We start from the raw sequence: 72,089 nt of genomic DNA, 5'->3' as shown, positions 1-72,089 counted from the left end.
CTTGTTGGAGATGGTGTTGGCTGGTGGGGGCAAGCTGTGCAGCTGTACCATGAGGCAATGATTGTGAGATTCAATGAAACTGCTTACTGATCTGCTACTACGAGGTGCATTCAAGTTCTAAGGCCTCCGATTTTTTTTCTCCAGAGTGGAAAGAGATAGAAACATGTGCATTGTTTTGAAATGAGGCCGCGTTCATTGTCAATACGTCCCAGAGATGACAGCACCGTACGGCAGATGGAATTTTACCGCCAGCGGCGGTAAAATTAAATGGCGACGTTTTCCTTACTTGCACAGCGTGCAATCATTCGTTTTCTGCATATGCGTGGTGTGAAACCAACTGAAATTCATCGACAGTTGAAGGAGACATATGGTGATGGAGTTATGGATGTGTCGAAAGTGCGTTCATGGGTGCGACAGTTTAATGAAGGCAGAACATCGTGTGACAACAAACCGAAACAACCTCGGGCTCGGACAAGCCGGTCTGGCGACATGATCGAGAAAGTGGAGAGAATTGTTTTGGGGGATCGCCGAATGACTGTTGAACAGATCGCCTCCAGAGTTGGCATTTCTGTGGGTTCTGTGCACACAATCCTACATGACGACCTGAAAATGCGAAAAGTGTTATCCAGGTGGGTGCCACGAACGCTGACGGACGACCACATGGCTGCCCGTTTGGCATGTTGCAAAGCAATGTTGACGCGCAACGACAGCATGAATGGGACTTTCTTTTCGTCGGTTGTGACAATGGATGAGACGTGGATGCCATTTTTCAATTCAGAAACAAAGCGCCAGTCAGCTCAATGGAAGTACATAGGTTCACCGCCACCAAAAAAATTTCGGGTAACCACCAGTGCTGAAAAAATGATGGTGTCCATGTTCTGGGACAGCGAGGGCGTAATCCTTACCCATTGCGTTCCAAAGGGCACTACGGTAACAGGTGCATCCTATGAAAATGTTTTGAAGAACGAATTCCTTCCTGCACTGCAACAAAAAACGTCCGGGAAGGGCTGCGCGTGTGCTGTTTCACCAAGAAAACGCACCCGCACATTGAGCTAACGTTACACAACAGTTTCTTCGTGATAACAACTTTGAAGTGATTCCTCATGCTCCCTACTCACCTGACCTGGCTCCTAGTGACTTTTGGCTTTTTCCAACAATGAAAGACACTCTCCATGGGTGCACATTCACCAGCTGTGCTGTTATTGCCTCAGCGATTTGCCAGTGGTCAAAACAGACTCCTAAAGAAGCCTTCGCCGCTGCCATGAAATCATGGCGTCAGGGTTGTGAAAAGTGTGTACGTCTGCAGGGCGATTACGCCGAGGAGTAATGCCAGTTTCATCAATTTTGGGTGAGTAGTTAATTAGAAAAAAGATCGGAGGCCTTAGAACTTGAATGCACCTCGTAGTTAGGTCGTGATCAGAGCGTGTTTGTAGTCACAATTATTTGTACAAATACAGGGTGTTTCAAAAATGACCGATATATTTGAAACGGCAATAAAAACTAAACGAGCAGCGATAGAAATACACGGTTTGTTGCAATATGCTTGGGACAACAGTACATTTTCAGGCGGACAAACTTTCGAAATTAGAGTAGTTACAATTTTCAACAACAGATGGCGCTGCAAGTGATGTGAAATATATAGAAGACAACGCAGTCTGTGGGTACGCCATTCTGTACGTCGTCTTTCTGCTGTAAGCGTGTGCTGTTCACAACATGCAAGTGCACTGTGGACAACATGGTTTATTCCTTAGAACAGAGGATTTTTCTGGTGTTGGAATTCCACCACCTAGAACACAGTGTTGTTCCAACAAGACGAAGTTTTCAACGGAGGTTTAATGTAACTAAAGGACCGAAAAGCGATACAATAAAGGATCTGTTTGAAAAATTTCAACCGACTGGGAACGTGACGGATGAACGTGCTGGAAAGGTAGGGCGACCGCGTATGGCAACCACAGAGGGCAACGTGCAGCTAGTGCAGCAGGTGATCCAACAGCGGCCTCGGGTTTCCGTTCGCCGTGTTGCAGCTGCGGTCCAAATGACGCCAACGTCCACGTATCGTCTCATGCGCCAGAGTTTACACCTCTATCCATACAAAATTCAAACACGACAACCCCTCAGCGCCGCTACCATTGCTGCACGAGAGACATTCGCTAACGATATAGTGCACAGGATTGATGACGGCGATATGCATGTGGGCAGCATTTGGTTTACTGACGAAGCTTATTTTTACCTGAACAGCTTCGTCAATAAACAGAACTGGCGCATATGGGGAACCGAAAAGCCCCATTTGCAGTCCCATCGTCCCTGCATCCTCAAAAAGTACTGGTCTGGGCCGCCATTTCTTCCAAAGGAATCATTGGCCCATTTTTCAGATCCGAAACGATTACTGCATCACGCTACTTGGACATTCTTCGTGAATTTGTGGCGGTACAAACTGCCTCAGACAACACTGCGAACACCTCGTGGTTTATGCAAGATGGTGCCCGGCCACATCGCACGGCCGACGTCTTTAATTTCCTGAATGAATATTTCGATGATCGTGTGATTGCTTTGGGCTATCCGAAACATACAGGAGGCGGCGTGGATTGGCCTCCCTATTCGCCAGACATGAACCCCTGTGACTTCTTTCTGTGGGGACACTTGAAAGACCAGGTGTACCGCCAGAATCCAGAAACAATTGAACAGCTGAAGCAGGACATCTCATCTGCATGTGAAGCCATTCCGCCAGACACGTTGTCAAAGGTTTCGGGTAATTTCATTCAGAGACTACGCCATATTATTACTATGCATGGTGGATATGTCGAAAATATCGTACTATAGAGTTTTCCAGACCGCAGCGCCATCTGTTGTTGAGAATTGTAACTACTATAATTTCGAAAGTTTGTCTGCCTGAAAATGTACTGTTGTCCCAAGCATATTGCAGCAAACGGTGTATTTCTATCGCTGCTCGTTTAGTTTGTATTGCCGTTTTAAATATACCGGTCATTTTTGAAACACCCTGTACCTTTCCTAATTGTTGAAATCTGTGTCATGTCATTAGTTAAATTCCTAGCCCTGTCGTGTTTTAGGTTGACCAGTATGTTCGTTTTCTTGCTTCAATAATTGTAACTCATACCCATTTTCCTCCGGCTCTGTTCTTGTCGCATGGAAATCAGTTAACGAAACTGTAAGTTTATTAGCCTCGCAAATCTCAGTGAATGAGTAAAAGCAACTTACTCCCTTATTCCTTACCCTCAGCAGAGCTTATCTCTGCTGCAGAATGTTGGTTCATGCAGAAGCTTATAAAGTCCTTTCGCTTGATTACACAGAGGCACCGTCCATGCTGATCACTTTGTCTGCTATATTATTGTGAGGCGTTCACTTCGTAAGGGATAGTAGCATTTAAGAACATTGCTTGTTATGTAATTCAAATTTCGTTATGCGAAAGTAACTCTTTTAAATCGAGAGGTCTGAATTCAATCTTTTACTTCGAACCCCACCCCCTCCTAAGTCATTTTCAGATACATCAGGCAACAGAGTTAGAAAGGTGTGTGCTACTGCTGAACTTGTGTTTGTCCCCATAAGGCCATACTGTGCTGCTTATTTGTGTTGAGTTAGGTAAAACAAATTTGTTTTACATGTACCCAGAGGAGAAATTCCTCCTACTATAATTAACACAGTGTGGCCATTGCACTTACGGGGAAGGACACCATCATTAGTGGATGTATTAAAAGAACAATACTAATTGGCGACTAAGGGATTACTGTCACTTTTTCGCTTATTTTCTGTGATAAATGCAGATTAAAATCATTAGTTTACCATCAGATCACTCTGTGCTACCAAACACTAAACTCACAACTGACAGCTTATGTAAATTATGGTGACCCTACCATAGGATAGTTCTATGTAACGTTTGGGATCACTGTATCAGCTCATGAAAAAAAGTGTGTATATAAGTAATCTTTCTCTTTAGCTTTCATAAGGCAATTCTGGCTTAACTGTTTTCCGAGTTCTCTGAGTTGAAAATGAACCAATATTTCCGCGCATACTGCATTGTTCATGGACTTTTATTTCGTTACTGACTTTATTCACCTACTGTTTGGCTGTTTGTAGCTTAAGAGAATTTCTGATAGAGGTTACATGACAAAAATGCACACATAAAAAAAGTTTTGCATCACCTCGATTCCGGGAGTTCCGGAACCTGTGCAGAAAATTGGAATAGAGATCAACATAAATCATTTCCGTCCTTTTTATTGCTCATGAAAACCACACATTGCATGTTGTACCACCATACAGCGAGACCTTCAGAGATGGTTGCCCAGATTGCTGGACACACTGGTACCTCTAATACCCAGTAGCACGTCCACTTGTGTTGATGCATGCCTGTATTCGTTGTGGCATACTATCCACATGTTCGTCAAGGCCTGTTGGTCCAGATTGTCCCACTCCTCAATGGCGATTCGGCCTAGATCCCTCAGAGTGGTTGGTGGGTCACGTCGTCCATAATCAGCCCTTTCCAATCTATCCCAGGCATGGTGGAAAGGGTTCATGTCTGGAGAACCTGCTGATCACTCTAGTCGAGCGATGTCGTTATCCTGAAGGAAGTCATTCACAAGATGTGCACGATGGGGGTGCGAATTGTCGTCCATGTAGACCCATGCCTCGCCAATACGCTGCCGATATGGTTGTACTATGGGTAGGAGGATGGCATTCACGTATCGTACAATCGTTACAGCGCCTTCCATGACCACCAGCGGCGTACGTCAGCCCTACACAATGCCACCTCAAAACTGCAGGAAACCTCCACCTTGCTGCACTCGCTAGACAGTGCGTCTAAGGCGTTCATTCTGACCCGGTGGTCTCCAAACACGTTCCGACAATTGTCTGGTTGAGGGCATATGCGACACTCATCGGTGAAGAGAACGTGATACCAATCCTGAGCGGTACATTCGGCATGTTGTTGGGCCCATCTGTACCGCGCTGCATGGTATAATGATTTCAAAGATGGACCTCGCCGTGGACGTCGGGAGTGAAGCTGCACATCATGCAGCCTATTTCACACAGTATGAGTCGTAACACGACGTCCTGTGGCTACACGAAAAGCATTATTCAACACGGTAGCGTTGCTGTCAGGGTTCCTCCGAGCAATAATCCGTAGGTCACGGTCATCCACTGCAGTAGGAGCCCTTGGGCGGCCTGAGCGAGGCATGTCATCGACAGTTCCCGTCTCTCAGTATCTCGTCCATAACAACATCACTTTGGTTCACTACAAGATGCCTGGACATTACCCTTGTTGAGAGCCCTCCCTGGCACAAAGTAAAAATGCGGACACGATCGAACCGCGGTATTGACCGTCTACGCAAGATTGAACTACAGACAACATGGGCCTTGTACCTCCTTCCTGGTGGAATGACTGGAACTGACTGGCTATCGGACTCCCTTTGTCCAATAGGCGCTCCTCATGCATGGTTGTTTACATCTTTAAGTGGGTTTAGTGACATAAGTGGGTTTAATGGCATCTCTGAACAGCGTGGTAAATAATACGAATGTCAACAAGTGGCGTGAGAGACCATGGTAAATTATACGAAACTGATCAACGACATCAGATAGCGAGTTTCAGTTCTAGAAACTAGTAGTGGATCACGATCCAAAACCATGATGGTTGATCCAGCTGTTGTGCAGGAGGTCGTGACTGAGGTTAATAAAGAAAACACAGAGACGCTGTGTGAAGTATGTCAGCAAGTAACTCAACATGAACTGATTTTAAACCAGCAGGGTGGCGATGTGACGCAAGTGTGCAGTCAAACAGAGGTACTCACGGCCACATTTGAGCAGTTATCAGCGCTTGAGGACGCTAGTGCAGACAGGACAGGACCGATTTCACTAGCGGAGAAAAAGGAAGCACATTCTGTGCTGTAAGTTAAGGAAAACTAAATCGAGATCAACGAAAGACATCGCGAAACGTTAGATGAATTGTAAAAGGTACCCGTACCTGGTGAACAGTTGCTGGAACTACAGGAAAATGACCATTGAGGTGTGAAGAAAAGGAGACATTATGAGTCAAAAGAACTCCGGAAATTTGAAAAGAGATTGGCAAGGATTTGGGTCCTATGTCTCTTAATAGGGATGTTCCGAACGATTCAGTCAACGAATTCGAAGATAACGGAAATTGAGGGCATTTCCTCGCAGTTCAAAAATACAGTTCGTTTCCAAATTAAATAAACAATTTGCAGCCTCTTATTTTTCACTACACAATTTGACAATATATTTCCCCTGTATTGGAATCCATCGTTAAATATGAATATCTTGTGTGCACATTTGCATACAGATGCAGCAGCACGAATGCGCAATACTTATGCAGGACTGCAAAACATTGCGGAATTTCGTGCATCCTTCCTGACCAAATATTAGCCAGAGAGTACGCAGGATCACATCAAACTGAACATTTTGATGCCAGAAGCTTACAGTGATTTCTGACGTCAGAATATTACTCTTTCTTTAAGACATGGTACAGCGTGATCAATATCTTAACGCACCCTATGACCCACCAGAATTAATTCGGATCTGTTTGATGGAACTGCCATATCGGCTTCAGAGAGAAATGATGGTCGCGAGCAGCAAAATGAATGACATTCGTGGTTTTCAGTCTCTTTTATAGGACCTGGGCTACGTATGTAATACTGTACCAAATCCACCAGTTTCCCCAGTTAACAATCAAGTCACTCAAGTGAGATGCAAAGATGACCACGATGGAATTATTCAAGACATAGCAATGGTTGAAGAAGTCAAAATGGATGGAGAGACCTCAGGCTGCTGTGAAATCGATACAGTGATCAAAGAAACTTTGATTGCCCTAGTCCACCAGGAGAAGAGAAAGTTGTAGAGAGAGAAGCAGACATTCGCGATACAGTACCCAGCCATAATGTTCCATATGAGGAAGAACCAAATAATATCTGAACCTGACTGAAAAATTAAGAGAGAGAGAGAATTCATAGATTTTAGAAAACACAATATTCATTTGGAAATAGACTTTGAGTAGAAGGAGCGGTAGTTTATCTATGTTCAGTTTACAGGGATAGAACAGACAGATTTAGGGAAGAAACACAGAACCCCAATGTGCGCAAGAAGAGGCACCAGTAAACTGTGTCATCAGTGATTCATTGAATTAAGGGACAAGTTCAGAAGAGGAAAGAGCACCAAAACGAGAGAATATGGGATTGTTGGAAAAAATCTTTAGTGAGAACGCACCGATTGTCAAGGAAGCACCAATTCTGTGTTGCAAGTTCTTCAACATTTATGTGAGACCCTTCAGGGTCTAGAGAATTATTCTCCCAAACTGTGTTGAAGAAAAAAGTCTACCTATCCGAAAATCTAATAATATACAACATTTAGTTAATCTAACGAAATTTCAGGAATAAGAACAGGGAATAAAGGGTGAAACAAAGTCCTGCTCACCTGTTCATAGCGCCAATAAAGGGTTGTAATTGAACATGGATTGTATGTGATCTATGTCAACCAGTAGTTCTTACATAGATAGGGTGTTGCTGCGTTGACCACTTGTGCTGATCTCAGCTGTTGTGATTGCTCGTGTTTGTGTCATTGGAGGACATGTTGGTAGCGCACTTCTCATTGGTTTCTTAGAAATATTCTTTAACTTCAAGAAGTCATGTGTCGAGCCTAATCGGTAGTGGCGCAGACTGAGCAAGTGAAATCGGTTTAAGGGTTCTTTAATGGCCAAACGCAATATATGCAGTTTGCTGATGTTCATATTACTTGGGAAGCACTGAGGATACTGCAGTCGCCATGTAGTCAGTTGCTGGGATCGACACAGGTCCTGTACTTATGTAGGAAATTTGAGCTCTCTGTTGCAGGAAGGAACAAGTTGCTTGACACGAGTGGGGGACGACAGCAAGGACTTATGCGCTGCAGCTTACAGTTACGAGTGACAATGGAAGTACGAATCTGAATGTGGAGAGAAGGAAATGATCAAAGCAAAGTGTCCATAAAGCAACAGGTATTACAGAAGACGAGCACTAACGCGTTCAAACGAGTATGTCTACACCTGCCTATTTGGAACTCCTGATTATTCAAAGAAGTATTATCCGATGCTTTTAGGTCTGAGGAACGCTGTTGACCGTTATTAGTATGTTTCAAGCTTGGGCTCCTCATTTGTGACGAGATGATATACTGCTGGGCTTTTTTCAGTGAATGAGATAGAGACAGAACATGAAAGGACCAGGAGATTATTTTGGTGTGGTTTGGTGCCAATGAACAAAACCTAGAGATCACACCTCCATGTTTACTATGGAGTGTATCGATATACATCTGCAATTTATCAGGCGCACCTACATTAGGTAACTGTAAGGAAAACTCAGCCGCATGCTGCTGGGGAGTAGTGATAAGAAGCGCAGTTTCACTTGTATGAATGACTGACAGGTAACGGTAGCCTTTTATTGCTTGACAGATGATATGTACTTGCTTACTGCACGTTACTGGAACGTGTGTGGGCAGTTGTTTAGTACCCAACCTTTCCTGCCACCTATATGACAATAAAACCTTTCCCAAGAGTGGAAAACACCTCATGCTCTGATGATTTTTTTTTAATTTTTTGTCTCGGGTAATTTAAATTGTTAATAAATAAGTTTTATGTTGTTGGGCAGATAAGTTATACTTTATTAGAATTCAAATCAAATAGGTTTAATTTCGTTAGGTAAGACTGTAAACGAGTTATAATTGATTCATTTTGTACAGAAGGCAGAATCTAATGTAAAGTAAGTCGTCTTAGTGTTTTTTTTTTTTTTTTGTTTCAATCTCGGGTCTTAGTTAGTCCTCATTATTCAAATTTATGTAAAGATTCTTCCTCATTTTGAAAAATTATTGAGTAGGCTTCCATTGCTAGCACCACTGATCACAAGAACATTTAGTGGTATTTATAATATTTCATCTGATTATCGTGCTCTGTATTGTGATGGCAAATCGTCAGAGATGGGAACCCTGCTGGCGTGACTGCTATCTTCTAGTGTTGGGCCAGCACAGCCTAATCGGACCAAAGTGGAGCTTGTTGGGGAGTTCTGTGCTCTCGGCTGGGCAGGCAGCGACCTTTGGAGTGGATGAGCAACTCCATCCACTGCTGACATGTTACATAGGGCCAGATGAACAACCTTCACCGGAAACATTTAGTCACCTGGGGCAACCCACCCTTGGCTGGCATGCTGCTGTGGCCGCCTGGACCCACGTTGCACCATTTCTCCCATGAGACCTCTACAGAACCCTGCTGCCTCCAACATGTTGCTGCCTGCCAACGAAAGTGAAAGTGGCACTTCTCAGTGACTTGAGGTTTGCCAACACTATGGAATCAGTTGCGTGGACCTCACTTGATTGTCTGTTATTGGAAGCCTACCAGCAATGGCTGCTGAAGATGATAGCTGCTTTGACAGAGATGACTGAGGTGGACTTCTGTAGTCTGATTCACTTGACTCACTGTTACAGCACACTGGATTCAAAGGGAGATCCCTCAGAAACAGTCAGTGGTGAGGAACACTAGACAGTACACAGATTCCCAGTTCCTCCATGTGGATATCAATTTCTTTGAAAGTAAAATCACCATCAGAAAGGCAGAGTGCTCCCTGATCCAGTGATTTAGATGCCATTTTATTGATTTCCAACGAATTTTTGTGTGACGTTTTCCTTACTTAAGGGAAGAGTTGGTTGTGAGGGTAGGATGGTTCAAATGGCTCTGAGCACTAAGGGACTCAACTGCTGTGGTCATCAGTCCCCTAGAACTTAGAACTACTTAAACCTAACTAACCTAAGGACATCACATACATCCATGCCCGAGGCAGGATTCGAACCTGCGACCGTAGCAGTCGCACGGTTCCGGACTGCGCGCCTAGAACCGCGAGACCACCGCGGCCGGCGTGAGGGTAGGAGGGGACAGCTCAGTGGGCCATGAAGGTGTGCAGATATACAGGGTGTCCATAAAGTCCCTCTACAGCTTCAAAATTTTATTACAACAGCAGTTGTTGAAATATTTTAACGAAATTTCTTTTATTGTTATCACTGTTTACTAAAGTTTTTATATATACTACAATTTTGTGTTTCTGATACTCTGTTGATGGAAGGAACTGAACCTCTATAAAATGGCAACTTCTCAAGAGAAGGCAGAATGTGTGTCCTGGTTTACTGAGACAAAATCGGATGTTCAGAAACTTCAGAACGAAGGATGGAAGAGATCCACCATCGCCCCCTTCAATCCGTGCATGACACAAAACATTTATGGAGACAGGGACATCGCTGAAGTCCATCCACAACACTGCCAGACTGTTGCAACTACCACGTTCAACTGTGAATAAGGTCCTCCACAAGAACTCACGGTTGAACGCTTACAAAGTGCAACTGTTACAGACACTTGAGCCAAACGACGAGCCAAAACGGACAGAGTTTGCACTCCGCATGCTAGAATGCCTTTCAGAGGATGAAGCATTCCTCAAGCTTGTTTATTCCAGTGACAAGGCAACTTTTCAAGTCTCTGGGTCATTAAACAGACAAAATGTGAGAATATGGGGATTTAACACCCCCATGTGTCTAGGGAGCTTCTCCAGGATAGTCCAAAAGTGAGTGTGTGGTGTGGAATCATGTGAAACCGAATAATTGGTCCATTTTTCTTCAACAAGTCAACAATTGCTGCAGATGTTTACCTCGACCTTCTGACCAAATATGTAGCACAACAATTGATTGACTTACAACAGACTATCATTTTCCTGCAAGATGGTGCACCACCACATTGGGGACTGCATGTTCATCGGTTCCTCAATGAAACATTTCCAGGCAGATGGATTGTGAGGAATGGGCCAATTCCTTGGCCATCGTGTTCGCCAGATATCACTCCCTTGGACTTTTTATGGGGGGTATGTAAAAGACATCGTGTACCAAACACAGATACGGGACATTGATGACTTAAAGCAAAGGATTCGAAATGCCCTTTCCGCCACTGATGACTCAATGCTACAGCGAACATGGCAAGAAATCGAGTACTTTCTCGATGTGCTACTGAAGGCGCCCATATAGAGGTCTAGTAAACAGTGTTAAGAAACTTTTATAAACACTAACTACAATAAAAGAAATGTTGTTAAAATATTTCAACAACTGCCGTTATAATAAAATTTTGAAGTTGTAAAGGGACTTTACGGATACCCTGTACGTGTTTAAGTTCCAAGTCTGTCATTGATGACACCCAAATAGTTTCACCATCAAATGCAACTTTTGCCCTGGAGATACAATGATATGTGCATGTGGGCCAAGTCATACATAAATCTGTGCTCTTGGTTTCTGTGGAAGCATCACACTTGGCAACTGGCTTCATAAGGACTATTGCAAAAGAAATAGCAGGTGCTGGAGGTTGCACAGCTTTGAAAGATTTTTTTAGTTTCGCCATAGGGAATTTGTCTCATAACTTTCAACGTTTTTGAGGAAGAGTACAAGAGTCATCTGATTCGTGAGCTGGGCCTCCACAATGTCCACATGTAGCCCTCCTGTTACATACCATAGTGATATGACCAAATCTTTGGCATTTAAAACATCACATTGGCTTGGGACCTAATGGTCGAACTTTAAGATGGATATAGTATGTTACGTTCACTGACTCTCCTTACACAGTTCAGCACTTCCATGACACACGTTTTCCATTCCTCATGTAATTCCTCGGCGTCCGTCCCCATTATATGGGGCAAGTAAGCATGCCTTTACAGAAGCTGAGGGTGTTATGCAGTTCACTTGTAACAGGAGAGTCACTTCAGGTCTTGCACCCCAGAAGCTTAGGTGCTTCGTGTGGGCGGCAGTTTCAGCTAGAAATATGCCATTACAAAGTCGTTTAACACTTTTTAAGGACCCAAAATTACCCTCCATCCTATTGTGAATATAGGAAGCGGAGATCTTCTCAAAGGTTCCCTCTACTTTCTTTATTATGATGAAAGTGTTATGACAGAATACTGCCCTGTTGCTATGACCTGAGACTTCTTCCTGGTGGACTGACCATAGAAACACTCTTTCTTGGTTGGGTTTAGGTAGTACCTGGCAGTACATCCGTCCCTTCAGGAATAGATGTCACTCATAGGGATTCCACAAGCCAGTAGGAAAACAAATGTCAACTCAGGGAGAGCCTTGCATGCATCTGCAAGTTTTATACAACTGGGAAGGGGAGGGGGGGGGCAGATGCAGGTTGTGGAGACTCATTTACCTCAACAGTCATTCACCCCATCAGCTCGGAGCACACTTTGAGTTTATATATATAGATGTGTGTAATCTCCTCGCAGTCCAGGTGGTGAAGCCAAGGTCTCAATTCTCTGAAAGATGTAACAGTCCCCTTCAACACTTAACAATGGTCCCTGAAGTATGCCAGAGGCCTAGCAGCACTGTCCAGTCCCCAGCTGTGGAAACCTGCTGTACCATGCACAGGCAGGAGATCACTGGCGGAACTCCCTGGGGAAAAAACAGCTCTACCTTCCCTAAGTTATGGGACACACATTCTCAGGCGTTTCAGCTGAAGACTGCCTGCCTCAAGTGGCCCTACCAGTAGCTATGCTACCACTTACATGGTTCTAAGCATCAATGTGGTGAGCAAACCCTCCCACTCCGCACAGAAGGTGCCTACAATAATGTCTTGTCCCCTGTGAGGGAGCCAGGTTTTATCAGAGACTTGGTGTCAGTGGCCAGGTCCATGTGACAGACTGCTGGCACTCTTACTGGCCCCCAGAGCGGGCGCACATAGTGGATACTGCAGGAGAACAACCTCAGTATCAGATGCCATACATAATCATCCCCCTCCCCTTTAATCGGTGTGTAAGGTCCATATTATGTGTCTGTAACAGTATGGGAGAGAGGTGTGGGTGGGCAAGACAGTTGAAAGTTTGCTGTCCATGTAGACATCTATTATCGCAGCATCCTCTGCTTACAGGGGGGTGAGGCATGGTGCTGATACTGGAGTTAGCTGACGAGTGTGTCCATTGCTGGAAGATGGTGGAGATGGAGGTTATAAAGTGTCCTATTACGTGGTGGATCAACTGCAAAGGAGCTGAGCCTGGAGATGTAGATTGTTCCAGCATCTGAAGTTTTACTGAGGTGGAGGACATTAATTGTAGGATGCTGGTTTGCAAGTTGCATCAGAATGGCGACAATGTTGTCCACTGTGAACATTTGTTGTCTCCAAGGGGCTCTGATGAACCTGGTATCCACCCTGGAACCTTCCAAAAGGTGCAAGCCCAAATTTCTGTGCTCAGTAAATAGTGGGGATGACAGTTGTGCGGTGTAGGTGTGTTGTATTACTCAGCAGGTCCAAGAGTGACCAGTTTTGGGAACAACATAGCAGTTCTGCCAGAGTGTGCTCCTATATCAGTGTGGCCCTGCAGGAAGCCACAAATTGGGTCAGGATCTCAGTCTTGAGTGTAGCCAACAGCATCTTCCACAACTGTGCCTTAAAGATGTGAATGAATCACTCAGATTCAACACTGGAGGCTTGATGGAATGGCACCACTGTCAGGTGTATTATGATATTCTGAAAGCAGAAGTTCTGAAACATACTGAATGAAAATTGAGGATCGTTGTTGAAAACTATTGTTTCTGGGACCCTTAAATAGGGTCATTTTCCGAATGCATTTATTGCCTACCTTATTATGGTATTTGACATCTGAAAGTTTTTGCTATTTTTAACACTTATTCAAGATTTGTTCATTTTAAAGCTTTGCACGCACCTCTTTATTGGCTACATGTGCAGTTATTACATTGCATACTATTGATTTAGCGTCATCTCTTTGAGAACAGCTTCCCGTGCAGCATATGACTAATGCGACTTCTTGCAACAGCAGAAATATGTGCGTCTAGCTGCTAGAATATTGCTTGTTGCTCATAATGCTTAGTGAGCAAAGTGTCACTTTTAGACAGATCTAACCAGTCAGGATTACCGAGAGGATGTAGCTTTTGTAGAAGATACAGTACTTGGGATTAATTGAGAGCAGAAAAGCACTCTACTATGCAATGTCAGTTATACTACTCATCTGGAAGTGGAGATGCAGATACCTATAGTATGAGTCCCAGTCTTCATCTTCTGGATGAAAGGCCACAAGTGATGGTGGAGGATGCTGTTCAGGCTTGATGAGCTGCTATACTATAAGCTGTTGCTGCTGTTATTCCTGAATTCACTTTCGTAGTTCTTCTTGTCGTGTCTGGTATTGAATTTGAAGTTGCAGCTGTTGCTTTTACCATTTCATTAAATTTGGATCGATGATCCCTGAACTCAGTAATTGCCCTCATGCACATGCTGAGTTTGTCTTTATCGCCAATACTATGGCTGATACAGTGCAACCCACACTTTTTTTTACACAGAAAATATAGATAACTGTAATCACTCAATAATTCACAATTCCAGTTCATGCTGGGTCATCGTGAATAGTAGAACACACTAGGTCCCTATAATCCAGGGTAAAAGAAATCTGGAATGTGGTCCATTTGAAATGCAGTAAACAGCCAGGTTACAAGGTAGAAGGAGGAAGGAAGAAACCAGGTTTAACCTGATGGCAGCATGGTCATTATAATCAGAGCCCAAGCTAGGATTACGAAAAAATAGGGAAGTAAATTGGATTTTTCTTTTCAAAGGAACTATCCCAGCATTTGTCTGGAGTGATTTAGGGAAATCACGTAAAATGTAAGTCTGGATGGCCAGGTGAGCATCTGTGCGAGTCCAGTGTGCTAACCAGTTACCCACCTCACTCAGTGCAAACACACTCTTAGCACAAGACAATTCAAAGGGTCTTGCTGTGGCCTGTTTGCTGGTGTTTATCTACTGCTTGATGTCAGTGGCAAGGCGCACGTGGTGGTCCACTGGCAACTCTTATCGTCCACTGATGGAGTCGTCAATAGCAAACATCTCAGGGCATCGACTTCACTGCTGGATGCCAAAGATATACTGGTAGCAGACCACATACCTTCAGTTCAGATAACTGTTCAAATATTAAATTGGACAAACAAATGCACAGTTAAACAGAATGTGTGTTAAGCCTTTAAAGGACATCGCCTGCCTCAAAATACGGGGCAAACCCTATTAGTATCCCCACGAGAGTTGTTTGGGTTTGAATTACGTGATTATTTGGGTATGTTAACCTGGCCAGTTCCATGAGCTGCTGTATGTATGTATGTATGAGTACGTGCTATGAGGTACTTCAAAAACTTGTGTAATAGCCTCGATCTGATCACTTGATGGACCTGGTAACTTCAACATCTCTTGGTGTACATTTTTGTCTGGCATGTTTTGGATTGTAATGTCTCTGATCAGTGAATTCACTTAAAATTGCTTGCACTAGATGATAGCACAGACGAAATCACACTTGTCACTCAAATTCTGAATATCAACGAAACTTGCTGCATACATCTAATAGGGCTGTTTCTGAGACATACAGTCATTCCAGTACTACACTAGGGCCATAAGAGTCACGCGATACCTCCCAATATCATTTGGACCTCCTTTTGCCCAGAATAGTGCAGCAACCCGTCGTGGCATGGACTCAAGTAGTAGGAAGTCCCCTGCTGAAATATTGAGCCTTGTTGCCTCTGTAGTCATTCATAATTGTGCTAGTGTTGCTGGTGAAAATTTTTTTTTGTGCATGAACTGATTCACTGGACTCGCATTCGGGAGGACGACGGTTCAATCCCGTCTCCAGCCATCCTGATTTAGGTTTTCCGTGATTTCCCTAAATCATTTCAGGCAAATGCCAGGATGGTTCCTTTGAAAGGGCACGGCCAATTTCCTTCCCAATCCTTCCCTAATCCGAGCTTGTGCTCCGTCTCTAATGAGCCCGTTGTCGACATGACGTTAAACACTAACCACCACCACATGAACTGGTTACTCGATTATGTCCCATAAATGTTTGATGGGATTAATGTTGGGCGATCTTGGTGGCCAAATCATTCGCTAAAAAGATCCAGAATGTTCTTCAAATGAATCAAAAACAATTGTGCCCTCGTGACACAGTGCATTGTCATCCATAAAAACTCCATCGTTGTTCGGGAAAATTAAGTCCATGAATGGCTGCAAATGGTCTCCAAGTAATCAAACATAACCATTTCCAATCAATAATTAGTTCAGTTGGACCAGAGGACCCAGTCCATTCCACACAAAGACAGCCCAAACCATTATGGAGCCATCACCAAAATTACACAGTAACTTGTTGACAACTTGGGGTCATGGCTTCATGGGGTCTGTACTATACTTGAACCCTACCATCAGCTCTTACCAACTAAAATTGGGACTCATCTGACCAGGCCATGGTTGTCCAGTCGTCTAGGGCCCAAATGATACAGTCATGAGCCCAGGAGAGGTGCTGTAAGTAATGTTTGTGCTGTTAGCACACGCACTCACTTCATCTGCTACCATAGTCTATTAATGCCAAATTTCGACAAACAATCCTAACAGATATAGTCATCATACGGTGCAGTGTTGCTTGTTTGTTGGCACAGACAACTCTTCATAAATGCTGCTGCTCTCAGTCGTGAAAGCCATCAGCTACTGCGTTGTTCATAGGGGGAGGTAATGCTTCAAATTTGATATTCTCAGCATGCTCTTGACACTGTGAATCTCGTGATATTGATCTCCCTACCGATTTCTGAAATTGAATGTCCCATGCGCCCAGCTCCAACTACCATTCCGCTTTCAAAGCCTGTTAATTCCCATTGTGTGGCCATAACCATGTCGGAAACCTTTTCACATGAATCATGTCAGTGAATACAAATGACAGCTCCGCCAATGCTCTGTTGTTTTATACCCTGTGTACGCGATTCTGCCACCATCTGCTTATGTGCATATCGCTGTTCCATGACTCGTCACCTAAGTGTACATTTCTTTGTTTACCGGCCAATATTTCTTGTTTGATTAAGGTTTTTCCACATTTAGCGACCTCCTCTCCTTTCCTTACTGACTTATTTGCCGTTCAAAGATATTTACTGCATATTTAATGACTACCTCTTGTTTCAGTTTTACACTTTGCTTCACATTCTTTCAGTGCACAATTTACCTGCCTACAGGAACTCTTCACCCTCTTTCGTAATTTGACGATTTATTTTGCTTCTTCACTGCTTTTTTCGTGTTCAGTGGCTTTTTTGCCATACTTATAAAAAAGCATCACATCTGTTGCTTCATTTCTTGATTGGATTACAAATAAAAGCATTGTAAGGCACATCGACGTATTGTAATACTGCTTATGTACCATGGCATTTGATATGTATGAGCAAAAATGACGGACCATTGAAACTGCAATCACATCTAATATATATACTGCACTGTTCAAGACTTTCCCATTGTAATAACTGGTATTCACGGGTGACATGTTGAATAATGTTGTGAAAACTGTACAATATTTTTCAACAAGGTAGCTGCTTATCATCTTCAGGTGCTTACTGATGTACACTCCTGGAAATGGAAAAAAGAACACATTGACACTGGTGTGTCAGACCCACCATACTTGCTCTGGACACTGCGAGAGGGCTGTACAAGCAATGATCACACGTACGGCACAGCGGACACACCAGGAACCGCGGTGTTGGCCGTCGAATGGCGCTAGCTGCGCAGCATTTGTGCACCGCCGCCGTCAGTGTCAGCCAGTTTGCCGTGGCATACGGAGCTCCATCGCAGTCTTTAACACTGGTAGCATGCCGCGACAGCGTGGACGTGAACCGTATGTGCAGTTGACGGACTTTGAGCAAGGGCGTATAGTGGGCATGCGGGAGGCCGGGTGGACGTACCGCCGAATTGCTCAACACGTGGGGCGTGAGGTCTCCACAGTACATCGATGTTGTCGCCAGTGGTCGGCGGAAGGTGCACGTGCCCGTCGACCTGGGACCGGACCGCAGCGATGCACGGATGCACGCCAAGACTGTAGGATCCTACGCAGTGCCGTAGGGGACCGCACCGCCACTTCCCAGCAAATTAAGAACACTGTTGCTCCTGGGGTATCGGCGAGGACCATTCGCAACCGTCTCCATGAAACTGGGCTATGGTCCCGCACACCATTAGGCCGTCTTCCGCTCACGCCCCAACATCGTGCAGCCCGCCTCCAGTGGTGTCGCGACAGGCGTGAATGGAGGGACGAATGGAGACGTGTCGTCTTCAGCGATGAGAGTCGCTTCTGCCTTGGTGCCAATGATGGTCGTATGCGTGTTTAGCGCCGTGGAGGTGAGCGCCACAATCAGGACTGCATACGACTGAGGCACACAGGGCCAACACCCGGCATCATGGTGTGGGGAGCGATCTCCTACACTGGCCGTACATCTCTGGTGATCGTCGAGGGGACACTGAATAGTGCACGGTACATCCAAACCGTCATCGAACCCATCGTCCTACCATTCTTAGACCGGCAAGGGAACTTGCTGTTCCAACAGGACAATGCACGTCCGCATGTATCCCGTGCCACCCAACGTGCTCTAGAAGGTGTAAGTCAACTACCCTGGCAAGCAAGATCTCCGGATCTGTCCCCCATTGAGCATGTTTGGGACTGGATGAAGCGTCGTCTCACGCGGTCTGCACGTCCAGCACGAACGGTGGTCCAACTGAGGCGCCAGGTGGAAATGGCATGGCAAGCCGTTCCACAGGAGTACATCCAGCATCTCTACGATCGTCTCCATGGGAGAATAGCAGCCTGCATTGCTGCGAAAGGTGGATATACACTGTACTAGTGCCGACATTGTGCATGCTCTGTTGCCTGTGTCTATGTGCCTGTGGTTCTGTCAGTGTGATCATGTGATGTATCTGACCCCAGGAATGTGTCAATAAAGTTTCCCCTTCCTGGGACAATGAATTCACGGTGTTCTTATTTCAATTTCCAGGAGTGCATTTCTGCAGTGACTCGTCAATATATGTGATGGCTCACTAGAAAAGTGCAAGTTCCGAAATGGTGGGGCTATAATGTCGTCGTAGATGAATCATAGAGCACTTTAACACCCAATTGAGTGTTCTTGGATGGGGAATTGGAGTCCGCACACTTAAACCAGGCGCCATCACTCTGCCCACTCATAAGCACTGAGCCACAATGTCGACGTGCCCTATGATGACATTATAATCTGACCACTTTCTAGCGAGTCAGTGCCTGTCTTGGCAAACTGCTGCATCAACACAGTAAGCACCTGGAGATGATGAGCAGCTGTCTCATCATTGAAATATTGTGCAGCTTTCACAACACTATCTGACGCAATGCCCGTGAGCCTGTCTTAAGTGGTATTTAACATATTCAAAATAAATCTTGCTCTCCAGACGTGGTTTGAAATGTTGTCCTCTACAATGTGAGTACAGCACAGTGTCTTACAATTGCATCGCCCCACTCAGCAAAACGCAAATCCCGTTTTCTTTTCTAATTCGAGCTTATGCTCCCTATCTAATGACCTTGATGCTGACAGAATGTTAAACTATAATCTTCCTACCTTCTTTTTGTATGAGTTCAATAGGAATTCAAATGGGATATGTATGTGAGTATTAACCAAAGGAAGTATCTAAGTGTGCTGTAGTTTGGGGCTATAAAATCTGTAATAAATAAGCAAATTGGGCTGCAGGCATACATACAGTTCCATCCACTACTTTCCTATACAATCATTTTCTGTATCAATGCTCTTCAGAGCATAGATATACTTATAATTTTAAAAAATGCAGTGGAAGTAATTCGTGACCTAAGAAAAGTAGTTTTGTGAACCTCACTTTACTGAGCTTGGTTGCCGGAATTTTCCACACTTAGTTATTAATGAAACTTTCTTAGTCACTAGACTACTCTAAGAAAACCAAGAAAAGTAAAACAGAACAAGGGCATGCACAATTACTGTATATAGGAGTACCGGGTTTGTCTAGACGATGTAGTCAACAAGGATGAGTCATGGGCAGCTCAAAGACAGTTGAAACCTTTATTACCAAGGATCCGTACCCACGTCGATTGGGCACAGAATAATTGGTGTCGAACTCACGGACTATAGTGCCTGACGACAAGATGAGACATAGCTAGTAGTCACTACATCCAGGTCGACAGAGCAGTTAAGTGAACTTACTGTGCAATGCCAAATAGTATGGTCAATTTTCCCCACCTTCAGAGATTCTTTTCAATCCGTATCACGCGAACTCTGCATGAGGGTGGATGAAGTGGGTTGTATGATGGGTTCAAGCACTGCTGCAGCACTGTGCAGTAAGATTTTGTTTTACAAGAAATTGCAAATATGATCAGACTCCAGCTGAACAATGTATTGGTGACAGTGAAATTATGTGCCAGAGCACTCAAACCCAGATTTCTCGCTTTATGTGAGCTGGCGTCTTCCACCTCGGCCATCCAAGTACATCTCTAGGACTGGTCTGAATTTCTGTGTCACCATGCGTATATGTCTTGTACTCACACAGTTGCTGTGATTCCTGCCCAGGGACACATTTACGATTATTGTTGTGGCTTTGTCTTGGCATGAAATACTGTATTGTAATGCCTGTGTTTTTATGATGTACATCCTTCAGACATGCATGTCAAATAGCGAACTTGCTTCAGTATTCCTTCCATTCTGAGCTAAGTGTCTATTATGCCACTTATAATTAACGAAGATGTCCTGTAAACATACCATGTGTTCTTGGTTGTCCTTAGAAAATATTGTAATATCATCTGAGTACACAATATATTGCTTCAGTTTCATGCCTTGTAGTACTCCTTCTAATAGATGTTGGAGGCACAATTTTGAATTGGAATAGCATTCAGCAGTGTTGGTAATGACCAGATGGAACTGTAAATGTGTCTTAGGCCAATCTTTTGATGCTACCTACAACTGCTGGTAACCGTTTTGCAAATCCATGGCTGCAACATAATGGCATTGTCTGAGGTTATCTAAAGTTTCTGTGATGTTTAGCTTTAGCTACTCATCTGAGACTGTAGTTGATTTAAATATTGATAATCGTAATATGATCTATCCCATCATGGAGCAGTTGATTTATAAATTCCTTCATCACTGACTGAGATTATTCAGGACTTGCTATGACTTCCAGCACACTAGTTGTTCATTCTTGGAGGGTGCAGTATGCTCCATTATTGGTGTAGCTGGTGAAGTTACAGGAGGGTTAAAAATTCTGCATATTCCTCTAACAATTCTTCCATCTTATCCCTATCAGTTCCTTACAAATGTGTCACTTTTTTACACAGTGTGGTTAAATCAGCAAGCTGTCCTGGCTTAGAGTATTTTATACTGAAATCCCTACTCAAATCACCTTCCTCCAAACAGGTGTCAAACAATTTTTGGCTGGTCTAAATGTAGTTTCTCTCTTACTGTATCATTTATACTCCTTTCTCTTCTTGTTCTGTGCCAACACTTTTTCATTTACCAGCAATGCGCAAGAGTCAAATGCGAAATGTTTACTTCTATGTGCATTACATAAATAAAAATTGTTATGAAAACAAAGCAAATAAACTGAGTGTGCTTAAATTGCACTGCTGGTTGAAAGCAATTATCATCACTTGATTACAGTCAAAAAGCATGAAATGCACCCCAATTCCAGGGCAGTAATTAGGATTTAAGTACTGACTCTGATTTAAATTAAAACTAGTGTGATTATTCTTTACTTCTCTTTTCATCACTATCTTAATTTCTCCCATTGATTACATACATTCTAAATGACCTGTCTGCTAGTTTTTTGTTGCATTTACTTCGCTGCCACCACTACCAACCACCACAGGTTTCCATAAACCATAAAAATTAACAAACTACAATAAAAGTTCCAAATGGAGAATTTGTGTTGAAACTTAGACCATATTTAAAAGGCACAAATCTAAAGATCAGTTGAGCGCAAGAATAACATACATGTTTATATACCCACTGCAAATGCATTTGTGATGAGTGATGGGTAAACTCATGAAGCCTTCTGCTGACAGTACTGTGTCATCCTTCAGCTGCCTGCATTACTGGTAGCCAGTAGTTACAATCCTTTTCTTTCAAGGGTGTAAAAACATATGTCATTCCTTGAAGTATGTTTTAAATAGTGATTTATACCATGTGGCAATTTCTGCCTAAACTTAACATGTCTGCCACCTGTCATTGCATTTCTTCTTTGTATCAAGAATTTGACAATACTGTACATCCTATTATAATAGCCATTTGTTGCAGTCTGCCAGGTCTCCTTTTGCCTATATATATAAAGTTGATGTAAATAAAATAGAAAGAAACTTCCACATGGGAAAAATATATTAAAAACAAAGATTCCAAGACTTACCAAGCGGGAAAGCGCCGGTAGACAGGCACAATAAAATAGCACACTAACACACACACAAAATTTCTAGCTTTCGCAACCAACGGTTGCTTCTTCAGGACAGAGGGAAGGAGAGGGAACGACGAAAGGATGTGGTTTTTAAGGGAGAGGGTAAGGAGTCATTCCAATCCCGGGAGCGGAAAGACTTACCTTAGGGGAAAACACACACACACACACACACACACACACACACACTTATCCATCCATACATATACAGACACAAGCAGACATATTTACAGGCAAAGAGTTTGGGCAGAGATGTCAGTCGAGGCGGAAGTGCAGAGGCAAAGATGATGTTGAATGACAGGTGAGGTATGAGTGGCAGCAACTTGAAATTAGCGGAGATTGAGGCCTGGTGGATAACGAGAAGAGAGGATATACTGAAGGGCAAGTTCCCATCTCCGGAGTTCGGATAGGTTGGTGTTGGTGGGAAGTATCCAGATAACCCAGACCGTGTAACACTGTGCCAAGATGTGCTGGCCGTGCACCAAGGCATGTTTAGCCACAGGGTGATCATTACCAACAAACACTGTCTGCCTGTGTCCATTCATGCGAATGGACAGTTTGTTGCTGGTCATTCCCACATAGAAAGCGTCACAGTGTAGGCAGGTCAGTTGGTAAATCACGTGGGTGCTTTCACACGTGGCTCTGCCTTTGATCGTGTACACCTTCCGGGTTACAGGACTGGAGTAGGTAGTGGTGGAAGGGTGCATAGGACAGGTTTTACACAGGGGGCGGTTACAAGGGTAGGAGCCAGAGGGTAGGGAAGGTGGTTTGGGGATTTCATAGGGATGAACCAAGAGGTTACGAAGGTTAGGTGGACGGCGGAAAGACACTCTTGGTGGAGTGGGGATGGTTGCTTCGTCAGGAAAGAGGGAAGGAGAGGGAAAGATGAAAGGACGTGGGTTTTAAGGGAGAGGGTAAGGAGTCATTCCAGTCCTGGGAGTGGAAAGACTAACCTTAGGGGGAAAAAAGGATAGGTATACACTCGCGCACACACACACATATCCATCCACACATATATAGACACAAGCAGACATATTTACAGGCAGAAGCAAATAATTATGGAAAATGCACATGAATACACAAAGAATAGGAAAACTGAAACAAGTCTCTAATGGGACACATTGGGGAATGAACACTGTAAATACATCATGACCATACAATTCATAAACCAGGGGGATGTAAGGCAAGATGTATTACCTAAAAACAAAATTATACATAGTGAAATGCTAATGTGTGTGAGGTGGGAGAGAAAAAACTGTCATGGATAATAAGGGATGAATAGAAGATAATCATGGTCCATTAGTGAAGGTAGCACACTCAAAGTAAATTAGCAGGAGGAGGAACAGCTTATTGGATTATCTGAGTTGCAAATTGACACAAGTTTTGAAAACAAATCAGTCTGTTTCTCCAAGAAAATCAGCAAAATGTGCAGATGCATATGAAAATTCCACATAAGAGAACATGAATTATTTCATACAAAGCTGTTCTCAATGTCAACAGGAAATAGAGCAGCTGTATAAGTAAGAATTCAAAGAATGCTAAAAGGAGACATAATTGAAAGACCAGATAGGGCGTACTATAGCTATAATCCATTACGTGTAGTGTGGAAAAAGAATGACACTGTACTGATTGTCATCTATGCTTTACAAATAAAATTATTGTACCCCAACATGATCAGCCTGAGAATAGTGAACTATTGCAACATTTCAACAGTGTGCTACTTAATTAGTCTGGACTTAACGATCAGCTACTGGCTCCTGGAACTCGATCCTAGCTGTCATAAATACATGGGATTTATCTCTAACAGCTGGTGCTACCAATTTAAAATGGTACTATTTGGATTAAATGTATCAGCTTTGACATTTATACATGAATTAGATCAAGTACTGGGAGTAATAGTATTAAGAGAGCTGATGAATTATACTGATGATTTCTTTGTGTTGATAGAGACATGGAAAGAAAATTTGTCAATCAGAGAATACATCTTACAAACACTCAGAAATACATAAGTGACACTGACCTTAGATATATCAGAGTTTGCAAACAAAGTTTTTAGGGCATATAATCTCATCAAGAGAAATAGAACTGGATCCATCGAAGTTGTCTGCAGTAAAAAAAAAAAGTCCTTCACTTTTATGTAAGAAACTAAAAGCTTTTCCTGGGTTATGTAGTACTGCAAAAAATTCTTGGAAGACTATAGCTTAGCATATCCAGCTTTGACGAATTATTATGAAAGGATACCTTAAGGCTGTGGAAAAAGGAACAAGAAGGGGCCTCTCTCAGAATTAAACACACACTGTGTACAGCTCCCGTACTGTTGCATCCAGATTTAAAGAAGGATGACATTAAGGAAAGAACAGATGAGGATGCTGAAGAGACTAGTGAGATATGAACAAATTTGCGGAAGATGAGTTATCTGAAACACTTTGTATTATATGGGTCGCAAGAGACTACCAGTATTCAGCTGCAGTGATAGTGTCAGTGTTATTTTGCATATTGCGCATTTATAAGGGGCATTACTTTTTGGATAGTGTATATGAATGACTGTGCCAAGAGAAACTGCACTTATGAGAAATATTAGTTACTATGTCACAGACTAGGCAAGGATCAGAGCATTTTTTACACTATGAGCGTGAGCTCATAGGGCTGCTATGTGACACATTCTGACGCATGCATATTAATTTCTTCACACTACGGCAAAGTGTGGTGCTGTTACAAGCTGTGGTGGTGTTCGATACATTCTGCTAACAGGTGCTTGGAGGGAAACGAGTCTGTAACATTTTGCAAGCAATATAAAGTACAAGAAACCTATGCGAACTAGGTCATCTGGTCCCCCCTAAAGCCCTTTAACTTGAAATTCCCATAGCTTTTCTCAGCATCAATTGCATTGAAAAATTTACTTTTGAAGTGATAGTAAGAAGAATTACTACAAAAAACAAAATGCAGAGCAAAATCTTTGTTATTTTTAAGTGAAGCACACAGGTGTGTCTAACGGTAAGTCTAACAAAATTAAAAACAAACTACCTCAATATTATACTGTATAATGTGTGTAATCTTTATTTCTCTTTCAACACATTTCCTGCCAACGGCCTCAACATACAGGGCCACAATGCTAGTCAATGTACTTATGTCTTGTGGCAGAGGACACAAATGGGGAAAGTTACAAACATTTCTACGTGTATCCAAACATCATAGGAATGATTGCGGCCCCCATTTCACAACACCACAGTACAATTTATAAATATTTTAGCATAAAAATGGATGAAACAAAATGCGCCAGATACACAAGCATACAACAAAAAGTTCAGGATCAATAACCCCCACAGACAAGAAAACCATGAGATTACATCTTTGAAAGGAAGTCAAAGTTGGATAGTACAAGGGTACTTTTTAAAGTAATAACCGATTTGTAATGCAGTAACAGGTAATTTATTTACAAACATATTGTATCACAAAATGCAATATGCACATTTTTTCACTTTTCAACATAGTCACCATAAACATTTGAATATGTTTGGATCGCAACATTAGAAACCTCTGCTGCCTGACTGTTAAACCAATTAGTAACAGTTCCTTTCAACATGTCATTTTCCAAATGCTTTCCACCATGAAATTCCTTCAGCTTTGGAAACAGATGCAAGTCTGACAGTGCTAAGTCAGGGTTTGATAGTGGATGATCCCGTAATTCCCAATGAAAGTTGTCCAGCTGCATCTTTGTTCTTGCCGCGATGTGAGGCTGAGCATTGTAGTTAAGCAAAACGATGCCACAAGAGAGCAGTCCCCACCAGCAATTTTGAGTAGTGCACCTAACCTTTAATAATGTTTCACAGTACCTCTTAGCATTTATCATCATTCCTATAGAAAAAGCTTAACATGAGAATGCCTTTCTGGACCCAAAAAACCATGGCCATGATTTTCCATGTTGAAGGTTATTGTTCGAATTTTTTTGTTTTTGTCAGAGAGTTTGAATGATGCCACTCACTGGATTGAAGTTCATTCTCTGGAGTGTAGTGTGCAATCCATGTTTCAACACTGCTCACAATGTGACTCAAGAACTCATCACCACCCTCATGATAGCACTCCAAAATGGACAAAGAATGTGCCAATTTCCTTGTTTTGTGTTGCTATGTCAACTTTTTTGGCACCCATCTCATGCACATTCTTTTGTAGTGATGTTTGTCATTAACAGTATGAAGAACTGCTGATCTTGAAACTTGTGGAAATTTCTGATGCAGGTCTTGAACAGCGAAGTGCCTGTTTTGGCAAATTGCCTGATCAACTTTTTGTGTCAGGTTTTCACTTATAATAATAGGACATCCAGATCATTCATCATCATTAATATTTGTCCTTCCTGCATTAAACAACCTACACCATTTGATATTTCCATTATTCATTACACCTGCACCATAAACTTCAATAAACTACTGGTGAATTTTATCAGGACGAACTTGTTTTGCCTAATCAAGTGCACTTCACAACTGGCGCTATTACCGAATGACACGGCGACAAACGAAACAGTATAACCATACAACCAACTCCAGCAGAGATGTGAAGTGTAATGACGGCATAGTGAGACATTTGTCAAGAGTAATCAATCAACCATGAACAGATGCTATGTGACAGAATGCATGGGCACGATGCATTATCGATTCTTACTTTAAAAATGACACTCGTATATTGTAATGCTAACTCCACCTGATTATTAAGCGTATGTTAGTGGTGTACTTTAAGACTCTGCATAATTTCAATCTGCCCCTTACCCACTCTGCGCAAAGCTTGTAAATTATTAGCTACACCTATCAATGTTACAGAGTGGCCAAAGTCACATCAGTGGTTACTTAAAGCAGACTTTGAATTCCTCATACTTCGGTGTCCCCTCAACCTAAAGGCAAACACTCTGCCCCACATACCTTGCAGGGACACACCTGATGCAATACACACAATTTGCTTTCCACAAGTTACATTCTAAGTCTTTGGCCAAGATTCTGAGGAATAAAGAATGCTAGCTTTATCTTCTCTGTTCTGAGCTTCTTGCCTACTTTTCGTGAAATCGTGTCAAAGAATGATATCCTAAAGTCACCAATGAACTAGTCTTCCCCCTCGTTCAGACTCCATAGCGTGATTGTATCTCCATTTGACCTCTGGCTAGTACTAGCAAGTTGTTGATTTTTTTTAAATATCCACATTAATGTTCATTACATATTTAAATTGTATCCATTGATACATATGAGATTCAGAAAACACCAAAATTCTCAACTGTGCACTTTCTTCGATAAGGGCACACATGAAGGCAATATGACATTCATCTAGAAGCTGCCATCTTGTACACAAGTGAGTGAGTAGCAATTTGGCGTATAACAGTATCTATCATTGCAGCTTTTCTAAAAATACCATACTCAGTCCTTGTACCCAAAAGAAAAATTTTATGTCTACATAAGGAGGGCAAGCAGTCATCCTCCCTCATCGTGTTCTGTACCTTTCATTTCATCAACAAAATCACAGCAGTCTTCCTTGTACAGTAAAAATATGTCATTGTGTATCTGCACCATAGTACAATATTGTCACATAGAAGAAGGTGTAAGTAGATGAATGATGAACGCTAACTTCACTTAACGAAGGTTTATTCAGCACTTGCACATACAAGAGCGTGCAGCAAACTGCCCCTGGTCGGAACACATAGAGTATACCTACAGCTACAGAACATTCCAGTACAATGAGTCTTGCCAATTGTGGACACCTCTAGAACATACTCAAACCGAATACAGAAATTAAAATTTTTCAGTTCAGGTGAGTTTTGAACTCACGACCCTGCATGCAACAGTCTACTCTCATAAACTCTACACTACGGCGATTGTGCTACTCAGCTTCTTCTGCGACATTGCTGCCTCCTTAAGAGAACAGTGTCTCAGTGTTATGTCATCCTAATCCAGGAATGAGTCATCGGTCCTGCATACTCCGACTCCCAATGACTGACGTTCGCCCTGGCAGTGATCTTCTTAGAATTTCCCTTGCCAATATGTTCTTTGTCACCTTCTGCTTGTTGCCTGTTGCTGGAGCTTCGAATTGACCCTGGGTTGCAGGATCCTTATAGGGATTCATTTAAAGGATGTGGACCTTATCTCTGATCTTTCGTCGTCTTGTGTCGGGGTCGAAATCTTCAACTTCATAAGTAACATGAGATAACTGTCTTACAACCTTAAAAGACCCAAAGTAGCGCCTGAGGAACTTCTCAGAGATACCCGCCTTCTGAACAGGAGTGAAGATCCAGACGAGGTCACCAGCTGGTAGACAACAGGGCAGTGTCTCGCATCATACCTTCGGCGATCGTTTTCTTGAGTCTGCAGAGTGCGGAGCTGAGCTAACTGCTGAGTTTCCTCAGCTCTGGTTAACACCTGACCGATGTAGTCATTTTCCACATCAGGATGTAAGGGAAATACAGTGTCCATCATCGTCGTTGCCTCACGCGCATGCACCATGAAAAATGCCGTAAATCCTGTCATGTCTTGTTTGGCGGAGTTGTAGGCAAACATCATGGAAGGTAGCACTAAATCCCAGTTGCCCTGCTCAACATTGACAAACATTGATAGCATGTCAGCCAAGGTCTTATTAAGGCATTCAGTAAGCCCGTTATTTTACGGATGGTAGGCAGTCATCAAATGATGAGTAATGTTGCTTCGACAGTTTACCTCTGTCACAAGATTTGATTGAGAAACTTTCCCTCAATCCATAATTAATGACCTTGGGACACTGTGTTTCAATACAATGTCTTCTACGATGAATTAGACTACCTCGAATGCTTCGGCTGTTTTCACGGCTTTTATAATGGCATAGTGTGTCAGATAATCAGTGCAAACAATAATCCATCTATTGCCACTAGCAGAAGTTGGAAATCGTCTGAGGAGGTCAATCCCAACATGCTGGAAAGCCTTTTTGCTGGTGGAATTGGTACGAGTTGGCCGGTGGTTTCTGAGAAACTGTCTCTCCCCTCTGGCACTCTCGACAGTGTGACACATAGTGACGGACACTCCTAAATAAATATGGCCAGAAAAATTTCTTGCGGGTCGTATAGTATGTCTTAATAAATCCTAAATGTCTAGCCTCAGGTGTGTCATGGAATTTCTGTAGAACATCTTAGCCCATGTATTTAGGAATCACTCGTAGCCACCTCTTTCCAAACGGATCAAAGTTTTTCTTGCAAAGTAATCAATTAACTACCTCAAATTGTCCTTTCACATCCTCTGACCAATTTAAGGAAAGCATAATTTGAGATAGCTTGGCATCCTCCTCCTGCTCAACAGAGATATCCTGGAGTGCAGCGAGACAGTCACTATCTTCATCTAAGTCTTGATGGTCTTGCACAGGGCTTCTTGAGAGACAGTAGTGTCCACGTGGCGAGTCCTCCTGTTGGTCCTTAAGACCTGTCAACCAACAAAGTGAATGATGATCTGTAACAACTGTGAATGGTATTCCATAGAGATACTGTCAAAATTTGCACATGGCCCAGATCACAGCAAGAAATTCTCTTTCTGTAGTTGAGCAGTTTCTCTGGGCTTCTGTAAGTGTCCAAGAAGCATAGGCCTTCCCTTTTCCATCCAAAATAATAATAATAATAATAATAATAATAATAATAATAATAATAATCCAGGGAAGCTTCTCACATCTCTAATACTCTTGGGAATAAGAAATTCTATTACAGATCTCACCTTTTCTGAGTCTGGCCACACACTTCCAATCAACACAAGGTGACCAAGTATTTTAATTTCTTTTGCTCCAAAAAGACATTTTCTTGGATTAAGTTTCAGTCTGCCTTGCTGGAGATACTTAAGAACAGCCCTCCCTCAGTCTTTCTATATGTTCATCAAATGTGTGAACACTACAATGTCATCTAAACAACAAAGACACGTTGACCACTTCAGGTGTCTTCGAAAATTATCCATCATCCATTCAAAAGTTGCCGGTGCATTACATGAACCAAATGGCATTACCTTAAACTTATAGAGGCTCTGAGGGGGGATGAATGCAGTTTTCTCACGATCAGACTCGTGCACTTAGATTTACCAGTATCCCTAGTAAGATGTCCATTGTTGAGAAAAACTTAGCCCCTTCAGACAATCTAGTGTATTGTCAATTTGTGGAAAAGGGTAAACGTCCTTTTTAGTTATCTTATTAAGCTCCCTGCGATCAACCCAAAAGTGCCGAATGCCATCCTTCTTCCTGATGACTACTGGTGACGACCACAGGCTCTGCGAAGGCTGAATGATGTCATTTTTCATCATTTTCTATACCTCGTCACGAATTATTCGACATTCCGTTGCTGACACACAGTATGTTCTCTGGCTTATTGGTTGATGGTCTCCAGTGCTAATCTGGTGCTTCACCATCAATTTGTCTAATTGCTCTTCACCTGTGGATTGAAGCATTCAGAGAACTCTTGAAGAATGGCAAGTAACTTCTTCTGTTGTTCCTTAGTGAGATCTGGTGATAGTTGAGCTAAAAGATTTTGTCTCATTGTGGTAGTGCTAATTGCACCCACAGACTCGGCATGGGAGGTTTCTATGAGACTCAGCTGTCATCAATTAATGGCAGTGTTTGCTATGCACATGCGTTTTGGAAGGATCTGCGGTTCTCGGCGACAGTTAACTACACACAATTCACAGATTCCGTTCTTAAATGAGATAACAGAGGCTGGGATGACCAAGTTATTCTTCAGTGGTTTGCTTCTCTTACATTCCACCACAAGATCCACGAGTTGATCCATGGCATGACATTATGTGACAGCTATCTTCTTCGTGCTGACTGCAGGAATGATCACTTCATCCAGCACACACACTCTGCGCACACACTGATGCGCATCTTCCTGTCCACAGTATCTCATCTCGTCTAGAATAATCTTTGAGCGACCACAATCTATAATTGCCTAAGAAGGTTTCAGAAAGTCCTATCCAAGAACGACATCATGAATACAGTCTTGTAGGACAATGAATTCTAAGGGCTGTGTATGGCCACTTATACCCACATGAATGACATCTTCCTGTAGGTTTTACTTATTTCCCCATTAGCCACCTTCAGCAGAGATGTTATGTTATCGACGAAACCGGTTTTCTGCAACTGGTGATGGTACTTCTCTGAAATGACTGAATATGATGCTCCAGAGTCCACAAGAGCTTGGGCTGGTTGGCCATCCATGATGATATCCATGTGGTTTCCTACCATTTTTGTAGTGATCGACATCGGAGGATTTTTCTCTTCAGCGGCCTCACCTCCAAGGAAGGTTGCACTCTTTAGTTTTCCAGGTTGCGGCGGCTAGATGATAGGCTGGAGCTTCTAAATGGAGACTTTGATCAGCGTGTTGGGAAGTGTCCTCTCCAGCGGCTAGCTTGCGCCAATGGTGACTTACGTCATCCTACACCCATATCTTGCTCATCTTTGTCGTCCCAGAGTTGGCGTCGGCTAAGATCGGTTTTCTGTCACTGGCGTCATGAAGTATCCGCTGCCTTTTCCAACAATAGCACACCACATGTCCCGGTCGTCTGCAGTGGAAACATACAGGTTGGTTATCTTGGGCCCTCTAGACATCAGTCTTCCTTGGTGCCCAAAAAGGTTCCTTATGTGGCATTATAGGAACATAACTTCGCCTGGGTCTCGACTTTTTCACCATTTTAAAGAGAAATGAAGGATGAGAGATTGGGTTCAATGTCTGTTCAACTTCCTCCCTTATGACCTCTTGAATTGTGTGTGCTTTTTGTTCACCGTGCAATCCAAGTGTCTTCTGAACTTCCTCCATTACAGACATCGATACGGCGTTTGGAAGCCGTTTAAACTTCTTGCATGTAATTCTTTTTTAATCCATTGTCGCAATATACTGGCACCATTTTATGAAGTCGTCTGCTGTCGATACCTCCTTCGTGAGTAGGGCTTGAGACATGTCCTCAGTAACACCCTTTATGAGATGTGTAACCGTTTCTTCCTCTTTCATTGCAGGATCCACTATTTTACACTGCTCCAAGATGTCTTCAAAGTAGTCCTGTCCTGGAGAGTGTGCCCTGCACTTTAATTTATCTGCAACCTTGCACTTCTGTCGTTATATGTCACCGAGATACTTTCACAGTTCTGCCTGGAATACTTCCCAGCTTGTGAACTTCTCTTCGTTGTTCTCATACCATTGCTTGGCAGTAACCTCCAAGTAGAAAAATACATTAGCCAAACACACAGTGTCATTCCATTTGTTAAATTTTGCTATGTGCTCATATAACTTCAGCCACTTGCTTGCATCTTGGCCATTGTCACCAGAGAACCCGGAAGGATGTCTCATGTGGTGGCACACAGTTGCTGTCATCATAATGTCCTCCTCCTCTTCTATCTCCGACAGATTGCAATCTGTTGAATAGGGGTTAAACTCTGGTTTCTCACCATGTAAACGGCGTCTCTGTCATGGCCTGATGGGAGCCACTGTGTCGTTGATAATGTGCGGTATCACAAGTTCCAATAACCAGTGCCTCCACCAGAATAACATCATGCAGAAGAAGGTTTAAGTAGATGAACAACGAACACTAACTTCACTTAACGAAAGTTTATTTAGCACTTGCAGATACAAGAGCGCGGAGCGAACTGCCTCCGGGTGGAACACATACGGTATATATATACAGCTACAGAACATTCCAGTACAATGATTCTTGCCATTTGAGGATACTTCTAGAATGTACTCAGACCGAATTAGAAATTAAAATTTTTCAGTTCAGATGAGTTTTGAACTCACGACCCTGCATCCAACAATGTAGTCTCACAACCAATACACTACAGGAACTGTGCTAGTCAGCTGCTTCTGCGACAATATTACTAACATTGGTGGGAAGCAGAATACCGATGTCACTTTCAAATTTAGTCATAAATACACTCCTGGAAATTGAAATAAGAACACCGTGAATTCATTGTCCCAGGAAGGGGAAAATTTATTGACACATTCCTGGGGTCAGATACATCACATGATCACACTGACAGAACCACAGGCACGTAGACACAGGCAACAGAGCATGCACAATGTCGGCAATAGTACAGTGTATATCCACCTTTTGCAGCAATGCAGGCTGCTATTCTCCCATGGAGACGATCGTAAAGATGCTGGATGTAGTCCTGTGGAACGGCTTGCCATGCCATTTCCACCTGGCGCCTCAGTTGGACCGCGTTCGTGCTGGACGTGCAGACCGCGTGAGACGACACTTCATCCAGTCCCAAACATGCTCAATGGGGGACAGATCCGGAGATCTTGCTGGCCAGGGTAGTTGACCTACACCTTCTAGAGCACGTTGGGTGGCACGGGATACATGTGGACGTGCATTGTCCTGATGGAACAGCAAGTTCCCTTGCCGGTCTAGGAATGGTAGAACGATGTGTTCGATGACGGTTTGGATGTACCGTGCACTATTCAGTGTCCCCTCGACGATCACCAGAGGTGTACGGCCAGTGTAGGAGATCACTCCCCACACCATGATGCCGGGTGTTGGCCCTGTGTGCCTCGGTCATATGCAGTCCTGATTGTGGCGCTCACCTGCACGGCGCTAAACACGACCATCATTGGCACCAAGGCAGAAGCGACTCTCATCGCTGAAGATGACACGTCTCCATTCGTCCCTCCATTCACGCCTGTCGCGACACCACTGGAGGCGGGCTGCACGATGTTGGGGCGTGAGCGGAAGACGGCCTAACGGTGTGCGGGACCGTAGCCCAGCTTCATGGAGACGGTTGCGAATGGTCCTCGCCGATACCCCAGGAGCAACAGTGTTCCTAATTTGCTGGGAAGTGGCGGTGCGGTCCCCTACGGCACTGCATAGGATCCTACGATCTTGGCGTGCATCTGTGCATCGCTGCGGTCCGGTCCCAGGTCGACGGGCACGTGCACCTTCCGCCGACCACTGGCGACAACATCGATGTACTGTGGAGACCTCATGCCCCACGTGTTGAGCAATTCGGCGGTACGTCCACCCGGCCTCCTGCATGCCCACTATACGCCCTCGCTCAAAGTCCGTCAACTGCGCATACGGTTCACGTCCACGCTGTCGCGGCATGCTACCAGTATTAAAGACTGCGATGGAGCTCCGTACGCCACGGCAAACTGGCTGACACTGACGGCGGCGGTGCGCAAATGCTGCGCAGCTAGCGCCATTCGACGGCCAACACCACGGTTCCTGGTGTGTCCGCTGTGCCGTGCGTGTGATCATTGCTTGTACAGCCCTCTCGCAGTGTCCGGAGCAAGTATGGTGGGTCTGACACACCGGTGTCAATGTGTTCATTTTTCCATTTCCAGGAGTGTAATTGGCAATGTAGTATGATAAGTCCAAAATCGTTATAACTAACAGTAGGAGATTATCAATCTCATCTACAGGCCGTCCACTGTAACACCTCAAATTACGACCAATTATGCCCTGTACAGTGTTGACCAAAATGTTGGTATACATATCTTTTATACTTTATGATGCTGTATGTGTACTCTTTGGAATATTCAACCTGAAAGCTTTTTGGTTCACTATTCTCTATTCTGCATATTGAAATTACTTGGATATAAATAATGTTCATGAAGTATTTTGCTGAAGCTTCCTCAGTCTGATAACCAGCAGCCTCCAACCCGCCCTCCCCCCCTCCCACTCCCTTGCATTAACCATAAGTCTAATTTGAGCTCCATCTTTATGTAACTTGTGGCCTTCAGCCTAGGGGGATATAGGATTTCTGGGAAATGAATTGTTAACTTTAAACTATCCACCGAATACCTTAGTACCCTTATGGTCTTTTTTTTTTGACACATTAATACACTTAGAAGTAAGATCCATAATGAATTCCTCAATCTGATTTTCTGCGAAGAACTGACGGGCTTTCTTCACACTATGACATTTCTTTAAAATACCCATGGTTTTGCCTTTAGTGGTTGTGAGAATTAGTGATAGATTTTCCACTAACTTCTTGGTAATATTTTTGAAAGTTACTACCTTAGCCTATCCAACCATTGATCATTTCTACACATGCCTTCAGTAACATCATTAACACTGGGAGCAACCTCATTGCATTCAGTAGGGAGATGTTTTGGTATAATTATGCAGCAGCTTAAGAGAGAGTTTGTGTTTCAAAGAGAAGCTGCTGTATATAGCACATAAAGGAACGATGGTAGTCAAATTGGAAAACAAAAGAAAATGGAGAGTGTCCTTAGTTGTAATAAACAACTTTTAATACAAAATTAAAATAACTTTAGCAGACAAAAATTACATTGGCAAAAGTAAACTGATTACATCCTGAAATACTCGAGTATGTGGTAAATCCACAGATACATATTGGCCATGCTCTTACAAAAAAAAGTATAGCAAAATCTATACAAATTTATTGAAAGATTCTGATGTGCACTAAGCATAAGCAAAAATTGGTAATTGCGTTCAAAAGATGAAAAAACTAATCACAATAAAACAAAAAATAACACACTACCTTCTGTGAGATAATACAGAAGTGTGTGTAATTTCCTTGAGAATTCCCTACACTATGATAAAAAGGTAATAATAGTATGTACTTCTAAAAACCCACTCTGGTAATGAATGCAGTATCACAGCTTAGAAGAAATGTATTAAAAATAGCTTCTGGCAATAACTATTGATGTTTATTGAAAGAATATAGCCATCTGGTATAAAGCTTCCATAATACAGAAGTGACTTCATACAGAACAGCTCAATGCCAAGCCTAAAAAGTCCTCAAATCCAATAGTAATTACACCCCTCATTTCCTTGTCGCGCGCTCGAAATGCCTCTGTAATAAAGGAAGACATTCTGTTAACAACACTACCACATAAGATATATCACACTAAAAAGAAAACTTAACACATTTAGTATCTACCTGTAAACCTCTGAATTTGCACACATATAACAATGAACTGATCAACAGTTATACGTTTATGTTCTCTTGTATCACTCCTTTGTACTAGAAACTTCACAAAATCTGGAGAGAAACGGAATCCCATCTGCTGAAGAGCTGAAAAAGTCATTTGTTTCTATTTCAACAATTCACAACTTGATGAATAATTGCAAACTTGTTTAAAACTATTAACACAAACCACTTAATGGAAAATGAGGTTACAATATTCACTGAGAAGAACAGTGAAGCACTGGTTTCTCTGTTGCTTTTACACCAAGAGGAAGATATAGTAGGGGAGTGTGGGAACGGCTATAACAGATAGTACATTCCTTCATCAAACATCTTACTGGAGTGATAAAATTGCAAGATGGCTGTCATCTAGAAAAACTACTATTAAAATCCACAATTTGTAGCACTGTTTTGAAGAAACCATTAATTTTCTTCAATCTTGATAGGCAGTGTTCACTATATAACAAAAACATTTTTTTACCATCATTCTGTACGATCTACAACATATGCAACATAACCTAGATTCTATTTATCGTAATACTAACTATGTTACATCTACTGATTCATCCAGATCCTCCTTTGTAATTATTTTTCGAAATTACACTTTATTTCTCTGTTACAAAATGTGCAATCTGCTGAACTGCAAATAATATTCCAGTTAATCACCTGTGAAACCTCTATACATCACCTTACTGTAAATAGTACTTAACAATGTAACGACACACATCATCACTGCAAGGGAGGGGAAGAAAACCAATGTGCACTACGTGTGCATACTGGGGGGATGGGGGTGAGTCATTCCACATGTGGAAAGGGTCCTTCCAGATGCCATGAAGGGTACAGGATGCACCCATCTGCAGGTGGTGGCTTATGTCGGCACCAACTATGTGTGTCGCTATGGATCGGAGAAAATCCTCTCTGGCTTCTGGCGGCTATCTGATTTGGTGAAGACTGCCAGTCTCACTAGCAGGATGAAAGCAGAGCTCACCATCTGCAGCATCGTCGACAGGACTGACTGCAGACCTTTGGTACAGAGCCGACTGGAGTGTCTGAATCAGAGGCTGAGACGGTTCTGCGACCGAGTGGGCTGCAGATTCCTCAACATGCGCCACAGGGTGGTGAGGTTTCGGGTTCCGCTGGATAGGTCAGGAGTCCACTACACACAGCAGGCAGCTACACGGGTAGCAGGGGTTGTGTGGTGGGGACTGGGCGGTCTTTTAGGTTAGATGGCCTCGGGCAAGTACAGAAAGGGCAACACCTCAAAGGGTGCGGGGCAAAGTCAGGACATGCGGGGACCAAGCAGCAATCGGTATTGTAATTGTAAACTGTCGAAGCTGCCTTGGTAAAGTACCGGAACTTAAAGCGCTGATAGAAAGCACCGAAGCTAAAATCATTATAGGTACAGAAAGCTGACTGAAGCCAGAGATAAATTCCGCCGAAATTTTTACAAAGGCACAGACGCTATTTAGAAAGGATAGATTGCATGCAACTGTGGTGGCGTGTTTGTCGCTATTAGTAGTAGTTTATTCTGTAGTGAAATAGAAGTGGATAGTTCCTGTGAAGTATTATGGGTGGAGGTTATACTCAACAACTGAGCTAGGTTAATAATTTGCTTGTTTTACCAACTCAGCAGCAGTAGTGGCAGAACAACTGAGAGAAACTTTGGAATACATTTTACATAAATTTCCTCGGCATGTTATATTCTTAGGTGGAGATTTCAATTTACCAGATATAGACCAGGACACTCAGATGTTTAGGACAGGTGGTAGGGACAGAGCATCGAGTGACATTATACTGAGTGCACTATCCGAAAATTACCTCGAGCAATTAAACAGAGAACCGACTCGTGGAGATAGCATCTTGGACCTACTGACAACAAACAGACCCAAACTTTTCAACTCAAAGTGCAGAACAGGGAATCAGTGATCATAGGGCCGTTGCAACATCCCTGAATATGGAAGTAAATAGGAATATAAAAAAGGGAGGAAGGTTTATCTGTTTAGCAAGAGAAATAGGAGGCAGATTTCAGACTACCTAACAGATCAAAACAAAAATTTCTGTTCTGGCACTGACAATGTTGAGTGTTTATGGAAAAAGTTCAAGGCAATTGTTGACAGAGGAGATAGAGAAGATCCAAAGAAGAGCGGCATGTTTCGTCACAGGGTTATTTGGTAACCGTGATAGCGTTACAGAGATGTTTAGCAAACTCAAGTGGCAGACTCCGCAAGAGAGGCGTTCTGCATCGCGGTATAGCTTGCTGTCCAGGTTTCGAGAGGGTGTGTTTCTGGATGAGGTATCAAATATATTGCTTCCCCCTACTTATACATCCCAAGGATATCACAAATGTAAAATTAGAGAGATTTGAGCATGCACGGAGGCTTTCTGGCAGTTCTTCCTGCAAACCATACGCGACTGGAACAGGAAAGGGAGGTAATGACAGTGGTACGCAAAGTGCTCTACACCACACAGCGTTGGGTGGCTTGCGGAGTATAAATGTAGATGTAGATAAGCTTTGTTACCAACACTTACAATTAAGTCAATCCTACCACACTCTTAGCACAGGTAAAAGAAGCAGAAAAGATAAAGTCAAATCTAACAAATATTGATAACTTTTTTATCATCACCATGCTTCCCCATCTACTTTCATAAGTTATCTACTTTTACAATTTTACAAGTTAACTCTGCAGCTCTTCTCTCCATTTAATAAAATACCTTGCCCAACAATGCATGACTTATTGCACATATTATTCAAACCCATCACACAGCATTTTTGTAACTGCTCATGTCTGGCAAATGCTTAAGCTGTTGCAAATTTATTTCCTTTACATCACACTCTGCATTACTAACTACACAGAAGTGTCCCCTTATTTGTGACTACAGTTATTACAGTCTGAAGCACAGTAGTCTAACTGAACAGTGTCTAGCCTGAGCATCTGGACACACAATGACCAGATTAAGAGATTGCCTTGGATTAAAAATTATTTCAAGAACGAATATTACTCTCTCTCTCTCTCCACACACAGAGAGAGAGAGTTAGTTTTGTTTTCTGGCAAATTGAATCACTTGCAACAGAATTACTTCAACATTTTAAATTTCAAAACTTTAAATTAAAAAGGAATTGTTCAAGACAGGATGTGTGGCTGCACAAGACAAGCTAGTTTTTCCAACAGTTTCAAACATGAAGAGATCAGTAATGCTGTAATAATCATCTGTGCAACATTTACCACTGTAAATGATAATGATTAGGCAGCAACAAAACATTAATATGAAGAAGAATGCAGGTGTTTTCACTTTTTTTCAAGAGAAATGAATTTCCTTAAGGGCCGAAAAGGTGCTATGCTCATACAGCTTAACAACATAGGACAGTAAAACATTTCTCAAGAACTTGGCCACAACATAGCTAAACCATAAAAAAACAAAACAGTTTTAAAGAAATGTCATTTGATGACACAAACTAAAAACGTTAACCTGTAAGTTATTGAATGTGTCACCATTTGAAGAACACTGGAATTAAATGAGCTGGGAGCAATGGGCTGTAGATATTGCACCAAGATATTGTTAAGGAAAAGGGGAAAATTTAAGATGATATCGAAGTCTGTATCAGACACAAAAAATGATAATTTTTTAAAAACTTAGTAAAAATGGGATAAGCAAGCTTGAGTGTTACCTCACTCAGTGAAAACTGACAAGTAGGAGGAGTTGGGGAAAAAAAAAAAAAGAAGCCACAGTTAATGTATTTACACCATTAAACATTAACAGGTTTCTAGAATGAAATTTTCACTCTACAGCAGAGTGTGCACTGATATGAAACTTCCTGGCAGATTAAAACTGTGTGCCGGACCGAGACTCGAACTCGGGACCTTTGCCTTTCGCGGGCAAGTGCTCTACCGACTGAGCTACCCAAGCACAAGTGAAAATTACATTCTAGAAACAACCCCCAGGCTGTGGCTAAGCCATGTCTCCGCAATATCCTTTCTTCCAGGAGTGCTAGCTCTGCAAGGTTCGCAGGAGAGCTCCTGTGAAGTTTGGAAGGTAGGAGACGAGTTACTGGCTGAATTAAAGCTGTGACGATGGGGCGCGAGTTGTGCTTGGGTAGCTGTCGGTAGAGCACCTGCCCGCGAAAGGCAAAAGTCCCGAGTTCGAGTCTTGGTCCGGCACATAGTTTTAATCTGCCAGGAAGTTTCATTAAGAAGTTTATCTATGGACTAGATTGCAAGTGACAGAATGAAGCCAGTACATAAATCACAAAAGAAACAATGAAAGCATTGAAAAATAGGAAATTGTGAATATGGAAAAGACAAAATAATCAGTATAGGAGTTTGTTATAAAGTCAGCCCAATGTTTTTACACTTAGACAAAGGTCAGAGGGTGGTGATGAAAGAAGATATAACAAACATTATGTTGAAAATCCAATGTTCCATGTATTTAAGACTGACAAATGACTATACTGTTATTAATGAATGTTGATTTTAATAATTTGCAAATGGAACTCACCTTGGTTCAACTCGTGTTCTTCAATGCTTCCAGAACCATCTTTGTCATAACTTCTAAATGTTGCAAGCCACTGATTTATGTAATTGTATAAAAGCTGAAATTCTTTGACATCAATTGTTCCACTTTTGTCTTGGTCAAACATGCCTGTGAAGAAACAACAAATATACATTTAAATTTCTCTCCTCCTTCATGGGTATGTAGACTGATAAGACATAGAACTATCTTCAAATAAGCAATAAAGGAATCTTCTGCCTCAGTCAGTGGTTTACATGAATGGTATTAATCTTTCAAGGGTGGGTAGTATTAAATGTTTCAATGGTGCTTTCAGTTAATGCTAAGTTGTAAATTACTGCTGTAAAAACAGGGAGAGAGATGAATGTAAAAAAACAGTATCAATTTGAACTGTGCAATTTAACCCAACCATTCACGAAAAGAATTACTGCATGAGAATGATTACATTAACAGTGTCTTCACAAAAGAAAAAGATTATATGTTAACAGAGGAATTATGTCCCCTTGCAGCACATGAATATATAAACCTTGCACAATTTTGGTAAACATTTTTGGAAACAGTGATCAATAGAGTATTATAGTTTAACTGAAGTTCAGTCTTGATCACAACAGGGAGAGAGATCAAGACTGAACTTTAGTTAAAATACAATATATAAACCATTTGCACTAACACAATCTCCACACAACATGCAAACAAACCCAACATATTAAACATTACTGATAACTTCCGGGAGTAACACACTGTTATACATAAAGATATATCTTTCTTTTTGAAAACTTAATGAAACACCAGGTCTATGGAACTTCAGAGAGAGAGAGAGAGAGAGAGAGAGAGAGAGAGAGAGAGAGAGAGAGAGAGAGAGAGAGAGTTCAAATCTACTGTATTATTTACTGTTACACCTTCATTTGGTTTATGTTGGTTCTGATAACACTTGTGATTTCAAGTCATGGCAAGTGTTCTCTCCATCTTGCTTTCAAACTTTATAAGGGTGCTATTATTTTTCCTTAGTAGAAGGACTGGTAGAGGATACACTCGGCCACCTGAGCCGAACTGAAGAGCTACTCAACTGATCAGTAACGCTTCCAAGGTTAAAAAATCCAACAATGTCTGGAAGCGCTGTGTGCTGACCACATGCCTCTCCATACTGCATCCAATGATGCCACTGAGGAAAGTGGACACAGCAGTCGACGGCACCGAACTTGCCCACCTATTGCCAGAATATTAATACCTTCTAAGCCATTGGGTAATCTAAATTTAACAGACAGACTCATTAATTCATAATTTGTGGATGTTTCACATAAATGCATTACATTAGTTGTTAACACACCTACAATTTCAAATCTCTAGAGTTCTACTGACCTGAGTGGCAAATGCCATAATTTAAGATTTTTCTGATTCAAAATAAACTAATTACAATTTTATCTGTCAACATTTAGGAATAAAATATGAAAAGTGTATCACTGAGACACAGCATGTAATGTAAGAGGATCACACATTGATCTATACTTTCAGAGGAGCAGCTGATGCCAGTTTACAGAAGAAAAAAGCTAAATATTGGTTCACACAGTGGATACTCCATCAGACAAGAAAGCCTTGTGACTAGATCACAGAATTTGCAAGAGGTTGTTTACAACTGCATAAACCTAAAGCCAAACTGGATGGTCATTTTATGAAGTGGCAAAACAAGAAAAACCATTCATTCAATCAGGAAGTTACAATGGTGGGAATCCCATCTATCATTTTCACATGTTCATGGGTGGCACAGAAAGCATAGAAGTCTTGGTACAGCAGTACTGTGACTATCCAACAAAGTTACTATGTCAGATAAAAATATGTTGATCTAGAAATGAAATTAGCCATGGATCACACTGTATTATTTATGATGCAGAAGTGTGACTATTGTCTCACTGCTCACGGTGATTTTGCCTGACTGACATACTGATTCTAGACTGCACAGCCTTCAAACTGAAACTTTTTGACCACCCCTTGTAAGAAAACTGGCACAAAAATTAGGCATTTCAGGTCCTAAAGAACACACAATGTTCTGAATCACCAACCACTCACATGGTTCTTTGATGGTTTCAAGAGATGAATATGGCTGATGAAGTAGCAACTTAATTCAAAACCAGGTAACTATTCCTTAAGCCACCATACTGTCTCTGCAAAGGCATGCGTGTATCTTCTGAGTATCTTCCATTTTTAGTACTCATGAAACAAATTTCTGGGATAGTCTGCTGGTTGTTGAAATTTCATAAGTGTCACACAGCATATTTTTGTGAAAACAAGTTGGTTCACGAGAGGTCCTGATATTTACTTTTTAACCACTATGATATGTTTAACATCAAACCAGTTTATACTCTGAAGCAAGGTTTTTTCATATAACATCAATTTTCCAATAAAACAAGACACATTTGTTGAAAAGTCAAACATTATCTGCAGAAGGTTCTGACCAGTACCGAGTATGTCAAACAGCTAATCACTGCACATCAATTTCTGTGCTAATTAAATGCTATCTACAGTTTGCTTCCATGTCACAAAACAATTCTGTACACTTATCTATATATGAAAATAAAACCACACAGAAATTGTCACCATAAACAAATCAAGAGGACAGAAGTTAAGCGAGACACCAAGAATAAGACAAAGGCAAAACTCAACTGCGCTTTGAGATGCAAAAATTGTTGCAAAATATAATTTCTATCAGAGAACACTAATCTGTTGTGTGTTATTACATTCATTTTTTCAAGTCTAGCAATTATGAGAGAGATAACAAGCTTTCATTTCAAGAGTTGATTAATTTATACTCAGGATATATCATGCAATGAACATCAAAAAGTTAAAAACCTGCTGAACCGATGGGAGCTAGAATGTAAAACTGGACATCCACCCACCTTTTTAAAATCTTCGTTGGGGTGACAAACTGTAGCATAGCTGGACGTTCAAGTTAGGTTGGAAGGTAAAAACCTGGTACTGAACTGGCGAAGCCAATGAATGCAAGCACAACAAAGGTTGTGGTAACAATAATCTGTAATGTAGCATGTTAGCTACATCCATGCCACATTTATAACATTTTTCATGACAGAAACTAAATCTCTAATGTACATTCAGAAAACCTACAATATACAATGGACATGTCTCCAATTGGTATGTTGGTGCTTGTTATGTATAAATAATGCATATAAATTATGAAAAATATATAGGGAGTCCACTATGTAACCTTTACTGGTATGAGCAGCAACGTGGGAAACTGAAGCTTTAGAAAGTGGGTCTGTATAGAAAAAGTGGTAGGGCTACTCCACCAACCGCAATGTGTGTTTGAATTCTAGGCTGGCACACATTGTCAACAATGTTTTGTTAAAACCAAATTGCTGCAATTTACAATGTTAGAAAACAAAACATGCAGGATGGCTGCAGATACTGTGATACAGTACACTCAATTACAAAATTACAAAGACGAAAAACAACTTCTAGCATAAAGGAGAGGTCCCAATACACCTGTAACAAAGAGATATTGAAAGTATACAGAGAAATGCAGCATGAGAAGTCATAGGTTCTTTTGACCCATGGGAGAATGTCACAGAGAACATGAAGAACCTTAACCAGCAGACTCCTGAAGATACAGGTAAATTTTACCGAGAAAGCTTACTTACAAAATTTCAAGAACATGCCTTGAATGATGAATGTAGGAATATACTACAATACCCTGTGTATTGCTCCCATAGGGATTGTGAGGATAAGATTAGATTAATCACAACATGAACAGAGGCATTTAAACAATCATCTTTCCTGCACTCCATACATGAATGGTACAGGAAGACACCATAATAACTGGTACAATGGGGCATATCCTCTGCCATGCACTTCACAGTAGTTTGCTGAGTATAGATGGGGCAGTGAATATGAGGATACAGAGACATGACCATTTCAGTACTATGGAATTCTTTTTATAATTTGAAGTGAAGATGTAGTTTTACAAAATATATTTGTTTGTTCCTTTAATGCAGAGTAATAATGATTTCACAATTTAATTAGCAGCTAATCACACAGTTTTAATGTGAATATCAATCTCTATGGTGGAATTTGTAATGCTTGCCTTCATGTACAATTGTCTGAGAAGATGAACATTTTGTTTCATATATCTGTTGCCTCTCTGAGCTCAGGCTGTGAGACTGAGTACTTACAAGGCAAGCCCACAAATGTTGTGCGAGATTTATTACCACGAAACATTGGATACTCTTTAAAGGTTATGTAATTCACAATTTTAATAACTTTGCTTATGTCTTGACCATACTTTTATTCTTCATCAACCTTAGGTGTTTTGACTTTCCATCACTTTAAATAGATAAAAAAGTACAACTGGTATCAGACGATAACGCACTTATACTATTTCACTTAAAGCTGACATTTTACAAAATTTGTAGTCACAGTATTACAAAGAGTTTTACAAGATTTTTTAATATGCCAAGATTAATTTGTGCACTCTTTCCTCCATTCTTTAATTTGTGTCATGGTATTCTACAATGCTTGTCGTTCACAGGAAAACTGTTTTATGGTCATACAAACATAGAACATCTAATGTACCTTATCTTAAGTATGCCATGCAGTATTCACAAGCAGCTGCTCACCACCTCACACTGCAGGCAAACATTGAAAACTGTTGACAACAGCACTACTATAATTGTTTTACAACACTTACTCATTATTTCATTTCAGATGTCATTTTATAAATATTTGTAGTCACAGTATTACAAACACTTTTACAGCAATAAAACAATGAAAAATCCAGGATGGAATGTAACAATATTACGAAAAGGAAAGTTCCTATATATCAAATAACGGAGATGCTTAGAAGCAGATAGGCATAACAAAAAGACTGACAGTCTTTTTGTTGTGCATATCTGCAACTCAGCATCGCCGCTATGTGGTGTGAAACAGTTTTACAGGATTCTTTAATATTTTAAGATTAATTTTCTGTTCCCCTTGACCCTTCCCCTCTTCCCATAATTGTGAATGGCAGTCTACAACGTCTTTTAGTCGCAGAAAACAATTTTATGGTTGTACAACCACAGATGATTTTATGCACGATATCATAAGTGTGTCAACTTTAATCAATTCCTTTACAAACCTCTAGCAATCTATATAATTAACTTTTATTAAATATTTATGACATTTCACTAATGGTAGTAAGTTCTCTGCTATAAGTTGTAAATAAAACAAGATTTGTTTGCTAACAGACAGTTGGTCCCAGCACCTATCAGCGCATTCTTCCAATGTATTAAATAAAAGAATCTGTAACACACTGCAAGTAATTCCCATATTGACTGTTGAAAACATTTTATACATTGTAACAATGAAAACTGTGATTGTAAACATATACAAATTGCAGTGTGTACCACCATCTGACCACCGCCTAGCAGCTTAGTCCACTTTGCTTCCAAAATTTTCGTTTGGTAGCAGTTTGCATTTGTCTTGTGCTCGAGAATATTTTTATATGACTGACATAGCACCGGTAAGCTAGGAAGCCATGTTATAGTCGTCATAATATGTCTTATCCATGGTGAAATGTATTGTATTTCTGTAGCCTTTGAAAATGACAAGGTCAAAACGCTTGAAAAAGAAATGTGTGGTCACAACATAAGTAAAGCTACTAAAAATGTATCCAGATGGCCGCACCATCTCACAGCATTTTCTTGAAAATTTCAGCTTATGTAATTTAATTGCATTCTTCATATTAGCATGCCCTGATCACCTATTTTTCAAATTTATGCTTAGATTTCACGCTCATATGAAACGATGGTAAGGTGCACTTAAGAGTTTTGGTAGCTCCTCTGCTACGTGCTGTGGTTGGAAAATCATTTCTGTTGGTCATAGTCAATTAAACAATAGGATACAATAGCCACTGAGAATTTCCGAATCTAATGACTTGTTTTAGCTGAAGATGCAAACTGTTTACTCCTGTTTTCAATGCGGAGATCACGAGATTAACAATTACTAATATGTCTATCGTGGATTATAAAGTTGGTTAGTGGTTTTGATAAGTATTTCTCATATTGTATGTTTCTCAAATGTACGGGACTTTTAGGAATACTGGTTTATATTCCTAATGTTACAGTTGGTTGCAGGTTGGCAAAGTGAACAAAAATATAACTGGAGGAAACCGGCTGTGATGATGGACTGATGTTTAGTGTAGCCCAATCATCATTTCAAAAACTCTGTGAGCTATTTTGAAATGTCCTGGTTTCCAAGGTAGTGGTTACACAGGAACCTAAGACTACAGTTAAAATTTTATTGAATATTCTATTTTACATGACAATATTCTGCACAGTATATTCTATTGTGCCACCACATAATTTTATACACTCCACACCACGATGAAGTTTACTGAACACCATTTTCTCACTGGTTCTGCCACCATGTCTAACCATCAGATTACTCATTCATTATGTTCACTTCCCATAATTTACACACAAACAGTTACCAACTGCAACATTAAATGCAAAAACCACTGATACTGCAAGTGTATGTTTATCCAAATGAGTACTAATGATTATGTTTTCCCGCCACTGCCACTTCCCAGCCACTTTCGTTATTTGTTCAGTATCTTGTTTTTGCATTTGCCACTAGCTTGCCCTTTTCCCCAGAATTTGATTCTCATTACGATTCTTTGTAAATTGTGATATACAGAAAAATAAATACAGGAAACACCAATCTCTAATTAATATTTAGGGTGAGAAAGAAAGAAGACATGGAGACATGCAATACGTACAATTCACAGTTAGAATAAAAAACAAACGACTTTTCCTCTCTTTGTAAGCAGAGTTCAAAATGTTGAACTGCAGTAAAGTTTATACTGAGGCTCAACCCAGCTCTCCCTTTCACAAATGAGGCATATTTATTTATTGGCACAGCTTTTGACTGACTAATATATTCATCTACTCATGTGCACTGATTTGACTTGTGTTGATCCCAGAAATATTGTTGGGTGGTGTTAGATTATGGATGTGGGCAAATCACAGTTACAATTTATATAAAATCAAACAGTGCAAACTCCAGGAAGGAATAGAAGACACATTACATTGCAGAGAGACACAATTAAAAGACACTTACATAAAGCTTTGTCACAGCCTTCATCAATAAAAGAGAAACACACACACACACACACACACACACACACACACACACACACACACACACACACACACACACACACCCACACACAAGCACCCCTCACACGCTTATGTCTATGAATGGTGTGTGTGTGTGTGTGTGTGTGTGTGTGTGTGTGTGTGTGTGTGTGTGTGTGTGTGTTTTACTGACGACGGCTGCAGCCGAAAGCTTTAAGTAAGTGTCTTTCACTTGTGCCTGACTGCTACTTAATGTGTCTTCTTTACCATAAAAAAGCAATCTGTCTTTTTCTACATATTGTTTACAATTTGTATAAATATTATAAACAACTGACAATAAGAAAAGAATGAAAAATATGAGACAAGTCACAGTTACACAATTAAAATAAATTCATAATATGAAAAAGCAACAGTTACATTTGAAGAATGAAATAAATCAGCTACCACTAATACTATTTAAGGAAACATTTAATTTCATTATTTTGGATTCGTAATTAGAATATCTAACACCTGCAGAGTGAATTAATCACCTACAAACTTACAGTAAGTAAGAGAATACTCTGCTCTGTTACTTTAGGCTGCAAAACTAAATTACTCTATTTTATAGACACAGTTCTTCTTAAGTAACATTTCAACTTTTTTTCTGAAACTTTCTCCACTAAGGCCCCAGCTACCTTGTATAACAACTCCCTTATGATGATAAAAGTCTTCTCAGGTTGACAGCCGACTCAATGAGTCATTCTACAGCAATGTTTCAACAAGACTCTTACTTGCCATCTTCAGGTGACTGTCAACCCAAGAAGATTTTATCATCGAGATTTGCTGATAACACCTACATCTACATCCGTACTCTGCAAGCCACCTGACGGTGTGTGGCGGACGGTACTTTTAGTACTTCTATCAGGTCTCTCTTCTATTCCAGTCTCGTACTGTTCGTCGAAAGAGATTGCCGGTATGCCTCTGTGTGGATCCTAATCTCCCTGATTTTAGCCTCATGGTCTCTTCGTGAGATATACGTAGGAGGGAGAAATGCACTGCTTCACTCCTCGGTGAAGGTATGTTCAACAAAAGCCTGTACCGAGCTACTGAGCATCTCTTCGGTAGAGTCTTCCATTACTAAATGATGCGTGCTGCTCTCTGTTGGATCTCTCTCTCTTCTATCAACCCTATCTGGTATGGATCCCACACTGGAGACCAATATTCAAGCAGTGGGTGAACAAATGTACTGCAACCTACTTACTTTGTTTCCGGATTGCATTTCCTTAGGATTCTTCCAATGAATCTCAGTCTGACATCTGCTTTACCGACGATCAACTTTATATGAATATTTTCATATAACTCCCATGTGCCTTACACTGTTGTGTTCTTTAAGAAGTCACTGAATACGAATACATTCTGTATCCTTTACACAGTCATTGACTATTTACAGATGCATCGTTGAAAGACTGGTCTTATAACAGATTTGTGGTAAATTTTCATGAATATAGCACACTGTTTTGCAAATATAAATAAATGGCAAGATACTGAACTCCAGAAAAAGATGGCAAGTGCTGGAGGAGAGAGGCACTTGACTAATTATTTTCATCTATGTAATAATTATATCCCAGTGTGCAACACATTAAAATGGAAGGCAGTGTGCAAGTGTAAGGAATACACATTTTAGTGTCTCAGCGTGATAGGACACCAACAATGTTGCCACACCATAAACACTGGTTCTCCCTGGTCACTGAAGTTTAACAATGTCATGCCTGTTTTGTAGCTGGATGGGGTGACCATCTGGCAATAGCAAGTACTGTCAGCTCAGGATATGCAGGTTAGTGAAGTGCCAACCACTCTAAACACTTGGAACAGACAGTTGGCCACAGACAATTATTATTATTATTATTATTATTATTATTATTATTATTATTATTACTGTCACAGAGTTTACTCAGGATATAAAAAGCATGGAACAAATTCCTCAATCTATTTACCAACCTTTTTTTTCTATATATCCCACCAGAGAGTATCATATTCATATTCCAAGGAGTTTACAGGTAGATTTTCAAATCTGACATTGCTTATCCTGACGAAACTATACGTGATGGGTGAAAATTCATAGGCTATACACAGTTTTGTCCTCATTGAATAACAGTTTCTGTTTAACCACCAGATTAGTGTTGTAACAAAAATAGTGCTACCCAGTTCATTAACACAGTGATTCAAAGAAATTATATCGATGTCACCAGCCAAAATTACAGGTAGACACTTTAGAATGCTTTGGGTCAGAAAACTGATAAATACAATACACTGAAGTGGATGAAGTGAGGAACCTTTTCTTATGACAAACTACTTTGTATGCTTCCCACTTTTTTTCACGTGATTACTGTTGTGTCATTGTCAGAACACTACTACTAACACATCGCCAATGGATACAAAATCATCTGAGAACAGTGATGTATTAACACATTTACATGAGAAAGAAGTAAGCTACTAGTGGACCATGCAACATTTAAGGGTCCCACAGACTAAAGAGGATACTACTAACGAAATCTTACAATAAACAATAGTAGGTTTGGCATTCATATAGGACACCCTTGAAATTTTGGGTATAGTCAGGTACAGTGACAGACTGACCTGTAGCCCAGCCCGAGGTCTATGTTAGATTAGAAGGTGACAATTTTGTTTTTAGTCGGCAAAGACACACGACTCTCTCCTAGTCATATTGGGATTAATGAGAAGTAATTTGTCACTATGCACGCTATAACAAAATGAAAATACAAATCTTTATGACAACTAATTGAACACACAATTCTAAATATTTACACATTAGAGACATTGACTATAACTCACCTATCATTAGGGCACACGCTGTCTCACTAAAATTCTTTCCCTGCCCATTTACAAGCGCCGCCTGCAATTCCTTTGCTGATATTTTTCCTGAGCGGTCAACATCGACGGCATTGAACCACTGTTGTACTTCCGGACTTACTCCGTCGTATCCTCCTGGGTAAGAGCCATAATTCGATGGCTGGCCACCAAATCCGGACTGTGGCTGTCCTCCAGCATAGGGCTGCTGTGCGTTTGGATAACCTCCACCGCCTGGGTATGAACCTGGAGCTTGCTGTCCAGGATAACCAGCTGAACTTGGAGCTTGCTGGCCTGGGTAACCAGTGTTACCGGGATAGCCACTACTGGGTTGAGCGCCTCCATAACCAGCATAGCTCAGATTCTGCTATGACAACAAATCACAAGTAAGTGAATCTTTCTGACAGTACCCCAATATTTATACGCAACAAATTTTCACTGACAGATGTCGTGGTTTCAATATATATGGTCCTTATTGAGTAATTTATCATACAGAGGCTATTATACTCACCGGGTATGACATTGCGGCTTTCAAACTTTAGTAAACCCGAATCAACTGCATACATCCACCAAGTTTCAATCCTATGATAATACTGCCGCAGAAGTTTAACCATTCAGTCAAGTACGACTAATATCTATGGTGGCGGCAAAGTGCATTATACAAAGTGTTTCGGTATTCTACTCCATCTTTAAAGATTACGTCACCTGGGTCGTGAACGGGAGAAGCTAAATAGATTCACCCAATGACTTCATTGTTAACTACTGATCTCACTGGTTTCACCTCTGTAACACTTGTCCTTGACGTCACCATGACGTGTAAATGCTTACTGCCCAGTTACGCTTTCGCCCGGCGGGGTCTGGCATGTCTATCGACTTTTGTGGTCGTATCGAGTATGAACGCGGTGAGCCACATTTCCACTTTCCGGTTTTTCGTGATTTTCCTCCGAAATCTTACGATTTTTAATTTTAATTTTTTATGATGTAACACTTGGTATTGCTCGGACGATGTAATGCCCATTTGTATGAATTCCCTGCTTGTAACTGGTAATCGCCGATGATGGGAATAAACCAAAGCCGGTTGCAGTGAACCGAGCAATGGTGGCGCAGTGGTTAGACACTGGACTCGCTTTCGGGAGAACGACAGTTCAATCCCGCGTCCGGACATCCTGATTTAGGTTTTCCGTGATTTCCCTAAATCACTCCAGCAAATGCCGGGATGGTTCCACTGAAAGGGCACGGCCGACTTCCTTCCCCATCCTTCCCTAATCCGATGGGATTGATGACCTCGCTGTCTGTTCTGCTTCCCCAACCAACCAACCGGTTGCAGTTCCACATCATTTCGTTTGTGCTGTAAGTATATCAGTTTAGATGGCTATGTAGGTTCAGCATTAAATAGTTAAATACAGATAGATTGTATTAGATTAGATTTACTTTCAATCCAATTGATCTGTAGTGAGAAGGTCCTCCAGGATGTAGAACATGTCAGGAAAACAACAATACATGATAAATATTTACAACTAAAACAAACGAGCTAATGTACCATTCCAAAGGTTCCAAGTGGAATGATAGTCATTTTTTAATGAACAGTATATGAAAGAGTCATTTTAGAATTACTAATGCACTGACTTTAAAATAAAAAAGTTATTTATTTATTTATAAGGTAAAAAAACGTGTAATACAACTACTGTAATGCTTATTTACAATGTACACATTACTGCACTGAATTGGTGCAAAAGTCAGAGTGTACTTACACACACACACACACACACACACACACACACACACACACACAAACGCGCGCGCGCTCGCACACACACATACACACACACATACACACTCTGAAACGTCCCCTTAGAAAAATTATACAAGACTGTGCTTAAACTGACACACAATATTTTTTTAGCACAACGCAATCTGACTTTCAGTAATCCCTACAAGAGAATGGCCCTAACTAACATTAACCTATATGTTTCACAAATCACTTACATCGCAAAAATCTTCGTTATTCAAATTACTGCAATACAGCGAGTGCCACTACTGCCAGCTAAATAAAAGCTTCAAACTAAAGAAGGCACTAACTACTGACAGGCACAGTTAGCGAATGAAAGATTTTAATAGAGAACGAACAATGTATTTACCTTAATAGTCATAATATATATATCAGTTCATGACATCCATTCTTACAAATTTCAAAACTCCGCCATCTCTCTCCCCACATCCACCACTGCTGGCGGCACACCTCCAACTGCGCAATGCTATGTGCTGTTCACATCCAGCTGCCGCTGCCCAACACTACAATGGCAGACAACAATGCAAACTAGCCACAGCCAGTGATTTTTCATACAGAGCGTTACGTGGCGTTACCAATACGAAAACCTATACAGCCTACTTCAATAGCCCCCATGCTCCCCACAAAAAATTTTACAAATTGTTTTGGGCAGTGGCCAATAATGATTTGTCATAATTACAATAACAAAGATATCAAATGCACACACTTATTGATACAATGTTGGTCAAAAGCTAAAATTTTCTCACTGTTCCACAAAGACAGTCCTGAACATTCATCACAGTAAAATTGCAGTGTTTTTTTTTTTTCAAAATCTGAGCAGTAAAAGAAAATGCACTGGGTAGTAGTGGATTTCTAAGCAGTCTTGAAGAAGTAGTGTTGTCCTTCCAACAGAGAGACGGTGCTGATTCTTGACATGCAGACAGGTAATGGGTCACAACAGAGCAAACCCACAGCAGAGTCAGTCGACGTTTTGTCGAATATTGGTAGGTAGGTCATCACAGAGCAGACCCACTGTAGTCCTGGTAGAGATTATGTTATTGGTGGGCCACCAGAGGTGCAGACCCACTGCAGTCCTTGTAGAAATAATGATGTTGGTGAGTCATCAAAGGTGTAGACCAACTGCAGTCCTTGTAGAGATGGCTAGCAGCCATCTGTTGCGACTTTGCGGGTGCAGAATCACCATAGAAAAGTCTTGTGGACAATATAGCAAGTCCATGAACCACCACTTGTGCACTCACAATTTTTTTTAATGTCCTTAGAACCAGCAATGCTGTAATCCAGCCCCTTGCTGAAATATAAACACACGTGCAAACACTATCAGTCCCTACTTCTTACATATTGTCCATATACTATGACCAACAGAAACGTGTGCAGCGAAATGTAACTTACAAGTTACTTAATTTGATGAACTGGTGTCAATTACAATTTTATAACATAAGAATACAATAACAAAGATACAAAATACATCATTAAAAAACATTACAATACAGATAACATTTGTGGTAATGCGGGCTTTACAAAAGAATAGAAATAAACATATACATCAGTGTTATAGGAATTATGACATAAGTAAATAAATAAAAGATCAGAAGAACTTTTGAAACATCAACTTCACACGTGAGCATTAAAACAAAACAGAACAAATAATGGCTAAACATCTTTACGAAGTAAACAACATATTAACAGAAAAATTCTACAACATAACTCTCATCAGATTAACACATAAAGACAGGAAGAACACAAATACCCAAGGGTACACAAACACATAGTGGGATAACACAAGAGGAAAGGGCAGGGTTCGTTTTCAGTGTATCATTTGGTACTGCAGTCCAACCCAAAACTTCATTCCATAGATCTTTCGTCTTATTTCAACATTTGTTTCCACCAAAAAATTCCTATTCAAGCATGCTTTCTGTATTTATATGTTCACATATTTCTTACCTCATTACTTATTTTCCATTATCTTACCTCATCATTTATTTCCAAGAAAATCCTACCTAAACCTGTTGTCCCTAAACCCTAAATTTTGCTCATATCCTCTTTCACAATCCTTTTTTTGGCCAAACCATTTTCTTATAGCTTCTCAATGCATTTCATCCAATTCATCACAACTCGTTCTCATATATAGTCTATCCCCTCTTAAACTAACTTAAATCTACTGAGCTCAGATGCTAAACTAAGGGATGAGGCAATGCAACAGCACATAACAGTTAACACGAACAGCAATGACAAAAAAAATTCAAATTGCCAAAGCAAGCAGACATATATATATAAGTTAGCAAAGCAAATGCAACATTACAACTAATATAAGGCAATGCGCAACAAACAAGAAAAATATATCAGTAGTAAAGCTGGCTTAACAGAGTAATACAAAGTGAAATTTAGTAGCACTATGCCTGGCAAACAGCAGCAGCAAATGCAATAACTTATACCTAAACATGACGAAGCTCAAGCAGAAAAAATAGTACACTAAAGACAACAATGCAGATAAGGGAAATGTATATTCACATCTTAATGTCTATGTAATTAAAGTGGTGCACCACAAAAACTAATTCTACAAAAAATTACCAAGTACTTGAAAAGAAAATTATATATGCAGTTACTGTTATTAGTCCCTTTTTATTGTACTTTCCATTCCAAGAGCTCCTTTTCCGAAGAATGTGGATCATAAAATAATTATTTAATAGATCTGTTGACAGAAAGTGTTCACATTAGCAAACTCATTTAAGTTTATTTTATAAAACCAATGCTGCAACACAGCTGGAAAACAGGTATCAAATGAAATAAGCAACTATGTACAAAGCAAAGCATAAGAACATCATTCAATAGCCATGTGGCATTTCATAAGTAGTAAAACAAATCTCTCATCTAGAAAGACAGTAGTCATTATCAGGTGTGTAGCATAAACTATTTCTCGTCATTTCATTAAGCATTTCAGTAATATCAGAAAGTACAATATGTTTCCAAGTAATGAGCGTGTCGTATTTGCGATGCTTTCTACAGAGGAATGTCAGTAGCGAGGATAATGGCCTCTTTCTTTCTGTGCCTCTGAAAGACACGTTAATGGCTTGATCCAGGTGGCTGTCGCGCAGCTGGGTGCCCACGACGCATTATGTGCAGGTTGTCACTTAACTTTCTTACCGAAATATTTACAGCACCAGATTCCACTACAGTGGCAGTCTCATATAAAAAATTTCACAGGTCAAGAATTTGCGTTACAAATCTGTAGAAACAAAATCCTATTGATATAACAGTGTCCAAAACATTTTCGTCGGCATTGTAATACATTCACGCATTTACATACATTTCATAACTCTTAAAGTACGATTCTTGGCTTCCAACTACCTTTTTCACAAACCAGAGTTCCTAACCACTACTCATTATTCCTTACCTTATTCGTCGACACTTCTTCAATATTTCATCATAACAGATACGCAGCATAATCAAATAACTCATATAGCATCAGCTTAGTGATCATAAACATACCGCAACAGCATAATACACATAGTCATCATAATAATAACATCGTAACACCTCAGTCAACTCTCAGAATCGTCGTAGCTTCCTCCAGTAATTTCAAAACCTAAAAAAATATTCTCTGCTCATGTCAAGAGTGTCATCTGCCTCAAACGTACTTTAACAATCATGATCCCATACCAAACACATCATTCAAAGCTCTCATAGTATCACAATGGTTCTGAAAAAATATGAACATTTCACAAAGTACAGACAAAATACAATTTCATAAGTTTGAAGTTATCCAACTGTGTAATTACGTAAACATCTGTCACTGATGTAGTAAAATAAATGTTTGTCTCTCTCAGTTAAATGATCAGATAGCTGTGTAATTTATGTGTTAGAGAAATATGGTACCGATGTGTAAAGTTGTGTAAGCAAATACCATATTAGCTAGGGCTCCTTGTGCTTGCCAAACCCATGATACACAAAGTAAGAGTGTACCCCCATGAGGATTAATGTAATTATATCCTCAGGTGTTACACATTACAGCATTGGAATGAAATGTATCAAGGAAAACCTTTGTAATTCAAAAATCTTGAAAAATAAATGGTTCAAGTACAAAATTAACCACTCAAATGCGTGTCCTGTAGCGCTAAATGTGCGCCTTGTTGTAAAATAATTCTGTGGAAGTGTCGTAGTTATCGTCCTCTGTAAGCAAAGTTCTGCTGAAGTCAATGTACTTACCTCATCATAAACGAAAGTGAAATGCTTTGCGTATAGATATCGTAGTTATTACATACCTTACCGTGATCAAGAAAGTACTGTAATGTAACGTATTGTTGTGCTACAGAAAAGGTTGTCTCATTGTAGCTATACCAAAAAATTTACTACTAAAACATGTTTTACTTTCCAGAAGAATTCAGAAAAACTGTGCAGATATAAAACAGATATACCGCAGAAGCAACATTATAAATTGTCACTCATTAGTAGCGTCGTGATATAATCGTGTAGCTGTCAAGGAAACCAAATACCAAGTTATCTTTAATCTCACAGAAAGTACTTCAAATAAAGAATGTATTTTCAACTAAACCGAAATGTTGCATTAAAATCTCATTAGCAGTAGCTGTACATGTTCTAAGTGTGTGAGCCTTATGGTCGTTACGTAATCGTGCAACTAACAAGCAAGAATTTACACACACAATCACACTGTGATGTCTGTTCACTATAACAATGCATTCGTAATTTCTGTTTAAATAAGTTCTCTTGGTTCTTGACTGGATATTTAACTTCAAACGTTGTTGCATCTCAACAGATTCTAAGTCTGACAAAGCATACTAGAAATGTGAAGTGAAAAATTTTACAGCAAAGACTAAGTTAAAAAACAGATATTCTCTCAATAAACGATTTTACATGTGAAACGGGGTGCAATCCTTTACCCTTCCCAGTACGCATAATTTCAACTTCAAAGCAATTATCATGTTGTATACATCGGTAAGGAATGCTAAATTTTTCTGAAGGTTAGCGTCTATGTTATTTTTCTCTGAGTCAGCCGGCGCACGTGGCTGCCTGCGGTGCGAGTCATTGTCTGTCTCTCTGTTGTCGCGCGTCGTTATTGGAATTTGGACGTCTAACTTCTACGAATTCACCTTGTAGAGAAGGCCCTGCTCTGTTTGAATCTCGCCAGTTCTGATGAAATTCACGTCTGTCGTTATGATTATACCGTCTGTCGTCATGTCGGTAGTTCCTGTAGTTTCTTTCTTGTCGGTTAAGTGGTGGAGAATTTCTCCCTGAATTATCACTGCACGGTGGACCGTTGCGTCTGAAGTTATTCTGTCTCCCGTGATAATAATAGTTCTGGTTGCCATATTGTCTGCTTCTATGATTGTCTCTGTCATATTCATTACTGCGATCTTTCTCTGTAACTATTACTCTGCGAGTGGTTGTCATATGGGTGGTGTTTTTTTGTTCACGATTTACGTTGTAAGAACAGCCTTGTCGTGTATTATTTCTGTCATCGCGGAATTGTGTCGGATGTGACCTGTAATTGTTGTGCTCCTGTTTTCGCGTTCCACGATTGTCAGTGTCAATTTCCAGTTCTTGTAACAGTCCCTGAAAAGCTTCAATGACCTCTTTGCAACGTCCTGCCAAAATAATATGTCGTAAATGTTTAGGCAATTTGATTAAGCAAATGCGGATGAGTTCTGAAGGGCTGTATGGGTTTGACAGGTACTGATTCTTGTGCCACATGACTTCAAAATATTTCACAAGACTGGAGAATTCAGATTGTTCGAAATGTTTCATCATTATGATGCCATGTTTTACTCGGTCTTGAGACCAATATGCTGAGAGGAAGGCATGATAAAATTCTCCTTCACTGTGGCAATCGTGAATGACTGATCGCATTCTTACAGCTGGTTCATTCTCCAAGTAGCCACACATAAATTCTAATCTGTGCTCTAATGACCAGTTGGGAGGAAAACAATGAGAAAATTGATGGAGCCACGCTTGTGGATGAATGTTGTTGCCAGAATTCTTAAATATTTTGAATTTACGTGCATTAATGAACAGCTTATAGTCAAAATCATTGTGTCGGCGGGTAGCATATCGGTCATGGTTACATCGTTTCGGTGGTTGCATCTCAAAATTCGGTGTACCTTGCCAATTTCTTTCATAATTTTCAAAGTGCCTTGTGTTATTATTTTGTGGCTGTTCCGTATTTCTATGTCCCTCTTCCCGTATTGGAACGTGAGTGTCCTCTGAAATACGTAATTCTTGTATTACCTGTGTCAGCTGATCTTGTACTTCCCGGATTTCTCTTTGGTGTTGCGTATTAATTTGATTCTGATTTTGTTTGAATTTCCTAATTTGTTCGCACTCTTCTGTGTCATTCAGATCATCATCTACCTTGGCAGATAAGTTAATGACCTGATCCAAAAGTTCGGCTACTTTCTCCGATAGTGTACTTATTTCCTCAGTGTGTTTTTCTGAACCAAATTTCAGAGTGTCCACTTGTGTTGAAATCGTATCTACTGTGTCCTCTAAGTTTTTCTGAGTTTTTGCAAGTTGCCTAACCGAATCTGTAGATGCAACTGAGTCAATTTTAGCTTGCAAGGTCTCATGATATTCATGAAAATAGTTTGCAGTTCTTTTATGGCTGATTCGTGATTCTGTAATGCATTTTCATGCCGCGAAAAAATAGGTTGAAACTACTCACAAATTTGAGTTTTTACGTCATTGCAGACTTTTTGACATTTCGATTCGATTTTATGTAACTCAGTAGTTAAATCTTCACGTGTTTGTTCAAGCGTATGTTCCACTGAGTCTAACTTTTGAAGCTTTTGTTCCATTGTGTCTAACTGTTGCTGTGTTTGTCTCTGACGTTGTTCCATTGTGTCTAACTTTTGAAGATTTTGTTCCATTGTGTCTAACCTTTGAAGACTTTGTTCCATTGTGTCTAACTTTTGAAGATTTTGTTCCATTGTGTCTAACTGTTGCTGTGTTTGTCTCTGATTTTGTTTCATTTGCTGCACTAATTGCAATAATAACGTATTAGTGTCTGGAATCTGTTTCTCTATGCTTTTCGGCAGTGCATTTGCATCGGTAACATTCGCATTTTGAAAAGCAGAAAATATGTCTTGATTTATTTGAGAAAACGGTGAGGACGCAAAACCTGAATGTACAGTATTTCCTAGATTGTGTCCTGTCGTTTCGGATTCCTGACGCGAGCTGTTGCCGACGATCGATCGATAATGCTTCCCTGTTCACTAATTGTTTCACTGCCTACACTATTATTTGCAGGCCGCTCCATTTCCCTATGCACAATTACCAAATTACTTCTTTGAACATTAGTTAATTCATTACACGGTGGCGCTAACACACTGCTTTCGTCTTCACTGTCATTTCTCAGTTTACTTTGTAGCCTAGTATTACGTTTTTCACACGCCATTATTGTCACAATATTTCACACGACAACACAGAAAAACACAATTTGAAGAGCAAAAATAAGAGAACACATTGACATAGCAAATAATATCTAGTTAATTGCAAGCGCAACTGCAAAATACTTGGAGCAAATCTACATGCATGCCACAACTGTTTTACTGTACAACAATGAAAGACCACAACTACAAAGGAGATTCTCTCTACAATTACGCACTAGCAATAAACAAAAGCTACACTAATTACTCAAACTACAAGAAAAAAATCAGAAGATTCCAGTGAGGTATCCTCGGCTAAGGGTCGACATATGAAACATCCCCTTAGAAAAATTGTATGGGATTGTGCTTAAACTGACACACAATATTTTTTTAGCGAAACGCAATCTGACTTTCAGTAATCCCTATAAGAGAATGGCACTGACTAACATTAACCTATATGTTTCACAAATCACTTACATCGCAAAAATCTTCGTTACTCAAACTACTTTAATACAGCGAGTGCCACTACTGCCAGCTAAATAAAAGATTCAAACTACAGAAGGCACTAACAACTGATAGGCATAGTTAGCGAATGACAGATTTTAACAGAGAACAAACAATGTATTTACCTTAATAGTCATAATATATATATCAGTTCATGACATTCATTCTTACAAATTTCAAAACTCCGCCATCTCTCTCCCCACATTCACCACTGCTGGCGGCTCACCTCCAACTGCGCAACGCTATGCGCTGTTCACATCCAGCTGCCGCTGCCCAACACTACAATGGCAGACAACAATGCAAACTAGCCACAGACTGCACACAGCACAGCCAGTGATTTTTAATACAGAGCGTTACATGGCATTACCAATACGAAAACCTAAACAGCCTACTTACAACACACACACACACACACACACACACACGCACACACACACACATACACACATATTCACAATGAATACATTACTGCACTGAAATTGTGCAGAAGTTATATATATATATATATCACTTGGTTTTACTGAGAAATTCATCAAGGGAGAAGATGGAGTTGGCCACCAATAAATTCTTTAGGCTTCTCTTAAACTGAAATGCATTGGCTGTTAAGCTTTTTATGGCTGCTGGCTAGTTATTGAAAATGTGTGTTCCTTTAAATCCTTGTGAAGATTATTCTTATTTCTAGCATTGATTCCATGAATTGAGAGTTGGTTTGAAAAAGTTATATATTTTTAATGACAAATTTCATTAAGGAATAAATATATTGGGAAGCAGTAGTTAGTATCCCTAGTTCCCTAAACAGGCTTCTACAGGATGTTATTGAGTTCACACCACATATACCTCTTACTCCACGTTTTTGTGCCTGGAAAACTTTAGTTAGGCTTGATGAATTACCCAAAAAAAACACTCCCATATGACATTATGGAATGAAAGTAAGCATGCCAGCTTTTTCATTTTTATATCCCCTATGTCTGACACAATTCGCACTGCAAATAGAGATTTGTTAAGTCGCTTCAGCAATTCTGTGGTGTGCTCCTCCCAGTTGAATTTATTATAAAGCTGTAATCCCAAGAATTTAACACTGTCCACTTCTTCTATCTGCTTGTCATTGTATCTTAGGCATATACTCGTGGGACACCCATTACAAGTTCTGAACTGCATGTAGTGTGTTTTCAAAGTTTAGTGACAAATAATTGGCTAAGAAGCAGTGATTAATGTCAGCAAATATTTTATTAGCTGATCTTTCTAAGACTACACTTGATTTGCTATTTATTGCAACGTTTGTATCATCAGCAAACAAAGCGAACTTGGCATCTGGTAATGTTACTGATGAAAGGTCATTGATATACAAAAGAAGAAGTAAGGGCCCCAAAATGGAACCTTGTGAGACCCCACATGTGGTTAGTTGCCAGTTGGATGATGCCTGATAGCTTGATACATATCTCTTTCCTAATAACACCCTTTGTTTTCTGCAATAGATATAAGATTTGAACCATTTTTCAGCATTTCCTGTTACACTATAATATTCTAACTTATTTAAAAGGATATTGTGATTTACACAGTCAAATACCTATGACAGATCACAAAATATACCAGTTCCCTGCAATTTTTTGTCTAATGAATTAAGCACATTTTCACTGTAAGTGTAGATAGCCTTCTCAATATCAGAACCCTTTAGGAATCCAAACTGTGACTTTGACAGTATGTTATTTGAGATAAGATGGTTATCAATCCGATTGTACATTACTTTTTCTAAAATTTTTGAGAAGGATGGCAACAGTGAAATTGGATAGAAATTTGATGCTATTTCTATATCTCTCTTCATAAACAGTGGCTTAACTTTAGCATATTTCAACCATTCAGGAAATATTCCACTGATAAACGACTGGTTACACACATACCTTAATATGTTACTTAGCTCAGAATCAAATTCTTTAATTAGCTTTGTTGATATTTCATCATACCAACTAGATGTTTTTGATTTTAAAGGTTTTATTTTGGACATTATTTCTGCTGGGGTAGTGAGGGTCAAATTCATATTATGGAAGTTACTTGAAATGTCTGGTCTGAGGCATTCCACAGCAGCATCTACCAAACCTGACAATCCCATCTTTTCAGTAACAGTTATAAAATGTTTGTTAAAAAGTTCTGCACTATACACATGTGTCACCAATGTATCATTTACTCTTAATGCTATTTGTTCCTCTTAATGTCCGGTTCTACCAGTCTCCTTCTTCACTACATCCCATATTGTCTTTATTTTGTTATCTGATATGACTATCTTTTTCTTGTAATATATTTGCTTTGATGTCCATATTAGAGTCTTTACTATTTTGCAGTATTTCTTGTAATGTGCTATAGCATCAACATTGGAACTGTTTCGGATTGACAGATACAGTTTTCTTTTTGTTTTACAAGATACCCCTTCCTTCCTTCCTTCCTTGGCTTCTTTGTAGACTTTGCTCTAACCCTGGTAAGTTTTGGGGGAAAACAGTGTTCGAATAAGGTAAGCACTTTATGAGCAAAAGTGTTATATTTTTCATTCATGTCATGAGCACTGAAAACATCAGTCCAGTGAATGTCTCTAGGAGTGACTTAAAATAATCAATTTTTGGCTTATTGATTACCCTCTTGAGCTCAGATTTAACAGATTCTGTATTCTCTCAGAGGCCCTACATGATGTTAGGCAGGTGTACCATTTTCATTGGCTCTTCAGTGTAAGTAATGTGACTGGCAAGGAAAGTTTTATTCAACTCACTGAACTTCTCAAAAGAGACACATTTCCCCTTATTTTACACAAGTCCACTGGCAAGGGTTGAACAAAACACATATGTATGGTAGTTCGTGTAATGACAAATGGTAAAATAAGCGATGAGTTCCTTGTACTTGTTCCTCCGAATGATGTTACTAGCAATACTGTGTATGAATGTATGGTTACATTTTTGAATGACCATGGCATACCACACAAACAAAACATGATTGCTGCAGATGGCGCAAATGTAATAATGGGGCCCACTATTCATTTATGTTCATTGCTGAAAAAGGACATACCACATCTTTTCACAACGTCCTATGTATGCTTCAAACTGCCTAGACGAACTGAAGATTTTGCAAGAAATGTTTACAGCTATTTTCAGTCAAGTCCTAAGCAGGTAGCTGAGCTGAGGGAATTCGAAGACTTCGTAAACTTGAAACCCCTGAAGATACTACATCTGTGTCAAACACATTGGCTTTATTTAAAGGTGATTGTTGCTCGAGTTCTGGAGCAATATGAGGCCTTTAATCTGTATTTTACCGATGTCGTCTTGAGTGAGTAGTTTCTTTCCTGTGAAACTGTATTGCTGATATCGAACAGTCCAAATACAAAACTATTTCTTCAGTTTCTGTATTTCATATTACCCTTATTCAACCATTTCAATTTGAAAACGCAGTGTGAATCACAATAAATTCATGTTATTTGCCGCGAGTTAGTTAGTAAACTGAGGACAATTTTGCACTGTTTTATAAAATATGAATACCTTCCCTAAACAATGCTGGAGGACATGCAGTATAAAAACCATTAGAAGATATTTATTTTGGTGCTACAATTCCTTTGGCAGTAGCCAAATGCCGGGACCTAAGCCTCCAGGAACTGAAAGAGTTCAAGTTCCTATTCTTAGAAATATACATCGAAGCTGTTGGACAAATATACATGAGATGTCGTTTTGATGACAATCTGTTCAAGGACTTAGAAGCTCTTGTCCCTGAAAATGTAAACAACAAATCTATTTTATCATGGTGGTTCCATCACAGTTTCTGAATTTAATAGGAGACAATGAGTAGCAGCATCTAGATAAAGAGTGGAGAAAGCTGCGAAATACTCTTATTAACAATGTCACCACAGATTCAACCGTATACTCTATCGTAGTTCGAGATATAGAGAAAGTGGACAGAGAAGTATTGTTTCCAAAATCTCCTAAGTTAATGATCCCACTTCTGTGCTTGCGTCATTCATCAGCTAGCACTGAAAGACTGTTTTCTGCAGTGAATAGTGCGAAATCCATGACAAGGAATCAATTGACCAGAGGGACAATTTCAGGACTTCTCCATTCCAAGAGGTTAGCAGAAATAGATGCCTGTTATCATTTCAACGTAAGTGCTGAATTTGTCAAACTAATTAACCATGAAATGTACAAAAAGAGGACGATAAATAAGCTCAAAAGTGTGGAGAAAAATCAAAGTGGTACAAAGTCATACCTTCAAAGCGTTTTAATTATGAAACACCTGTATAGATTAAATAGTTGTGTGATTTTTAACAGTGGTCATTTACCGACTTCTGGTGAACTGACGCTTCAGAGACATTGCATAAGTTTACTACAGCAATTTCAAAAATTTTATTTCTCTCCTCTTAACAGAGCAGACTAAAGGTGGGGGCGCAGGGGTTGGTCCACCCCTGGCATCTTGTCTTGGGGGGGGGGGGGGGGTCCTCCAAATCTCGAGGGCTAAATTCCAAATCATGCCAAACTATGTTCATTAAATATGAGGCACTGATGTGGGGGGGGGGAGTCCAAGACCAGGGCCTCACTGTGTTTTACTAGGGGATGCATGACCGGGAACCCTTTTTTTTGTTTTGCCACCCCATACCTCAGACAGTCCGCCTCTGCCTCTTTCTTAATATTTGTTACAGCATTACTGAAGCATTTCTACGTCATAATTATGAAGCACGGTTTTTTCCTGCAATATTCCGACTTTTTCTTATTAAATTTTCGATTTTTCTTGCATCTGGCAACACTGGTGGTGAGTCCCCAGAAGCACGAAGCTCACATCTCCTATAATTACTGCCATAACTTCATCATTCTTAGAAATAATGTGACTCATTGTTGTTTCCAATACCTAATTACTCCAAGCATGAAAGTGGTTGTGATATGTTTATTTCGGAGATACTGTCGACAAATTCACAGTCATTGTGTGTGCCTCCTAAGAATTAGAAATGGAAACGTATTTGTAAGTTGCACATCAGTGAGCAAAACACATCTTGCCTCATCTTATTTGATTCGACCCATTATTGACCTCACTGTAATTGATCTGTTTATTCATTGAAGACCATATACATAATATTATGTCGTCTAGTTACATGTTCAAAACTAAATGTGCTTTGCATACTAGAACAACAAACATAGTGTTACCCCATAAACCATAAAATATTGTAAATGCAGAGTATTATTGTGACTGTGGTAGCCACTCTTGTAAAGGAGCAATTCATTATACCAAATTTGGAATCTATTGCTGCCTTTTTTTCATTGAAAGTGAAGAGCTACCGACTTTGCACTTGTTATTTTCATATGTACTATGAAACTTACTTAGCAATAAGCTACCCGAATGGTAAAAACGTACTACTTGTGTGAAGTATTTTCTAGTTTGTGCGAAAAATAATTGACTGCGAGAAGAATGAACTTCTTCCTCTGAACTACAAAATAACTGAAACAACAAAGGGAGAAAAAGCAGCAGCAGGTACATTCCTGTACCAATACCAGTACCAGAATATATTTCGTCTGTATACATACTTTAACCAAAGATGTTCTTATCTGGTAAAGAAGTTTTCTAAAATAACTTCTTTCATACATTATAGACGATAGGAATTAAATTACCTCCTAATTCTTTTTCAAATGTATCAGTGTTTGCTATGCTTTTTATTCTGAGTGGTACATACTTGTACTTTTACCAGATGATCGATGTGCTTCAAATGTTTGCTGGAATCTGCATGTTCCATGCTTCATTTGTAAATTATTGACAATGACAACTTACTCATGGAAGAGGGCGCTCTTACATGTACAAACACCGAAGATTACAGAACATACTTTTCTTACATTGATAAGAAGATCCCACAATCTTCCAGAAAAGAGATTTTTTTTTTTTTTTTTGCAGAAGCAGGATTGTAGCTTCCATTGAATCTACATCCTGCACACAAATATGGCATCTCTATCTACTGTGCCCATTGTTGACTCTTTTTTTTATTTTTTTAATCAGCAATAGGTATCACAAAACTTTTACATTGATTTTAAATAAAACATTTAAATTATATTGAAATTAAATTGGCAAAATAAACACAAAGAATACAATGTGTATGAATTTGAAAGTGCTTCCAGCATCCTAGGCAAGAACACCCGTTCATATATTGTTTTATAAACTACATCTTCAACAAGGGAGGAGGGACTAAAGATGACCTGTTTGCGTGGTAAGATGCCATGCGCTCTTTTCACCTTGATCTTCATTAGCTTCACTCCCCTCTGCAATGCTCGATGTTATTTCTCCTGGTTTCATTAACCCTGTAGGCTTCATCTGTAAATAATTTCCGAATACTGGGTTTTACAAGGTTCTTCCACCACCCAGTCACATTATGGATTTTCCTCTAGTGAACCCACGATTTGTAATTAGCAGTGGACTCCATACTTACCCTTGGCATGTTCAGTAGGTCACAATTTAATTTCCATTACCCTCTGCCAATTATTTTGGGATGATATAGACCTTTTCCTATGACAATTACAGTGTGATGGTCAGAAAAGCTGACAGGGATTATATCAAATCTTGAACAGCTACTCCCATTGTGATGTAGATTCTGTCAAGGTTTGCTGCTGCTACTGCCAAAATATATATGTAGTGAGTTCATGTAGAGGCCGTCGCTCAACTATGTCTTTCATGTTCAGGCCTCCAATCACATTTTGCAGGGTACCACAAAAAGTTGTTGTGCATTTTGAATCTACCTCCCTTAAAATGCAAAAAATCTCCTGCGATGACGATGTTGCCTTTTCACTGTCTCAGAAAATGTGAGACTTCATTGTTGAAAAACTTGCCCCTTGCAGTTCTGTTGTCTGATCCAGAGGAAGTGCAGGGCTGTCATTGCATATCCATCTGCAGCCACAACAAGAACAATAGCAGTAGAGAATACGGAACACTAACAGCAGAAGAGTAAACAACTGTCTGCACTCAGAGCAACTACAGCAGTAGAATACACAAAAACACCACCAGAAGAAGTAGAGGAAACAACTGCCAGTGAAATGTGTAGTGTAACAACCAGGTGAAAAATAGTGCCACCATCCCGTTTGAAGGCTTTTTTAATGTCAGTATAAGTAGAATTAAATGTTTAATAGTATTTCATCAGAATATGGAATCCACAAAGAATAAAGTTCAGCAACTAGAATTAGAATTACAAACAATGGACAGTACCCTTGTTTGTACCACTGAACATTGGTGTAAGGAAGATGGAATTGTATACATCTACATCTACATCTACATCTACATATACATCCATACTCCGCAATCCACCTGACGGTGTGCGGCGGAGGGTACTTTGAGTACCTCTATTGGTTCTCCCTTCTATTCCAGTCTCGTATTGTTTGTGGAAAGAAAGATTGCTGGTATGCCTCTGTGTGGACTCTAATCTCTCTGATTTTATCCCCATGGTCTCTATGCAAGATATACGTGGGAGGGAGTAATATACTGCTTGACTCCTCAGTGAAGGTATGTTCTCGAAATTTTAACAAAAGCCCGTACCGAGCTACTGAGTGTCTCCTGCAGAGTCTTCCACTGGAATTTATCTATCATCTCCGTAACACTTTCGTGATTACTAAATGATCCTGTAACGAAGAGCGCTGCTCTCCGTTGGATCTTCTCTATCTCTTCTATCAACCCTATCTGGTACAGATCCTACACCATTGAGCAGGATTCAAGTTGTGGGCGAACAAGTGTACTGTAACCTACTACCTTTGTTTTCGGATTACATTTCCTTAGGATTCTTCCAATGAATCTCAGTCTGGCATCTGCTTTACCGACGATCAACTTTATTTGATCATTCCATTTTAAATCACTCCTACGCCTACGCCCAGATAATCTATGGAATTAACTGCTTCCTGTTGCTGGCCTGCTGTACTGTATCTAAATGATAAAGGATCTTTCTTTCTATGTATTCGCAGCACATTACACTTGCCTACATTGAGATTCAATTGCCATTACCTGCACCATGCGTCAATTCGTTGCAGATCCTACTGCATTTCAGTACAATTTTACAACCTCTCGATATATTACAGCATCATCCGCAAAAAGCCTCAGTGAACTTCCGATGTTATCCACAAGGTCATTTATGTATATTGTGAATAGAAACAGTCCTACGACACTCCCCTGCAGCACACCTGAAATACAAACATTGCAGTAACATCAAATGATGGGGCCTGTTCTCATAGTAGAAATTTCATGAATGGTGGGGGTTCATGCATTTATGTGAGAAAAGCTACTGCATTTAAAATCAGAAAGAACCTTGTAGCATTAAGTGAAGATAAACATTTTGAACTGTCAGCAGTTGAAATATGAGAAAAGATGTGTCAAAAAAATTAATTTTACTTTGTTTGTCTAGATCTCCTAGTGGTAAATGGACATTGTTTACTCAAAACTCAATCAGATCTTGGACAAGGCATCTAGAACAAAAGTTAACATTTTCATATGTAGGGACTTAAATATCTACACAATGAAATCAGATGATATTAGCAGTACATACTTGAATACCCTCTGCAGCTATGGCATAAACCCACTTGTAAACTGCCCAATTATAGTGGTTAAACAGTCTTCCTCAATAACAGACAGAGAAAGAAAGCACTGACGTTACTTGTTCAAAATCTAGGCCGATCAGATCATCTCTGTCAGATATTAAACGCAAATGTTTATGTAGAAAATTGAATAGAGTCTCCTCAGAACCAAACCTATGTCAGTTCTCATTCCAGCTACAGCATGAAAGATATGAGGAAATATATGCAGAAACAAATGGGAACAAAATGTTTAAAAGTTAATGAGAATACTTCAAGTAACATTTGAGGAAGCATTCTCCAAAACACTGCTTTCCATTGGAGCATCAAGCAAAAGTATACAGGGTGGTCAACTGATAGTGACCGGGCCAAATATCTCACGAAATAAGCATCAAACGAAAAAACTACAAAGGACGAAACTCATCTAGCTTGAAGGAGGAAACCAGATGGCGCTATAGTTGGCCAGCTAGATGGCTCTGCCATAGGTCAAACGGATATCAACTGCGTTTTTTAAAATAGGAACCCCCATTTTTCATTACATATTCGTGTAGTACGTAAAGAAATATGAATGTTTTAGTTGGACCACTTATTTCGCTTTGTGTTAGATGGCGCTGTAATAGTCACAGACGTATAACTACGTGGTATCACGTAAAATTCCGCCAGTGCGGACAGTATCTGCTTCATGATACATTACCCATGTTAAAATGGACCGTTTACCAATTGCAGAAAAGGTCAATATCGTGTTGATGTATGGCTATTGTGATCAAAATGCCCAACGGACGTGTGCTGCTCGGTATCCTGGACATCATCCAAGTGTCTGGACCGTTCGCCGGATAGTTGCGTTATTTAAGGAAACAGGGAGTGTTCAGCCACATGTGAAATGTCAACCACGACCTGCAACAAATGATGATGTCCAAGTAGGTGTTTTAGCTGCTGTCGCGGCTAATCCGCACATCAGTAGCAGAAAAACTGCGCGAGAATCGGGAATCTCTAAAACGTTGGTGTTGAGAATGCTACATCAACATCGACAGAACCCGTACCATATTTCTATGCACCAGGAATTGCATGTTGACGACTTTGAATGTCGTGCACAGTTCTGCCACTGGGCACAAGAGAAATTACGGAACGATTGCAAATTTTTTGCACGCGTTCTATTTAGCGACGAAGCGTCATTCACCAAAAGCGGTAACGTAAACCGGCATAATATGAACTATTGGGCAACGGAAAATCCACGATGGCTGCGACAAGTGGAACATCTGCGACCTTGGCGGGTTAATGTATAGTGCGGCATTATGGGAGGAAGGATAATTGGCCCTCATTTTATCGATGGCAATCTAAATGGTGCAATGAATGCTAATTTCCTAGGTAATGTTCTATCGATGTTACTACAAAATGTTTCACTCCATAAGAGAATGGCGATGTACTTCCAACATGATGTTTGTCCGGCACATAGCTCGCGTGCGGTTGAAGCGGTACTGAATAGCATATTTCATGACAGGTGGATTGGTCGTCGAAGCAATACCATGGCCCGCACGTACACCGGATCTGACGTCCCCGATTTCTTTCTGTGGGGAAAGTTGAAGAATATTTGCTATCGTCATCCACCGACAACGCCTGACAACATGCGTCAGCGCATTGTCAATGCATATGCGAACATTACGGAAGGCGAATTACTCGCTATTGAGAGGAATGTCGTTGCACATATTGCCAAATGCATTGAGGTTGATGGACATCATTTTGAGCATTTATTGCATTAATGTGATATTTACAGGTAATCACACTGTAACAGCATGCGTTCTCAGAAATGATAAGTTCACAAAGGTACATGTATCACATTGGAACAACTGAAATAAAATGTTCAACCGTACCTATCTTCTGTATTTTAATTTAAAAAACCTACCTGATAACAACTGTTCGTCTAAAATTGTGAGCCATATGTTTGTGACTATTACAGCGCCATCTATCACAAACCGAAAAAATTGTCCAACTAAAACATTCATATTTCTCCACGAACTATACGAATATGTAATAAAAATCTGGGTTCCTATTTAAAAAAAATGAAGTTGATACCCTTCTGACCTATGGCAGCGCCATCTAGTGGGCCAACCATAGCGCCATCTGGTTTCCCCCTTCTAGCTAGACGAGTTTCGTTCTTTGTAGTTTTTTCGTTTGACGCTTATTTCGTGAGATATTTAGCCCGGTCACGATCAATGGACCACCCTGCATAGGTGACCAGAGGAATAAAAAAATCGTCTGAAACTCTAAGGTACCTCACATCCACCAAAAATAACCAGACTAGCCAGCATTTTCAGAATTTTACAACTTATAGAAAGGTACTGGTAACAGCAAAAAAAAAAAAAAAAAAAAAAACTAGCAAACAGTAAAACATTAATGAATACAGATAACAAAAGCAAAGAAATCTGAAAAATAATCAAACAGGAAACAGCAAATATTAGACCAAAACACCTGGAAAAACATATTAAAAACGAAGATGTTCAAATCAGCAACCCAAAGGAACTAACAAACGTCATGAATGAATACTTCAGTGGAATTGCTAAGAAATTGCATAAGAAATTTCCAGACACATACGTTCTACAGAACTAGGCACCACACTCAGTGGTGCTCTTTCCAGCAACAGAGAAAGAGGTGGCAGTGCTAATACATCTATTAAACAATAAAAAAATCCAAAGGATTAGAAGAGATCTCAGTCAGTGTCCTTAAGAAATTTGCAAAGAATATATAAACCACAAACAAGAATAATTAATGAAACTTTAAGTTCCAGCTGCCTTCCTGAATATCTGAAACAATTAAAATTATATCAATACTAAAAAATGGTGATTCATAAAATGTAGAAAATCACATACCAGTTTTTTACTATCTTGCAATTGTGAAACAATAGAAACCTTAATGAACAATAGACAAATGATGTATTTAAATAAATACAACTTTTTATGCAATGAACAATTCGATTTCAGGCCTATAAGAAGTACACAGTCAGCTATAGTACAGTTTGCTAAAGTTGTACTTGAAGCACTAGACAAGGGCGAGAATGCAACAGGAATTTTTTGGATCTACCAAGTGCATTTGACACAGTTGACCATAGAGTTTTAAGAGACAAATTAGAAATATTGGGAATAGTGGGTATGTCACAGTATTGTTTTAAGTCATATTTGAAAAACCGTGTGCAATGAGTCAGATCCGAAATATATTAATATAGGTGTCCCC

At 40.3% G+C, this 72,089-nt stretch overlaps 1 protein-coding gene across 2 annotated transcripts; it reads right to left on the bottom strand.

The window, feature by feature from the left end:
* Positions 1-35,464: 35,464 nt before the first annotated feature.
* Positions 35,465-51,510, bottom strand: LOC126355127 (peflin). 2 transcript variants are annotated; one of them, XM_050005306.1, is made up of 5 exons: positions 51,158-51,510; positions 50,632-51,013; positions 40,664-40,807; positions 36,143-36,277; positions 35,465-36,055 (listed from the first exon to the last, which is right to left on the bottom strand). In XM_050005306.1, the coding sequence occupies exons 1-5, from the start codon at positions 51,167-51,169 to the stop codon at positions 35,964-35,966; spliced, it is 765 nt and encodes a 254-aa protein (XP_049861263.1). In that variant the 5' UTR covers positions 51,170-51,510; the 3' UTR covers positions 35,465-35,963. The 2 variants fall into 2 exon arrangements, with proteins under 2 accessions (XP_049861263.1, XP_049861264.1); XM_050005307.1 differs by having other exon boundaries at positions 50,632-51,010; positions 51,158-51,459.
* Between the last annotated feature and the right edge of the window lie 20,579 nt (positions 51,511-72,089).

This window comes from Schistocerca gregaria, chromosome 3 (genome assembly GCF_023897955.1).
Source record: "Schistocerca gregaria isolate iqSchGreg1 chromosome 3, iqSchGreg1.2, whole genome shotgun sequence".
NCBI lineage: Eukaryota > Metazoa > Arthropoda > Insecta > Orthoptera > Acrididae > Schistocerca > Schistocerca gregaria.
Note: the sequence above shows the minus strand (reverse complement) of the source record. Positions and strands in the feature narration are given on the sequence as shown.

Coding starts and splice junctions, on each gene's coding strand:
- LOC126355127 (XM_050005306.1), bottom strand. Junction 40,808..50,631: donor AGCGTGTGCCCTAATGATAG/GTGAGTTATAGT, acceptor GTTTCTTCACAG/GCATGTTTGACCAAGACAAA. Junction 36,056..36,142: donor GCAAATTCAGAGGTTTACAG/GTAGATACTAAA, acceptor CCTTTATTACAG/AGGCATTTCGAGCGCGCGAC.